This window comes from Haemaphysalis longicornis, unplaced genomic scaffold, assembly GCF_048455015.1.
Source record: "Haemaphysalis longicornis isolate Haplotype H1 unplaced genomic scaffold, Haemaphysalis longicornis Haplotype H1 scaffold_9, whole genome shotgun sequence".
NCBI lineage: Eukaryota > Metazoa > Arthropoda > Arachnida > Ixodida > Ixodidae > Haemaphysalis > Haemaphysalis longicornis.
The window spans coordinates 22,319,888-22,391,976 of record NW_027526460.1 but is presented as its reverse complement, the minus strand read 5'-3'; positions in this window follow the sequence as shown (position 1 = coordinate 22,391,976).

Below are 72,089 nucleotides of genomic sequence, written 5' to 3'. Positions count from 1 at the left end.
TCACACGGTCATAACGTAAGGACGGACAGCTAAGAGTGGTGGTGGTGTCCTATTATAAACGTTTCATTACATTCACTACAATAAAGCGTTCCACAAAAGTTAACTTTATGTCACAGAACGTAATTTGTGCTGAACGTAGGAACGGTGCTGATTCGCCAAGCGCGGGATGTGAATTCCGGCTGGTGTTAAGTGAAGAAACAACAAAAAATGAAGCGCTCCTTACTATAGCACCTCAGCGTCCAAAGGACAAAGAAATCAATTTACAAACTGAAAAACGCGTAAATCGAATTCCAAAGCCTTATACTTTTACTTTGTTTTTTCGCTGTGTCATATCGTGCAGCGATTGTCTATGACCCACACCCTGTCGTTGTCTGCTTCTCTCGTTCTCTTATTTAATCAGTCCCAACGACTTGAGGAGAGTCCCGCGACAACACGCCGATGTTCTCCGCTGCCATAAAGACTCATCCATCCGGGCTTGTTTTTTTTTAAGCCGTAAATGGAAGTTTTGCGCTCAAAAGCAACATCTGGTATATACGTGTGTCGCAGTGCAGGGCTACAGAACTATTGAAACCACCCAGTACTATTATCACCAAGCGTTAAATTTTATAAATATATCGTACGAAGGACATTAGGTTGATAGCCCCAGATTGCTATTGGATACTTATTTTTCTAATGAGCAAAAAGGGCGTAGCACCCACACGGGAGAAAACACGCAAAGATCAAACTTTAGTTGCGTTTAGTTGCGATCGTATTTTTATAAGGTGCTGACGAAGCATCATAAGTTCTGTGGCTTCCACGCAGATTGTAAGAGATCCCACTTGCATTTATCAAAGAGAAAAAAAAAATTTCTGGAGTACTTCTGCCACAAATAAGGGCAGCTTAGTCTATCAAACTGCCAAGCACTGCTGGTGTAAAACGAAGGGGGTAATAACGAAGAAACTCGTGCCGAGAAACTGGGCAACTATGCCCCAATACCGCTTCATCATTAGCGCGCATTCTGCGAGTACTGAATGACCGGCACGTCCAGTCATTTCACTGTCATAGCCCCTCCAGCCTCTCAATTTCAAAGACCCTTTCGACAGCGTCGTTTCTTTGACCTTTTTTTTTTTCGCTCTTCGGCACCCATAGGCGTGTGCAATTAGTCAGGCTCACGCAGGCGGAAAGGCATTGCGTGCCTGAATTCAGAAGCAGCGCCTCTTAACACGTCACAAAGGCCCGCAGGGCACGTTCTGGGCAGATTTTGTTATAAATGATCCCGGAGGGGTGGTGCTGGCACACGTCTCGCTAGACAGCCGTCTCCGATGCATTGAAAGTTATGTCCGTCGAAAGTTATGTCCGTCGTTGTAATTACGTCCGCAAATAGATTCTTTTGACTGACTGATATTTTTATCTAGCGCGATATGTGCACTCCTTTTCATTGCAGATTTTGGTTTGGTTTGTCCGCTATATTTAGGAGGTTTTCACAGCATCCCTTTCATTGTTTAAACCAGGGGTCGGCAGCATCTTGAGGTGGAGGGCCAAGTTGCATGACGCCCACACGACGGAGGACCGTACGGCAATTCGGGTGGCAGGGGGAGGAGTGCTTTGAAGGCAAAGACAAAAAATTCAGCGAATTGATAATAATATCTGACGATAATTGACAATATTTGACGATAATCCGGGTAAGTGTAAAAAGGGGGGACAATTCCAAGTGCAAGCGATCAATTCTCTGCTCTTGTCTCGTGTTTATAACCCCATTTGAGGTCAAAACTGGCGTGTCGACCTTCAGATAAAAAGTGAGAGGAAGAGGAGGGGGGGGGGGGGTTCTGCCGATGGGCTAGGGGGCGCATAATACTTCCCCGCGGGCCGCATGCAGCCTGCGGGTCGTAGGTTGCCGTCCCCTGGTTTAAACCAACATGATATGTTCGGTAAAACCACCGTCAGCGCAAACTCTCGCCCATACTGAGCGCCCTCGGGTTAGGTATAAAACCGAGACCAGAAAAACATGGGCTTGTTTCTACCCTTAACAGACCCAAACCCATGTTCACGGTAATTGAGGCGAATTCCTTACATGAGCTTTTTTTTCGTAGAACCCTTATATTCAAAAAATGGTCATGGGGTACACAGAACCGCCTAAAAAAGATGAAGTTGCGTGAGCCGGAGAGCTTGAGCCGTGATCTCCCTCAAGTTCAGGGAAACAGCACTTAGGGAGATGCTTGGGAGGAGAGCTCTGAGAAAGCGCGACGCAGCACGCGTTGGGAAAGGGAAACAGCGGCGTCAAATCAGGGTCGGCCGCTGCCGCACGTGCGACGCGAGCCGCTTTGAGACGTGAAGGTATTTATTTATTTATTTATAATACCCTCAGGGCCAAATGGACAGGAGGCTCCTGGCTATGGCTACCGAACAGAACGAGCTTAGGGTGCTTCTGGCGAAGGCTAGTAAGCGGAAAGACCTTCGGAGGGGGCTGTCTATATGGGGCTGGTCAAGTGACGGCCAGCGTGGCCGCAAAGTTCAACAGAAAGTTCACGATCATATACACACAAGGTACAACTAGGACTTCACCTACACATTGTTAAACAGTTCTAGGCATCATTAAAACGAATGCAGAATACCACAGAACATCGTAGCGCGCTCATGAAAAGCGAGATTGAGGTACAGGAGAAGGGTTCTGGGAAAGAAGGACGGTCGGTAAAACGTTCTCCGTCATCGTGGGAACTACACGAAACTACGTCTCCGGATATTTTTAACACTGAAAGCATTCCTACAAACCGCATCAAATCAAAAATGTCAGCTCCTGAGTCTACACTAAATAGTTGTCTTACAGAAAGCATCGCATGGCAACCAAACTCGAACTTGCTCATTTGGATGCTTGCTTGCTAGCATGTTTTTTTCTGAACGCTTGTTTGTGCGTTATGCCTGCGTGTGCGCACGGGATAACAGGTGTCCTCTTCGTAAAGACGGCATCCCGGTTTATTCTCGGTATGGACTGTGTTTCTTCGTCTCATACCCACCAACAGCGTTAGTTTTATTGACTCGAAAGGTCCGTCCATGACAGCTAGCCGTGTGAACATCAAAGTTTTTTTTTCTAGTGCATGATTGCGCCAGCATTCTACACATACTCGAAGTTCAATGCAGCCTTCAAACCCACGAACCAGATGGTTTGTGGGTAATGGTCAAGTGGCTACAGTGGGGTTGTGGGTTTTTGTGAGGCGCACGCAAAGGGACAGGGTAACAATACCAATGTCGGGAACTGCGTTTGCTTGAAGGAAGCTTTTACTCGCCGTGCCCTCAGCCCTGGCCCGCTTTTCACCACTCATTCGCACTGCGGTGCTGTCGCAGCTGTCCATGTCTTGGTCAACAGAGACGCAGTATGACTGGTTGATTGATTGTAGGGTTTAACGCGCCGACGCAACGCAGGCGTTGAGGCTCGTCGTAGTGGACGGCTGCGGATTAATTTGACCACCTGGGGATCCTTAACGTGCGCTGAAATCAAGTATTGGCGGCCGTTTTTGCTTTTCGCCTCCATCAGAAAAGCGGCCGGCGCAGCCGGGAAACGAACCCGCGTCCTCGTGCTCAGCAGCACAACACTTTAGCCACTGAGCCACCGCGGCGGGTCAGACGCAGTACGGCCTAATGGCTTGCTTGAGCTTTTTTTAATCACGTGGCGTAAGACATCGCGTCTTCCACAAACACCAGGTATGTGCTGTAAGCAGCAGCGGGGGATAAAGCCATGCGGGCACCGGTATACATTATAACTTCGACTGTGTCGTTGTGACTGCCGTGGTTATCACGAGAACATAACGAGTCGCACAGGTGGCGTCGGCAGGATTTTGCCTTGAGGAGGGCAAACCCATTGTATTGAGGAGAAAAAGGGAGAGGGCGAGGGGGCGAGGCAATTGTTCTGGGGTGGCTTGGAGGGGTGGGGGGGGGGGGGGGGGCGGGTCGGAGAAGTGCCATTTGTGCACACCCCTGCCGACGGCCATGCACCCAGGAATTTCATGGCGCACGCTCGTACAATCAATCCAGGATTCTTGCCTCATAAACGACAATACGCGGATAATCAAGTCTTGTGCGTTAGAGTAGGAATATCCTAGTAGATTTAGCGTCTTATTCTGAAAAAATTGCAGGCAAAAGAGCCTTTTGGAGTATGTTTGTGCTACCCAGTTCTCTCTCTCTCTCTCTCTCTCTCTCTCTCTCTCTCTCTCTCTCTCTCTCTCTCTCTCTCTCTCTCTCTCTCTCTCTCTCTCTCTCTCTCTCTCTCTCTCTCTCTCTCTCTCTCTCTCTCTCGTTCGCCTGCACTTCGATCCTAAGGTGCATTCGATCGGCAAGCCTTAGAACGAGAGAACCCGACCCTTTGAGCCTAATGAAATATTTGTCATTCTGTTTGTCCACCCTCTGGCCCCCCTTGTGTGGTCATCTCATAATATATACAACTTATCAGGAGCCGAAACTACTGCATGCGGCCGCGTTCTCCGATAGAAGATGAGAAGTTATTGTCGAGGAGATTTATAACCACCGGAAGGGAACATAGCGGAGTCATATTCGACTGGCCTCAAATTCAGCGCAGAAAAAAAAAAGACAAGTTGATGGCACTCCCGTCGGACACGTAAATTTTTTTTTCTTTGTTCACCCGGAAGAGAGGCTGCGGAGTTTTGTCTCTATACTGCCTAGACAGCCTCCTGGCATCTGTTTACTTTTTGATGTCGCATTGCTTGTTTTTCTGAACAAGCGCAGGATTTCAATCTCAATCGTTTCCTTGCTTAACCCCTGGTGCCCCTCAGAAGTTGAATCCAAAGTATCAACTAGAGATGTATCCTGGACGTGAACATGTCCAAGATGCATTTCTTTTTCTTTTGAAGAATGTATTAATAGCATCGAGTAATTGTGCATAAAAGAACCTTCAGTGTATTGAGTGTCCATTAGGACCACTCCTAGGACTTCGCTCTTTACCTATCCGGTAAAACCCTTAAACATCCGCAGAGAAATATCTTGGGCCAATAATGTTCCGTGGTTTTTCGCCATAAGCCTACATTATTTTTTCTATTTTCACCTCAAATAATGTTTATTGCTCATTCATCATTCACCTTTTTTGTTTTGTGCACTTGAAGACCATACCAACGAAAGAACAAGACTGTGCAAGCAGCTTTCTGATTGTATGCAACGTCTGTTTTCCGTCTGTAAGGGCTGTTTTTGACAGTTTCCATAAGTATTTCTGCCCTTATGGAAATACCTTCCGCTGCTCTTCAGTGAACACGACGTCGCCTATAAGTGACGTATCATTTGTCAAAGATCTGTGTACATGTACAAAGCTAGCTGAGCTCCCATGGTCATGTTTTATTGCAGACAATCTGATCGCTACGCCGGGAAAATGGTTCTGCGAAGGTGATAAAAACCACATATCTATTATTCTTTCATTTGTTCTTTTTCAGCTATTTCTAGATAGCCTAAATGAATTCAGTGGAGTATTTATTAGGGCAATAACTGGGCATTTTTCTTTTTAAACCCCTGAGCTTCACGCGCTGCCCTACCAAGGTAAAGTTAAAATGAAAGCTTAATTAAATGTTCGCTCAGAGCAAAGGGTGATTGCAGGCGGTCGTTCTTTACGCTGATAACGACGTCTTCGTAATGAGCGCCATCCAGCGCGGCTTCTTCGACAGCGCGTTGTTTCTAGCCGCTGTTGAGTGACCGGACACGAAGCCGCTCATTCGAATAATTTGCATGGGGCGTGGATGCAGCTCCGGCCCGAAGGCTGGAAAGTGAAGAGAGAGTACAGCCTCCGTTAATTAGTGATTGCAGCAGCACCGCGAAGTCATCGCATCAATTTCTTTGTAGCTTGTCACTCGTTTGGTCATGAACTATTGGGATATGCCGAGTTGCACTTTGCGAGTTCGAGTTTCCTGGTGAGACTCGAAAGGAAGAAAAAGGATCAGAATGTCTCCTCAACGTAGAAGAACGTATAATAGACACTGATAGCCTAGACGGTGTTGTGTTTACATTAAATGTGGTCATAGCTCTCGTTCCCTGCATACGCGTGCGAAGACCAGCTGAAGGCTGTTCCGTACTCTAGCTCTGAACAAGCTAAGCATTACTACGGCTTGCGACAAATTCCAAAATGCGCTACTGATCATTGAACGCCATAAATAAAGATGCGCTTCAAAGAACAACACTTCAGGTGTGGCACCGGTCACTTAGATTCACCACAATAGCAAATGTTGTTGTGGCAATTGGTTCGGGTGTGTACAGCAGGGGAAGGAGTGGAGATACAGGCTGTTTTCGTGCGCCGGGACGGAACGCCGACACTTGCAAAGCAGGCGAGGTAATTAAGGGGTGTTCAGGCACCCAGGGCGGGAACTTATGAAATGTTTGAAGCGGCTCCGCTATGGAAGGGGCAATGATGAAGAATCGCCAAGATTTTCTTAGAGTTCGAGGCACTGAAGCTGTCTCAAGAAAGCCGACACATATTTGCACGGATCCGGTCAGCATCTTTTTTGCAACTTCATGCGGTTCTTCAAAAGGTAATACAGTGAGGGAGAACTATCGAAGCGACCTTTCGCAGTGTTGTTTGCTTTACAGATAGAGTTACTCGACGAACAAATCTTCAAAACTGCTGAAAAGCACGTGAAAGACAAGGGCAAAAGATTCTTGGTTCTTCTATGTGTAAGCGGTCACCACGTATTGAGTGCGTTAAATGCAACGCCAATGAACCAGTGGCTGTCCACGAATGGTATCGGGGACTCCACTATTGATGAGCCATGGCGGTAGGTAACTAGCCCTTGGCCAAATAAACCTAAGGCTTGTTTCATGCCGAAACGTCAGTAAAATCAGTCTGTTGCTCGTTGATCTTATTTCACAGTGGGCAACCGTTCTCCTTTTCTTTGATATTTAAATTATATGTAATTGCGATAGATCTAAAACATCAGCACGTAGCTTGCTGTACGTGCGAAATTCTGGCGGCGATTTAATGGTATTGCACGTAACCTCAGAAAACTGTAGTCTTCCGCAACCGTGTCAAACTCTTTGACTTCACCATACCAATATTTTTGTGGCATATTCCAATAAATCACTGCAAAAGGACTTCATGACTGGGTGAGTTCACGATTTATAAGAGTTCGACCGGGTACAACATAAACGCACTTCAGAGAGGAGTGCATATTGTCGATAAACGTTCAGCGCTATTCAGAAGCCATCAATTCAAAACCCTGCGGAGTCGTGAACTATTCTTCTGCGAATTAGCCCTACTGTTATGTTGAGCGCGCAGGTATCGGTTTCGTCTTTTCTGTTCCAGTCGTTCTGCATTGTCAGCAGCAACTTGTGGGCGGAAGTGTCACGACTGATCCTGCTTCTTTCTTTTCTTGTTTCCTAGCAGCCATATCCTGGGATTAAACGCATCATCATTTCTACTTTTAGCCATTCGTGATCGGACTCTTCAGGCGCACTGGGCATTTTACGAGGTTTCTTCGACCAGGTAGTCTACCAAGTGTGCGGGCACACATCGACGTCAGTGTTTACACGGCACAGTGCTGCTGTGCCTTTTTTGCGGAAAAGGAGGCCAGGCATGCTCTTGACATGACCTGCCATATTTATTGCGCTCTCCCTAGGTTTCTTTTCTTTCGCGTCGATGTTAACTGAGAAGGGCCCGCTCCAGCGTAGCAGTTGCCTGCCCCCCGCCCGCTCACCCACCCTTCCACACCATTTCCGCCAACACGAGGAGGTTACCACTTCCCTTTATCATTAAGCAAAAAATTAATTAATTGATCGCCTTATCAGGAGCAACCGGAGGGAGCATGGGCTTACATGCGGTGACGTGAGCCACTAACGGCTGTAAAGAAGCAGGCATCAAAGTGATTCTTTCTACACGTTCACTGCGAAGACAACCACCAAGCGAAAAACGGTACTTTTTATCGAGCTGGTATGTGCTGATTGGCAGACTGGTTGCTAAATGCGCTACCGTTACAGATATTACAGAAAGTTCTGGAGCGTTGTCGAAGTAACAGCAATCACAATTTTTAACGTTCCACGATTTGTTATGAGCAGTAAAAGTTTCAGGGGTGGTTACTCCTATACATCAAGCTCCTTAGAATTCAGTGGTGCTGTTTGCATCGCTAAAAAAGGCTCAATTCTATCAATCAGCTCCGCAATTGTCCCATAAAATACGTTTTTCTATTTTTAATTGCCGTCTTGGGAACTCTATTAAAACTACAATTTTCGCAGCAAATTTCAGGATCCATAACGAAGAGTTAATACTTTCGCGCAGCTGATTACCCGGCCGTCCTCCAGGCTAAAAACCTTTGCAGCGTCGGTAGACACGTATGACAACTTCCCCTGCAAACACAGCCGGAGAAGACTTCACGCCAGACCCCGTCTTTGAAAACAACAGACTAGGGCTCGGTAACCTTGGAAAAACCGTCGATAGAGCGGGAAGGGGCCGAAGGTCTCCACAGAACGAAAACACGCGCGTCTGGTGTTTGAATTGGCCAGTCGTCCTGTTTCTGTTTTGGTTGTTGGTGGTGATGCGACTTTTGTTATTTTTGTAAAAGAGAAGCGGAATGAAGCCAGTGCTTAAATAAAAATGTCACCCGAAAGAAAAACATAGATTTAGAACACCGGGCTGAACTCTTGTCACCTTAGGGCGCCGAGAAAAATAAGTCCCGCGGCTTCGGCTTCATTGACGTCGCTGTTTTCGGCCGTCATTCCCTCACTTTCTCCGGCGCTGTCCGTTTTCCCTAAACTTCTACTTCAGGCTTTTGTTTTTCCTGTAGATGGCTTTGTACTAAACCAAAGATGTCGCACAACGAGGACACGCCGGATTTTGCCTTCAGGGCTGAAGAGGCCCGCACAAATCTTGTTGCTTCCCTCACGCTTCAACGAGCACTGTTTTCCGAAAGCCCGAACGTGTTTCCTTCGATGAAATACCAAACATAAAGCAGCTATTTCTTTACTTTCTCACGAAAAAATAAAAACACTGCCGGATTATAAAACACAGTGGCCATTTATTCCTGCTACCTAGGGATCTGAAAGATCCTATTGCCTGTCCGGTGCTATCGCAGACATTTCAATATATTTCCTTGAACCTTGACAATGGTTCTGATGCTAAAAACACGCACGAAGAATTTCACTGCGAAACAATCCACCCTGCTATCTAGTAGCCGGATGCAAATTCAAATATGTTACTATGCATTCAATCTTTGGGAAACACCAGCTCGTATATAAACACTGCTCGTACAAACAGATGCTCGTATATAAACACAAGCGATGTGTGGGAGAGCTCCGAAGATTGCTACCGAAAAAAAATGGAGAAACACCTAATAAAATAAAAATTGCTCATTAAACTCTGTGCATTTTATTACGGACGGTGGAAAGCAACTAAATAAATAAATAAATAAGTAAATAAATAAATAAATAAATAAATATGATTTACCATACGTAGGTATCACAAGGATTGCGATAAGAGAAATGATTTTAAGCTTTGCGTTTCATTGCTTCATGACACGCAAAAACTGCAATAAGAAGTCTTTCTGCGCGTGCCGAGACACTCACAAAGCAAAGTGTACGAACAATAGGGCAATTCACATAATTGGAAACGGTAAAAGTTCTTATATTGTCACAAAAACGTAGACATAAAAGTGGAGATCATCGACTAAGCGTGGCAACTTCGTTCCGCATCCAGCCGTTCCCAAAAAGCCCAAAAAGGAAAAAGAATGCCACGCGACGAAGCCAGCTAATTAAGTTATGAAAGAGTTCCGACTTTTACTCGACCTCTGTCCCCGCCACTGTAATTCTCGCTTCGAATCGGAAAATAGCCGGACAAAGTTCCACGGAGACCTGCGCGCGGCGTGGCCTGTGCGTGCTCTCCATGCAAAATAGGTATGACCAGGTCTTCGGGAATGGAAGGCGCCGTGACCCGAGTCCCCCGTATGTGTTCAAGCGTTGAATTTTCGTAGTCACTTTATCGTGCCGGTTTGTTTTTAATGCGTCACATTTAGAACCCGACTTGTGTTCAAGGGGACTAAATAATTACAAAAAATACTAGCAGAACAAGGTGTATGAAGATGAAGTACATATAGGCTAACAACTTTCCCAACTACTCGCAAAGGTAACCCGGTTACTAGGCCCGACATTATTTTCCGCAAATGAAACCTTGGGCACCTTAGATCAAAACGCAGGGCTATAACCGACGTCGGCAGGGTTCTTTTAATTAAATATATGGATGAGAAGGTTTTTACGAGAACAAATTAAAATCCAGGTTTAACAAAAACGTATCGCAAGGGACGATGAACACACCTGCACAAAACACAAAAAAGGAGGTTTGAGTTAACCACCACTCGGCAACTGTGCAACTAACGGAAAACAAATGCAACAGACCAATCAGGAAAGCACATATGGCATAAGCCGTTGGTAACTTCAGATTTCCCGGAAACGCGGTCCCACGCGCGACTCTAATCCGGTGCAAGTATGCACAGACACATTACACGTTCATCGACCAGTTTGCACTGCGTTTTAGCAATCGCGGCACTCACAGCGACACACAAGGCACAGACATCACCTATAGAAACGACGTTGCCTACAGCAGCGCGTGCCGCATAAAAAAAGGCTTGTTCAAGTCGCGGAAGGCAGTTTTCGGTGGGAAGACAATGTAAAACTTCAAGCTTTTAATCTCCGTATTCACTTTTAGTAGAAGCTGTCTTGAATTCATTCGAGCTTGTTTTGGTATTTGTACCTTAAACGAAATGATTGGCCAGTGGTCAGACTGGTGAAATATGTACTTGATGGTCATGAAGGTTGGTATTGGTTCCTTGTGAGATGTTCAGTTAGCTCGTTTTGCCGTGTTGCAGCTTCGCTGTTTGCAGCCTTTTCCGACTTCATCTTTTCTGGCCGCCATTCTAGCTAAGAGCTTAACGCTTGTGGCTCTTTGTTTCTACTTTCCATTCATATCGGCCGGATCCAGCTTCGTTTCCCTCAATTGGGCCATTTGGTTCAACTCCAGTAGTTTCTCCCGGACCCATGGGCTCAGATCATTTATTTGCAAGGGAATTTGTGTTCCTCCTTAATTTTCTTCCCCTTTCGTACATACCTACGAATGAAGGATACCCCAACCATTTGATTCCACTAGAAACGATTGGCCTCCTATATACCACAGCAAAAAAGCGGGCTTGGTCCGCTATCAACTTTAATTCGGATTCCATCAAAGCAAATTGAGAGCTCACCCCTTGGGATGCAATGCGTCCTGAAACCGAGCAATCCACAGCAGCACGCACACATCCCCTTTTTACGAAGGGGATTACAGGAGCGCCACCCCGGTTTAGCACACGTAACTCAAATTACGCGGTGAGGTTTCGTCGTTCAGGGCTTCCTAGAAGCTTGTTCATAAACGTTTTTTTGGGGCACGGAACCTCCTATTTGATCGATTTTCACGCATCGTGATGCGGCCGCGCTCACAATTTAAATGGTGATGGTGAGACCTCGGGTAAATGTTCTGTGCTTCACGGGCAGAAACGCATAACTCCGGATATAGTGAAATAAAAACAGCTCAACTAATGATTCAGAGCATGCAATGCTGTTTCAAGTTGAAAAAAATGCTCTGCTTAGCGTGCACGGTTTCTTGTCTCTATGCTCAGCCTCAGCCGCATTTGATGCTGTTCGCGAAATTCCTAGTATATGTACCAACTGTCTGAATTTGTAGCGTTATGGAGACAAAATGTTTGGCTTTCGCACATTACTGCTGTTTATTGTATATTGAAGACAGACAATGCAATAATATTGTTTTTTTTTCTTTCCCTCCCTCCATGTGTCATCTTGACGGCTGCTTGACTGAATCGATGAATCTAGCATGTAAGTATACCTTTACTAATTGTGAACCAATTGCTCAGTGTCGACACCACCGTCCCCCCACGTCAGGATTAATTTTGCGCAATCCTACCGACTGCAATCTGGCAAATACGTGGCGCTTCTTATGACGTCAACAACGCATCCCAGGTCATGTGAGCAACCTGATGCCTGCTATGATTCGACAGTGGCGTAGTCGGCGAGCGAGAGACAAATTTCTTAATAGTTAAGAAGCTTTCAGAAATTTGTTTCGGCAAACCGCTGCTAATTGTGGCCGGTTCTCTGCAGCAACCCGCCCAACCTGCCTTCTGAAAGCTACTTATTAAAATGGCATTTTTAAATATCCAACAGTGCTCCGAAATGCAAATGAAAAACTGCAAAGAGAAGCGACGTATAACAGGGGACGAGGGCGTTGAAAAGCAAGGAGAACGGCCTTAAAGTCCTCAAGGGACGATGCACTGAGGTGATTCAGGTGTTTTCTGTCTGTCAAATCAAATTAAAAATAATGGCACCGTTCACTCTTTCAAGCACAGGTTACGTAGAACCCTTCGAAGGATTAGGCCAAATGTAACTTCTACAACTTTAGGATTTCGGGGGGTTCGTCAAATTTTGTTTCTGTGACTTGGAGGCGATTCTGGGCGTCGTTATAAGATCAACTCCTACGCAGCTTCAAAAAAACACAACCCCCAAAGTAGTCAGAATATTTTCCCCTAAAAATATAAAGCAGATGCATTTTGGCTACGATGGAGACTGCTGCTGCTCTGTGGCAGGATATTCTTCACAAAATAGCCCAGCCAACTTCTGGCTGGACATACGAAAAAAATGTGGGCTGCTACGACAACGCATCAGGGTTTTCTGCCCAATCAGGTTTCTGTTACCTCAAGGCTCGCTAGATTTCCAATTGCTTCTGGCATACTCTACCAAGAACTGTATTTGAGCCCGAACTCTGCTTTTTATCGTGAACGGATTGCGAACGAGCAACACCGTTGGTTGGCACCGGCCGGGTGCGACGAGGAGCAGGTTGCGAGTGTGGTCCCATCCCACGACCAAGGAGCAGGAATGACGAGGGGTTGCAGGTCCCAAAGATTGCTTAGAATTTTTTTTATTTTTATTGCTTCCCGGCCGGTCAAGGTCCTGGGATGCAAAGTGGCTGTTTTAGTGCGCTTTGTATGCAGCACCTTAAAGCAATATGTCGCACGTCGGGTGCAATGATTTAATATGGTGTGTTCTCGTATCGCACTATATAAAACTGTGTGATGCCAAGCTCCAAGATTTATGAGTATTTGTCAGCGCCGGAATGCACACCTTAATCTCGGCTTTTATTTTGACGCAGTATATTTGTTCTCCTATTGCTACTGTTATATTTGCCTAGTATATCTTTTCTCCACACACTGTTAATTTGAAAAAGCCAGCACGGTAATGACCTCTGAAGGCCCCGACACCCCCGGAAAGCACGCTGCTCGAATGGCAACAGGGTCAGTTTCTCGTCCTGCGCAGTCCCTCGCCCTAGTACGCACTGAGTCACCGGACGAACGAGAACAGCGTTTGGCGGTGGCCCGAAATTTGAAGTGATTAAGTAGTAGGCGTCGAGCCGAACAATAAGCCCAACGGCACGAACCTGCGATAAATATCTTCGATCGCGATTTCAGTGGCAACCCCTTCGGCTGCGCTTGCTCCCCGCGAGCCCGCTTTCGGGCAGGTGGGACGTGCGTTTAGATTCTGAGGACTAGTCCAATGCTGAGATGGCAATTCCATGACTCGACGTGGCTACCTTCGTGGTTTTCAAGACGTTGAATGGCTTTCTAAAAAAGAACGTTAAACAACGATGACACAAATGAAAGAAAAAACTGCGCGCACACACAAAAAATACGCGTACTCTTCTTGGAACGACGCTGTATTTGTTTTCCGCAAAGGGCCCTTACGCTGTCTAGTAAAAAATTATCAGACAAACAACAAAAACTTCCAACGACAATACTTAGAAAACAAGTCGAATATATAAGAGAAAAAAACGTAACAAAATTACTGCAGACGATCAAGATAGAAATACAGCGTACAACGCAAAAGCCTTAAAATGCAGAAACCAAAGGCGTCACCCTGGCAGCCCAGAAGCTACGTTGCGCCAACTGTCATCCTTTGAAACGCAAAAAGTCACAATATTCAGCGATTCAAAGTCAGCCCTTCACCTGTTGCAGCGGGGTATACCTGTTGAAAAGACCTGTCAGCGATCCCTAGTTCTACTAAAGCGGCTTAAAGGGGCACTGACACAAAATTTTGAAGGCGAGATAACTTCGCAGATAGATTGGTGGGAACACATATACATCATCTGCAAAATATCAGCGGCGAATACAGCCTGGAACATATTTAAAATCAATTTTGAAGTGTGCGAAACGCAACCGAGCAGCCAGCAGAGGACCACGCGCAATTGTAAATAAACAACATCCAAACACGTCACGAGTTTGTGTTTGCCGCTTCCGCACTACCGGCGTTTTTCGCCGGTCGCCCGGCTCGCCGCTCCAATCGGAGGGCCGGAGGGCGGAGCTTCTGCTCTCGCGAACGAACGACCCGATCGTTGGCGGCGGAGGCGCCGTGATTTCGTCAGCTAATCGGGCAGCTGGCCGCGACCAAAGTTCTACAGCGATTCCAGGCACTCTGTTTCTATTACTGTCTATTACCATTGGATGCGAAAACGCACCGGAGGCACGAAAAGCTCACTGAGCTAGCCGCACGGTCGCTGTGCAGGCGGCGGCCACGGCCGCGAAGTGGCCCAGGCCGGCGTAGGTAGCTCGAGTGATAGCTTGTTACCGCTGCACGAAATTGTCCCCAAGTCCCGACCATGGTGGCTTACATGAGAAAGGAGTTAATGATGCGATGGCGAGTTGCATTAAAAATTGTCATCTGCACCGCTTACGAGAGCGGCACTCGAATATCCGCCGCAGTGCTAAGCCGAACACATCTGTAGGCGGACCTGTAAGCAGACCGGCCGGCTGCTCCCAGCGCGCGTCTTGCCACCCACCGTCTCGAGCGTCGCGCGTCGTTCTTTAGCCGCGGTAGCATTTGCACTCGCAGCGCCTGCGTCACATCTACGGTCGCTTTGTAATTAAGCGCCTCACGAGATCAGTACGTGGGGGCATTCGCAGAAACTGCCGTCGATGCGGATTCGACAGTGCTACGGCGGCTCTGCTCTGTGATATTCCTCCGACGGTCACGTGGTCAGCTTTGTTCACACAAAATCCACAAAATCCATCGTTTCGCGGCACTCGCTGAAACCGAAACTGCGACTGGCCGCATTGAAAATGCCTCTAATTAAACAACCGTCGCACGCTGAAGCAAATGAGGTTTCTACAGGTTATAAGTAGGTCACTAGCTACTTATCGCAACAAAAAAAACAAGATGCAAAATTTTTGTGTCAGTGCCCCTTTAAGCATGAAGGCTTCGCCGTGCAATTCCAGTGGATCCCGTCGCACGTCGGTGTAGCGGGGAACGAACATGCTGACAGCTTAGCCACGGACGCCTTATCTTCTACAAGGACGGTGCAAACACGGTGCGATTTCCAACGCATACAGAAACAGACCGTTCGCGAGCACTTTAGGCAGCTCTGGCGACCAATACATCAACCAGTCGTGACGAAAGGCCTGAAAAGAGCCGAAGCCTGTCTGCTCCACCGAGTAAGAACAGACTCAGCCCGTACACCAGCTTGGCTACATAAAATCAAGATTGCTTCATCGCCTTTGTGCCCCTCGTGCAGTGTGACTGGTGACATTGATCACTTCGTTATGAACTGCTCCAAAACCAACCGTGAGCGGACGAACTTTTTTCGTGATCTCCAGAAGTTAGGAGTGCCCCATGCTACATCGGAGGACATTATTTTTCCTAGGGACCACTGGATTGTGCGAAGAGGTGTGTCTCATCTCCTACTCGGATTCTTGCAGTCCACAGGACTAAGTGAGGTGTGGTGACATTGCGTGTCTGTTATTTTAGGACTAAGTGAGGTGTGATGACTCTGAGAGTCTCTGATATGGTATTGGGAACGATTAGGCGGAGCAATTGCCGGCAGCTATGCAAGGCTAAGTCCGCCTTATTCAACAATACTTACTTACGTGCTTACTTAAAATGCAGAAGCGGCAGAAACTAGAGGATTGTGCCAAGCACGTTTACCCTTTGGGGCATTTTCGACATTTTACATATTTTCTGTCTTTCTCCCTCTCGCTGTCGTTGTCAGCCTGTACAACCGCGCCTACAAATTTTCGCTTTCCTTGCCGCAATCTCAGCAGGTCTATATATATCTCGGAAACAGAACACAAAGCTTTCAGGCCACTGACCACATGCCGGAAAATCAATTGGACTGGACATGACTGGAAAGGACTTCATTCACATCGATCCTGCAGTTGGCGGGGGTTTCTTATGACCCCCGTTCCGACGCGGCCGGTCGTCGCATCTTCTTCGCTACCCTAATAGGCTCAGGCCCCTTTACGGAGTCCGTGCTTTTCGAGTGCAGTGAAGAACTGCTGGATGGCCCACTCTTGCTTCGTCTTGTCTCTCGATTCGATGGCTTCCTGTAGTCGCGCCGGGTACTCTTTCAAGATGGCGCCTTCTGGGTCGGTGGCGCAGTCCCACATGATGTGCCACCGGTTGGCAAGGCTTTCCAATCGTGATCGGCAAAAATGGGTTAAATCTGATCCATTATTGGTAGCCTTCATGTAGAAATCCCTACGTTGAACTTATTTGCTTTACTTTGTAGCTCACGTGTGAGTTTTCTTTCGGGTTAGTGCTGGCTCGACAAGGGGGCTGTCTGCTAAACAACGCGCTTCTTTGTTGGAAGTAACTAAGTTTCTGTTCTTTTTGCTATTTTTTTTTCTTGGTTCAACGAGTGAGACAACTAAGGAGGAGCCATGTCAGGCATCGTACTTCTTATTACAATATCGTGGCTCTGAGGACTGGGAGAAGATTCGGACGCAAAGCTTCTGAGCGTAGATGCGCGGCGTGGTGGCCGCCGAAGCACCCTTTTTTGAGGCGGGCGCATTACACGCTTCGCAGTCTTGCGCTTCGCAGTCGGCACACAGGCGATGAGTGGCTTTGGCATAATTCTGTTACCTGTATCCAACGCAAGGGTACTCAAGAATGCACGCGCGCTCGATTGGAGCGTTTAAAAAGCACGCATTTTTTTTCCAATGACAAGTACCTTTCTCAGCCTCAGGACGTTGTTCAGGACCGTAAACTTTGTCCCTGGGAATTTTCAGAAGAACATCGGAACAATTACGGCGCTGGATTTCACTGTTGTAGCTTTGGCTTCTGTATGTGAAAGATTGATTGATTGATTGTAGGGTTTAACGCGCCGACGCAACGCAGGCGATGAGGCGCGCCGTAGTGGAGGGCTCCGGATTAATTTTGACCACCTGGGGATCTTTAACGTGCGCCGAAATCTCGTACACACGGGCGTTTTCGCTTTTCGCCTCCATCAGAAAAGCAGCCGCCGCGGCCGGGAATCGAACCCGCGACCTCGTGCTCAGCAGCGCAACGCCTTAGCCACTGAGCCACCGCGGCGGGTGTATGTGAAAGAGTGAATGTTCGGATGAAGTTAATAAAGGCGCACCGTTTTTGATAAGTGAGTTATGAAACGAAATAAAGCTAATAAATTTACGGTTGTGTTAGTTGATTGAACTTGTATAAATCATTCCTCAGCGAAAAATAGCTTTGGGTTTCCACTGAACGTCTGCCTGTACCCGTCCCTCGGTCTTTATAGAGCGATGGAATTTATCTCGAACTGTATAACTATGGGGAAAACATTTCACAAATTACGGCTTACGAAATTTATTCGATATTGTTCAACCTTCTCAAGCCTTACTGAGCCTTTCCCTTGCTTTGCCCACGCTTTGAGCTCCCCCGTTCTCGTCCCGCTGTTTCTCACGTGGAGGAAACGTGTTAAAATAATAGCGCGCTTCACGTTCCGCTCAGCCCTTCGGTTGTTGAGAAATCTATAGTAAACGCTTTACAGCACACAGTCAGAGACGCTGGAAATGCAGATGGTAAATAAAACTATGCAAAGCTAGGTACAAGGGCGATTCCCCTTTGCAACTGCCTAGGCGGTCAATCACTCTTTACGCTGCAGGTTACCTTACAGGATCGTGCGCTGGGCGGACTGCTGCTATACGATGATCGATGGTGACAAAGTGGGGCGGCCTCCTTAGACGCTTGCTCAATGTCAAGTGAGCGGGGGGAACATTCACTTTCAAGGAGGTCTCCATGGAAGCGACCTTGGGGTTCATACGCAACAAATCTCCCGTATTGGAGCTTAGAAGAGATTTTGCGCTAGCTGCCAGATCGTACGCCCTTGTGGTGTATGTCGTTCTCACCTCAAGAATCTCACTGTGGGCGAGTTTACTAGAATGTCACTTTCAATGCCCGCGAGATGGATGCTTCGATCCGAAGATATCAGGGCACACTTTGGCAAACAAGCACACCAGAGAGAAATAATGAAAGCTCGGAATACTAAGCAACTATTGGCTGTTGCATCTATAAGGTGTCTGGAGCAGAGGTACTGAAGAGGAGACCGATACCGTGGCTTCCTTGCAACAGTAGTATTGTCGCTTCTGCGATTTGCTGAAAAACGTTGCTGGTAACGGTATCATTAAAACAGAAGTAAGGCAATCACTGAAGCAGCCAGCCACTGAGCGCGCGAAATACGAAAATGAACTTCCCGACCAAGCAAGCTACCAAACAGGGCAGTAAGCACGCCAGCGGGCAAGAAAATTTGCAAGCGGTCTGTATATAAGCGTCCATCATTGGCAACAGCAGGAAAGCCGCAAAAGCGAGAAAGAAAGGGGCCTGTTCTGGAAGGATCAAGGGTTAATTCCTGCTTGGAACTTGCCAGAATATTCATTGGTTTGACGTCACCAAACGCTCCTCGTCAAAACTGCAATCGGCGTAAGCAATGTTTGCAAGAAACTTGTAAAGACGCATAAGACACCAAATTCGTGCTACGCGTTTTAGGCTTAGCAATTTCGCCATTGAAAAATATATCGCGTAAAGGAAAGGAGGACTTTCGCTTTCGCGCACGGAGTGTTACAACCTGGCCAAACGTCGGTTGAGGGAGCATACGTGGGGTGATATGAAAGCGCGTTTGCGTTTGCGTAAGGATGGTTATAGCAGCAGATATATATAGGAGTGATTGAGGCATCCGAGAGTGGTCGTTCGAACCTAAGCCGTAGAACTCTGCCCAATGAACCTTAATGCGGGTGACCATGTATTACTAGTCAGATTTCAGGTATTAGTCCAGAACGGAGTAGTATACCGAGGTGAAAATTTATGATGAGGTATATGCACAGTGACTGCTCCTGCTTATAAGACAGTACTGTAAGACACAAGGTAAAGACCGCCAAGGAAAGAGAAGATTGTGTCATTACTTTAATGGTAAGAAAGCCATATTCCTATTTTCCATCTTCGCCAATGGTGAAGGCGCTATCCTGGAGGAACTAGCCTATAAATTATTGGGTCGTTACAGGATCAGCACTATAATTCACCTTGTAAAGAAAGGAATTTTTGAGAATGCTTTAACTACCACAAAACACGTGTGGTAATCGGGCGTTTCAGCCAGTTTAAAAGCAGGAGGCGGTGAAGTCATGTGTTGCTTTCTCAGGCTTTGAAATATGCAACAACACCCACAAGCAGACGGCCGGTACATTAGAGTACACATATCTCTAGTCGTTGTCTGCTCTTGGTAACCTGAAACTTCCTCGGCACTCGCACGCAAGTGTCAGCGTCTCTGATACCTTACTACCTCTTGTCTTGATCAACTCCCTGAGACCCTTTTCCACTTACGTGACTCACGCTTCATCTTCTTCCTTTGTTCCTTTTGCTTACGAAGTGGTGGGCTTTATTACGAATCGACTGTGGTGCTTGGGTGTTGACGCAGCGCCCATACTTCAACAGCATCCAACGTGACTCGCTGGTGGGCTTTCCCGCGGAGGCTCACTGCTGTGCGACGAAGCTCGGATAGCAAAAGAACCTGGGATGTCGGCATATGCCGGGCAGCGCATGCGGCCTCGAGATTGCACGGCGCTTGAAGGACCTACCAGCGCAGGCGCGCACGACTAACATGGCTGCGCGCTGTGGCTGACTCATCGTCTTTCCGAGAGAGTCAGAGTGTTTTTTGCTTGTGCGTGTTTTGTGTTGTGCGTTTGACTGCTTTGAAATTTGTCTTGGCATGTTCAGCCACTGGAGTTGCGATTATAAAAGCTCTGGTAATATTTGGGCCAGCTAGCAGTGCGTGGTTTGGCATCGGTCGAAGCACGGTACTCCGACGAATTTGAGTTTTCATATTTTCGTACATCATTGGGCTACTGTACCGTCATTTCCACGCACTTGCCGTGGATCAAACAGCGCAAGTCTCGCCGCTGGCTCTTCGTCGTCGAAACGGAGGCGACTCTCCTGCAGTCCGCTTGCCTTGATTTAAATGCTCCCTTGATTTAAATGCCGCCAGAACCTGTAGTGGCGCACGCCACAGCAGGCGACGGAGTGAATTTTTTTTCTCCAGTAGATGTAGTATTTCATTTCGCAAAAATCAAGCATCTACGAAATATTTTGTAAAGGAACACTGTAAATATTACTTATGTATTGATTTTCTGCCTTATATTTGCGTAATGTCTTGTTCTTCTTCAACAATGTTGACAAGTATGAATATTGACACCGGACATAGCCGTTTAGACTTTGCTGTGGGTATATAAGACTACTGCGCCGCTTTCGTTTCACTTTGGTGGCTGAATAGAGTCACAGACAAACAGACATACAGGCAGACCAAAATTTCTGCCTTTAAGAATCCCAAGAAAGACTATCGTCTTTAAAATTCGGCGCGTAGTCAATCCTAATACGTACACCCTTTGTCAAAATTTTCTAGGCCAATCCTAAGCCATCTCTACCACAAAAAATTCAAAGAAAAAGGTTTACCTTTAAATGCGACAAAATATTTTATGGCGGTAAGAAAAAAAGGCGTTCTCTCTATCTTTCGGGCACAAAACGTTTCAGCCTCACTCGGAACGTAAGCTTGTACCTTGACTTTCTTGCTTCCTGCGCACTTTCGGCTTGAAGTAAACAATTGTGACAAAGACTGTACGTAGTTACGTGGGGACACAACAAAATATTTCCGAGGGGCGGGTGACAGCTGCGGTTTGTAAAATACTTGTATGATACGTGAAGGCATCTGCGCGGTACGTTCTTACATCTGTTCCATCTTCTGAGCTCAGGTTTAACAGATTTTTCTTCTTGAGGCATTCCAAGGTCGATATAAGACCTTTTAATTGTATATCTCCTAAAGAAAAATAAAAGCGGTACGCAGATGCCGCTGGTGACCGAAATAACTTGTGAACAAATAATGAGCAGCTTTTCGTCTACAACAAGACCATACAGCATCCGGTACAATGGTGTACCTAGATCGTGTTGCCCAGAAGCTGGATTGTAGAACAGGTTGCGCAAAAGAGAAAGGGAGGCGGTGATGCATCAGAGTATTGAGGGGATAAAAAACAAGCAGTCGAAATAAACGGTCCGACTGCCAATCCTTGACCATATGGTGATAAATAATACGGAAATGACATTCAGCAGAAGCAGCAAAAAAGCGGATACGGCAAGTGAGACAGCTGCATTACAGAAGTACGAGTAAAGCATTTCAATAGCGAGAAAAAGCAACATCGTGGAAAATTCAAGAACTCAAACAAGTGTAAAAACAAAAATGTAGGTGTGGTGCTGAAGCAAAACTTGCCGCTAATGAAGTGAAGGGCACTCTGTTCCTCGTGTGGGGAGCGTGAACTTTGTTCCCGATTACTTGGACATTCCGCTGTATGTTACACTGGAAGCATAACCTACAATCTCGCGCCACGCCATATTTTCAAGATCAATAATATCGACAGCGAGGCCGCACCAGTAACGGACAGTTAACGCAGCAAAGGACAATTAACGGAGCGGACAGATTGTGCCAGGCATGAGGATAGAGTGGGACCAGAGTCCAACTCTAATCATCGTTTGAATTGGACGGCAACAGATCAAATGCAGAAGACGTATGACAGGCGCGTTCCGGCAGAGTGGAAGAGATCGATTCCGACGGCCGTTTATGACAGTATTGACTGCTTGTGCCACACGCGCTTTTATTTCATAACTAATATTTCATCATGACATCATTTAAATCTCCCGCTTAAATTTCATTCCAGCTGCAAGCAGTCAAAGTAAATCCGAGGCAGAATGGGTTATATATCGCGAGAATTCTATGTACTTGGTGTAAAGGGGGAGATTCACAGACAACGCAGCTGGGAAAAGATTAAACTCGCTTGTTCGTTGTTTTAGACAGTGAAAAAGATCGTTACGCTTACAATGCATAAAAAAGGCTAACTTAACGACGGTGAAAGGAAGGAAGTGGAAAACAGAGACCATTTTACTGCGGTGGATGATATATTATAAGCACTTCGAAGCCATCCCCGTTACACGTGAGCCTCTTTGTTTACACGCAGAGCTGTCAAGATCCCGTTGGAAAGTTTTGATACTGAAAGTAAAAAAAAAAGGAACTATATTCTGGAAGAATAAAGGAGGGGGCAATTTTTTCTTTCTGCACAGAAAGTGTCCCGGTAGATCCTCCCCGCCAGGAGATATGTGTTTACCAATAAGCGTGTAAACGAGCTGCGCAAACCACAGGCGTTGGAGAAAATGAATAAACGAGGCCGGAGTGAATGAGGACGCGGAATAAACACCGGGGCAATCAACAGTTCGTAGAAAGTTGCGAGGCAAAACGAGCGGATGATGAATGCGGTGCACTTCACGCTTTAATGCCGAATACTGAAAAGGGGCTCAGGAGCGATGCGAGCACGGCAACGAACGCGGGCCGCAAGTCGTTTCCACCGCTACCAACGCTTATCCTCTCGGCTTTGCTTCTTCTTAACCACAGGTTAATTCCGAGCGATTCTTCACTTGTTTCTTTTGTAGGCACGGTTTTTCTCTTCCTATGGGTCATCTCATGTTTTATTTACCATTTCTCTCCCTCTTTTTTTACTTTTTATGACGCCAGGTTACATTAAAGTAATTACCACGAGTAAGCTAGGTCATGGATATGCGTTATGACTCCATGCGCTCAAGCGCTTACATAAGAAATTGAGTGTCAAAAACTGCACCTGAATTTGAGAAATTGTCAAAAGACAGCAAAACATTTGCGAACGCAAGTATATACGCTCACCGTAGACTTCACTTTAACTCCAGCTACATTAACCTCAAACCTCCTGAAACTCAAATTTGAAAGCTGATGGTCGGATTGGAACCCTTGCCTTGACTCACGCAGCCTCTAAAAGCGTAACCTCATTTCCGTTAACCCTCGTTTACGGTGAATGCGGTTTGGTTTTGCTCTTTCCGTTCACAAGCTTTTTCCACAGACATAATTCGGGTGAAACTGCAACGAAACAAAACGAGCGTTTATATTTTCTTATTCTTGTTTCTGGCATAAAGTTTACAAGGCTTCTCTGTGTGGACAGAATCGCTCTGGTAACAATTGTCCTCCGCTACCCGCTCGGGAAACCAAAAACACTCTTGCGGGAAACTGCATCTTTCGTCTATAGGGAGAATAAAACAAATTCTTTGTCGAAGTTTTCCACGGCTTATGGAAAGCCGGCAATATTCCCCAAAGTTCCGATTTCAACGTAGCCCCCTTCTGTTTGAATCATCAAACGGCTGTCTATAGCTTGAATTTCGCGACATAGCCTTTAGATTTGAAAAGGGCATGCCCGCGTGCAGCCCGAAAAATTGAAAGGAGTGACGTATTAAGCAACCCAGCTTTGTCCGTATTAGCTAAGACGTTTATATGGCAAGCTGCGTTCGCTACAGAAGAAAAAAAAGTAAACCAAGTAATAATAAAATCATCCCATCGATTGACGTAACAGTATTCCTCCCCGTGGGAATCAGGAACACCGTTTAGAACAAGGTGATTGATGTCCTATTCTTTTTAGTTCGATGGGATAACCTCGTTGGCGACATTTCGATCTTAAGAGTGCTTGTTAGCAAACTGAAATAAAGAAAGTATTAATCTGGCAACCCGAAACACACAAAAAAGGAGCCTAGAACTTTTTCATAGAACTTGGAATTTCTGGGATAGGAGCAGTGATTTTGTAAGTCTGGCTTTTTTTTTATTTTCCTGCGAGTGCAACCAAGCCCGTGCTTTTTTTTCGGTAGGGGCTTGAAATCTGGTGTCAACAAAGTGAAGATCCTCTCTATCTAGGATACGCAGAATATTGCATTACTATTTTTGGTTTGATTTAATGGTGGAAATATGCATTTAACAAAAAACAACAGTTTACACAACACCGCTTCGCCTCCCCTTCCGCGCCATCGAGAAAATTTGGATCTATCGGTCATGAATGAACATACATGAATTAGCCATCGAGACACCTCCAAAGCGCACCAAGCAACTGTAAATTTTAGGGTAAACGTTTATAACTAAAACGAGTATTTGAAGCTGAAATATTCTGCAGACAATACCTTAGCGCTAAACACGTGATTTCGTGAAGAATGTATGCAGTGCGATGGGTTCCGGTAAACGGAACCTCAAACCAACAGGAAAGGAACTGGCAGCAATCTCACCGTATATTACGTCAAGTGCAAGTGCACACCGAAATTCGGCCAGACACGTGTGCTTCGAAAATACAAAGATCAGTGCCCCAGAGAGATCTTCGAGGCGCACGTCATCCACACGCGAAAGGATTTATCCGTCAGCAAGCCATCTATTGTTTTGCTACAAAAGGAGCATGATTATCTTGACCGATGACAACTTTCCTTGCGCGAGCCTATGTTTGTGCTTATGAGTTCTTCACAATCTGTTTATCTTTATCTGTTTCTTCTCTCTGCGTTTCTTTCTCCGATGGTATATATTTCGTTGCGATGAAATCAACCTTGTTGTTGCTAGTCAGCGCCTTGTCTGTCAATCTTTCTTGTGTCCCGTTAAACGCTGTTATTGTCGTCAAGTATGTACCAACAAGCCCGCACTACCACGCTTTTCCAACCCCTAAAATGTGTACCACAAAGAAAAAGTGTTGTTTCTCGGTGATGCATTATTTGCAAAAAAAAAAAAAACTCTGTTCAGAACACTCAACACTTCTGATGATGCGGGTTTGTTTAAGCGGTAACTCAGTTTAAGTGAGTTCTGTTAAATGAGAGTCCGATACATACGTGCCAGCGTTGCTCGTATGTGCGTAAGAATAGTTTTATTTCAGCGTCCGATTGCAAAGGATGTTATTTACCCATGAAGCGGAAGGCATCCGCGCTCTCCTCCAGATGAATGATGGTGGCAGAATGATGGTGGCACAGTGCCAATACAGCAGGCCAAAAAAGTGAAAGAACTATGTAGTGCAAAAGCAACGAAAAGAGCAGACTGAGACAGAAATGAGAGACAGAAATGCCTTTTCAGTAAGCGACAAATGAGTGCTACAAAGAGAGTAACCGCTGTACGAGTCAAGTTTTACCAAGATAGTTCCATACTAGAAGCTCTAAACGGTATTGGTTACATAGTATGCATAAATTAGTGTGAAGACGCTTTTTCTGTTATTTGCACACACTCGTGACTACATGTGAAGCTACAATTCTAGTGGATTTAAGTTTTTTTTAGTATTTTAAAACTGCCGCTCCGAAAAAATTTCTCAAGTGCGTAACTGCAGCGTGGAAGTTTTTTGAATAAAAACAAACAAACAAACATAAGTTTGACTCTATGCCGCAGGGTGCGATAAACTGGTGCTCCGCAGTACACTATTGGAAACATAAAACACCACATTGAATAAACACAGTTTTGATGGCTAGGAAACAGGACTAATGGATGTGCCATAGGATGTGCAGGCACGCGCTCATGATTACCACGTGAGCACAGTACAAGATGCGGACTGCGAGAGTTTGGTGGAATTCGGCTGCTGCCCTCTGCAAAAGCATGTTCCGGCTAAAGAGGGGTGCTTAAAAAACGAAAATCTCCGGAAAGAGGCCCGAACAAGCTCACTGAACCAGTCGTAGAGAACAAGTTTACAGAACCAGGCAGCACCAAACCAGGAAGAAAATGTGTTTTTGTAGCCTGCCAAAGACCAAATCGAATGAACCGTGACGTTCTTTGCTTACTCTGTACCGGCAGTCTGTAAATAAGTTAACCGATAACGATGGGCCAAAGAAAGAAACATGCAGGGCAATTGAAGAAAACAAATCGTGCATTGGCGGAAGTTGGCCGAGTCGGTAAGTTAATTCCTAGCGTCGTTTACTGCCCCCCAAACACTGAATGGCTACGCGGACATTCTCGCTCACTTCAGACACGAGCGCCAGCAGTTCCCTCCACCCAACTCCCACCTTTCCAGAGCCGAAGCGACCCCACTCCGCCGGCTACAGACCAACTCCTACCCGCACTGTACCCTCCTCCACCATATCTACCCCACCCAGTATTATAGTACCTGCAACTTTTGCCCCCAACCAGGCACCCTGTACCATCTGGTCTGAGAGTGCCAACAATCCCCATCCCTCACACCCAATCCCCGTCCCACGTACGAGCAGTGGGTGGACCGGCTGTCCAGCTCGGACCTCTCGACCCAGCGCATGCTGATAGAGAGGGCACGAGCAGCCAGCCAGCAAGGACCAGGGCATCCCGGACTAGCGGACGCCCCCCACCGGTGATGCTCTCACCATCCTGCACCATTAAGCTCCAAATTAAAGATGTTTATCCTCTCTCTCTCTCCGTTTCCCGACCCAGTTAGGCCTACGGCGTCGGTGAGTGACCGCGAAGGAGCAAAAACAAATCAGCAAATAACAAAGAGAAACCAAAAGTGCGAACCACACAGCTAAAACAAACAGACGAATCCATAAAAAATAAAGGTGCATGCGCGAAGCCATTCCTTCGCTGTTTTCGATTTTTGCCTCCGTATTCATATGTACTGTGCGGCGGAAAATGTAGGCGGGACCAACAAAGCGACAAAGGAGAATATAAGCGCTTGAAAGCAGCATGATGTGGTTAGTGACAGTATTCTTCTGGAATTGTAATTGATTGTTTGTTCTACCTGGAAACTTTAACGAATTTATTTTCGTTTCTGTCATGGACTTCCAACAAACACAGTGAGGATGTGCGCACTAGGAAATTTACCATTTCGGATCGTGATTGTAAGCTGCATGCAGTTGCTTCCTCCTCGCATTTTTTATATTTGCACTTTTATAGGTTTTTTTCTTTACAGTTGATTTTCTTTTTTTTTTCTTTCAATTGCGGCACCAGGGCTACTGGCGCGCAGGGATGTTTAGAGTGCTTCGAAATTATGTACACCGAGAGTTATCTTGTCTTTCGCCTCCATAAATAGAATAGAAAAAAATTAGTAGTGACTTAGCTCTGCTATGCCAGGATATACGTAGCGTGAGCTAAAGTTCAGCAATCCAGTCCAGTCCAGTCCAGCCTAGTCCAATTGAGTCTAATCCAGTCCAGTCCAGTGCAGTCCTGTCCAGTAACTGCTCCTCGCGCATGCTCAGCACGGCTCTTCACGAGCCACGCGAAACGGCTATCAAGCGGCTCCGGTGCAGCGTCAGACTTGGCTACTGCGCAATTCAGGCGCACACCTGGGCACGGGCCGGCGCCAGTGCGTCTGCCTCGGGTATGACGCAACCCAATTCAACACAATCCACTTTAATCCAATCCAATCCAAATCAAATCCAAGCCAATCCAATCCAATGTCTCTCGCGCTTGCACAGAACAGACCTTCACTGCACACGCGAAACTGCTCAACCTCGGCCAGTGTAGCTTAGGCTACAAAAATTATTCGCTGCCGAGGACCGAACCAGAGATCTCGTGCTCACTTGCGCGGTCTCTTTCCCACGGAGTGACCACGCCTTGTTGGTGTCGTCAAAACTATGGTGTGTGCTCATAAGCAGACAAAGGCTTGGCAATCTTGATAAACAAGAACGCGATAACTGAAATACAAAGTGCAAGTTACGGCTGAACCAAGTGTCGGCCAATGACGCAGGTGTGTACATAAAACCTAAAGATGTGTACCTTATGTAATGCCTTTGGGTCTTTACGAATGAAATAAATGAGAACAAATGAAAATTAAACCAATAAACGGGAGTGAAGGAAATATTATTCGGTTCTGCACTCGCCGATCCCTCGCGCTTTTGACCGACGTTTTATTATTGCTAATTTATTTCTCAAAACATGTTTTTTTCTCGATATCCCTAACTTCCATATTATTTTCTTAGGGCACCCACGAGCCCTCATCTCTTTTAGGCACGCAGTTATTTACCTTCTTGGTAATATCTGCAAGCTAGGCCACGACTTATTCTCCCCTTTGTTGAAGCTCTGTAGACATGCATATGTCATCGATATCGCGTGACTGGTTTATCTAGAAAACGACAAACTCACAGCGAATAGTGAATACCAGACGCGAGTGAGACAATGGTAAAAAAATCTTACATGCCTTCGTCGAACGACGGCGTTGGTTGAACGCGAAGTTTTCTCGTGATGTATTCATTGGTTGGCCAATCACACGGCGAGTATGTTCTGCTCTAGTGTTTTTTTAATTGCGAAAGTTTGCTCTGCAGCATAAAATGGTGGGGGCGAGTGTGTCTAAACACGCACCACTTTTCCAGAATACCCACAGCAACTTTCGGGTGGGCACCCCGTAGACCTAACGTGTGGGTTTGGGGTGTACTGCGCGAGTCGGAACATGCTGCTTGGCGTTCGCTTCGACCATGTTGAAATGGAGCACTTGGGTAGACGCCTGCTTCAGAACGCGAGGGACCCAAGTTCGTTTCCGGCCACTGAGAGCGTTTTTTAAAGACGATAGTCTTGGGCTACTTAAACCCAGAAATTTTGGTCTGTCTGTATGTCTATCTGTCTGTCCGTCTGTCTGTCTGTAACGCGATTTAGCCACCCGGCCAAAGTAAAATGCTTACTGCGCAATAGTCTTATATACTCACTGCTAAATGTAAACGTCTAAGCCCGGTTTATATGTTAATACTTGTCAACTTTGTTGAACAAGAACAAGACATTACGCAAATATAAGACAGGAAATTAGTACACACGGTATATTTACAGTGTTCCTTTATTAAAAAAATTCATGGATGCTTGGTTTTTCGATAGCAAATGATATTCTACATCTACTGCAGAAAACCGAAGCCTCCTAGCGGCATATGAAAAATTACGCGGCAACAGCAACGAAAGGCTCCACAGCCAGGTTCCACGTTCTGCTTGGAACGCACGCGGAGCACCGCCACGCGGTTCTATATACCTTGTAGTCGGCCGCCTCCGTTCACGCGCGTCTCCGCCGTACTGCAGCTCTGGCATCGAGGAACCCGGCCTGTAGGAGTGGAACGCGGTAAATTCAAATCACCTTGCGCAAACCTTTAGTGTGTTTACCTTGGGATGAGCCCGACGGAACAGGAACAGCATGAAAGGTGAGCGGCAAAGCGAAGGGGGGCATTTCCTTGGCAAATGTCTACAAAGACTATCGTCTTTTGACGACATTTGCAAGGAAAGGAGCAGATACGCGGGCAATTTTTTCTTCTTCTTTCACTTCACTCACGATTATTCATCGTCACCATCAGAGAACGTTGGCTTTCCTGCAGGGCGTACAACGACATCAGTGAGGACGATAAAGCTTCGCTTTAAAGACTCCCTCCCGTTAATCAGCTCCCTCCTATTCCGGATTCCCCCGATTTCAACGGCGGCCGCAGAATTAACGCACATTCGATGGAAGCCTATAATTATACCCTTAAGTGATCCAACTGGGCCTCGTCCATAGCGCACGTTCCACTGGGCCTGTATGAAGAAAGGAATGAACCCAATATCTATAGCGTGTAAACTACCTGGGTTATGCGAAAGTGACGTGACAGACAGAGCACGAGGAAAAGATGAGGAAAAGGAAAAATCCAGATTTCACGCGCAAAAGCTATGACTGGGCTTAGACAGAGCACGAGGAAAAGATGAGGAAAAGGAAAAATCCAGATTTCACGTGCAAAAGCTATGACTGGGCTTTGTGATCTTTAACGTTCCATGAAATCGCTTACGCACGGGCGTTTTGTTGTTTCCCATGTAGTATACAACCAGCCGCCACAGCTGCTAACCAAACACATGTGCACTTTCGCGGTCTCAGCCACTCAGTCATCATGCTGAATGTACTCAAGTTGAACAGTTCAGAAACAGTCGTATACATGCCTTGCACCGACGTCACAACTGGGAATGCTGGGATGCATAATCTCCATATTGGAGCACCGCCGACTCCGCGGATACCATCCTCCCTGTTCTGTGCGGATACCCTACACGGCGCTGTCTCCCCGCGGCTGTGGAAGCGGCAGCGACTGGACGGCGTTTCCACAATGGTGTTGTGCGCTATTGTCGGCTGCTCGAACCGTAGCAAGTCGAATTCGAGGGAGAAATCTGCGAACAGCAGCCTATTTCGTCTACCGAAAGTTGTATCAAATCCGTGTGAGCGGACGAAAGACCTCAGTGCGAGACGTCGAAGCCTGGGGCTATCACGCATAAAACGTGCCGATCTCGATCGCAACAGCCGTCACATTCGAGTCTGCGGTGCCCACTTTGTGACAGGTAAGCCAGCGCCACGTACAAATGTAGAAAATGCGTATTTTGTGCTTGTAGGCAAGACAGCCAAGATTTGGGTCGTCCCAAGTCAGGGAACACCCTGAGTGGGTCGTCCCAAGTCAGGGAACACCCTGACTGGGCGCCGTCGTTTGCGCTTGGCTACGGCACCAAAGCTCGTTGCACCGATCGTTACGAACGATCGAAAAAGCGGCGTACAGGGAAAAAGACCGCTGAGACCGACGCAGCCACGGCGGCGTCCACGCTGCCGACGGACCCCAGCCACGGCGACGACGTTGCAACCGTTCCAGATAGCGACGAAGTTGACGAGAACGAAAATGAGACAGGTCACAAAACTGGAGGAGTAAACACGATAGTTCACGATGTCTCCGTGTGTCACTTCGGGAAACTCGGCAACATCGGTCACGGTGTCCAGTCCCGGCCGCAGCGTGTAGGGATCCACGCTGTCGCACATACGAATCTTTTCATCGTAGCGTGCGCGGGCTGATCCGATCAGCTGCGCACGATACGCCGCGTCGAGAGCCTCGACTGTCGAAGGTGGCGGCATCTTGCTCAGAAAGCGGTAAGCCTGTAGTGGGTCGGGTGCGTCAGCCGAGAAACGTCCACACACTACGCATAGCGAGCGGCGCGCGGTGCTCCAACATGGGCACAGTAACTACGAGCGGGGGAAAGTGACGTAACGTGCAAGCCATGTATTACTTTCTGATTCAAGCGACCGAGTGGGTGGTTTGTGGGTGTTTGGGGCACATCGACCACCAAAAGGACGCGAGCAAACAACCCAACAGGCATCACAGTGTGCGCCCCTGAAGCCAGTGTTTGTTGGAAAACTCTTCGTCGTGGCACGACATGCGAGAGCTGAGGAGGAAGGAAGGAAAGAAGGAATACATTTTTTCGTCTATAGGGATCAGGTATTGAGGGTGGAGGAGGCCCACAGGGCCGCGGCGACCGCCATGGCCCGGGAGAAGGTCAGGACTTGGCCTGACTCCCTGGGTCACGCAACATCTGCTCCCAGAGGTGAGGAGAGGGAGGACCCACATAAACGAAACCACGCCTAGGGGAGTGTGTGCATTTTGAATGGCGATGCGACTATACAAATACGGATGCCCGGCCGGTGAAGGTGTGTTTACTCTCTGCCAGGAAACACAGCCAGCATTCTGAATCCAAAAGCTTGCAGAACCGGCTTCCGGTATGTTCGTACTGACTCACAAAGAAGCGTAGCTGGACTGAAATCTGCAACCCCGGTCGCTTATACAAATGTTGACCCCGAGCGCTCGCTATGCAGCCGCTTTTTCTTCCACATGGTCCCCAAACCTTGATAATAAATCGAATGCTGAGAAACTAGTCCTCCGCAGATTGCAGTGCAGAATTCATTTATTGCATTGCAAATAAGCTTCCGCAGAATTCACGGTGTGCAATTGAGGACAGCCTGAGGCACCTTCATTGTTTTGATGCCAAATGACCCTTTAAATGCATACTTTTGCTGCAACGGCCTCTTTTTTCGCTGAAGGTAAACTGCTGTTTCCCTGTCCGGGAATACATAAACACCCAAATGAGTAGATAATCCTCCTGCTGGACGAAGCAGTTATGATTCAAGCTTCCTCAAAAACAAGGCGTGGTTGTGCTTTTTAGTATATCTGTATACTATTCAACACGTCTGCTACAAAAGTGCTCACACACAGCCGCACACCGAGAGATTCGATTTTGGTTTCGGTAGTTATGAAGGCATTCATTGCATTAAAAATTGTAGTTGCCTGTTTGACGGTACCCCAGCAATTTAATTTATTGGCTGCAAGCTGCTGCTCTCGCCGAAATTTGCCGATAATTCGGTATCGAGGAATAAGCGGTAGACAGGCGGTCATGAAATGCACTGTGGTGGAGCGTTGCAGGCGGATGTTCTCTAGAAAAGCGAAGTTACAAAAAAAAGTACAGCAACCACCCGTGGAGGTTGTTATGACAATGCCTCAACAGTTCACCCTCAACCGAACCAACTCTATAATATGCCCCAGCCTAAGAGTGCACGTCTTAATTTCAACTTCTTTCTAAATCTTAAATGTTTTCGAAACCATCCAGTCACGAAGTACTTTAACCAAAAATTACTGGTCCGTGCGTAACAGATGACAGATCACTTAGAAACTTCTTAAATACATTTTTCTCTCTTTCCCGGTCTTGGCGTTCTTCGCACGTCTGAACTACGTCATTATAGTTGTGTAGCCGATATTATCCGGCTTTCAAATGAACACGTGAATATATGATAGCCACTTTAAGAAAATCGCCACAAAAGCAAAGTAGAAAGGGAAGGCGTACCTGCTGCGACGAGCAAGTCACGCACTGCCGTTCCGTGCTGGCGATAACTGTAGCTTTCGCAGTGCTTTTAGACGCGACGGAAAGAGTGAAAGCGTTTATTGGAAGGGTTACACAGTCCCTTTAATTGAAAGAGGAAGACTTTGGTATTTGCGAAAGGCCACAAGTGACGCCAAAAATTTAATCTGTGGCACTCGATTGATTATAGTTGTTTAACTTGTTGACGCAACGCCGGCGATGAGGGGCGCCTTAGTGGAGGGCTCCGGATTAAGTTTTATAAACAGGGGATCTTTAACGTGCACTGAAATCTCGTAGACACGGGCGTTTTTGCTTTTCGCCTCCATCAGAAAAGTGGTCGCCGCGGCCGGGAATCGAACCCGCGACCTCGGGCTCACAGCACCACAACTTAGCCACTGAGCCATCGCAGCGGGTAATCTGCGACACTCTGTCATCACTCAAATCACACATGTCATACCACCATGCGATACACTGAAGTTAAAGACAGATTTAGTTTAACTTTGCGTACCGAGTTCACGTACGCACCGGGAAAAGTATACGTAGCTTACGCGCATGTGGCTTTGAAACCCTTTTAGTTACGCGTATGCGCCGCGCTGTGCACGTAGGGCGTTGGGAAGCTCGCGCTCTCCGCTTATATCCGCACGAGCCGCGCGTTATTCTTAGCGCCATGCACTAACAGACAAAGGTGCTGCTGTAGAAACTCGTGATCTCGCGAGCCCGATGCTATGATGACGACAAACGCTACTTCGTCCGGCTTAACAGCTGAAAAATCACTCTTTTATCTGAAAACCAAAAGCTATTTGTCAATTTCAGCTTTTCGTAATGGTAAGAATGTGCAAATTGAAGGCGATATCATTATCTTAGAACACGATATCGCACCGAGGGATTAGCGACGAAGCTCTTTGCGCTGCGAAGCGGGAGGGCAGGGCGCCGCTATGTTGGTCACCTCTACGTACGGAAGCAACGTAAACACCGTAACGTAAAAATTCGAATGTCAGGTACGTCCGTGAGACCCACGTAGGCACTGTGCGTTGTGGGCTTGTGCAGTGGTCGCCGTGAAACTTCTAATTACGTGGAGCTTCTACGCACTTGAAACTAAAACTGTCCAAACTCTGATTGGCGAACTGCTGGTCATGACGTCACGAGCTCAACGCTAATTGGTCAGCCGGAAATCTTGGCGTCACTCACTCACCTCTGATTTCACGGCCTCCGAAATGATAAGCGCACAAGTTGCTAAACCAACCAAGTGTTAGGCCAAAGTCTGTCACGTGCGTGCCGGAATGCTTCCAACTGGCAGCTTAGAGCTGCCCAGCAATCTGCCCATACACTTTGCATTTGGCAGCATCATCAGTGTGGCCCTTCATTGAGTGGTCGCCATCATGCAAAGGCTTTGAAGTTAACTCCCAATCCTTCATCGCAACATTACGCAGCGAACGGCATTTCTGAGTAGACAAATAATTTAAAGCTGGAAATTGCACCTGACAATGCGGCGCGTGATCCGTTTTCTCTCTCTCTCTCTCTCTCTCTCTCTCTCTCTCTCTCTCTCTCTCTCTCTCTCTCTCTCTCTCTCTCTCTCTCTCTCTCTCTCTCTCTCTCTCTCTCTCTCTCTCTCTCTCTCTCTCTCTCTCTCTCCCCTCTCTCTCTCTCTCTCTCTCTCTCTCTCTCTCTCTCTCTCTCCGTGCCATCTTTCTCTCTCTCCGTGCCATCTTTCCTGGTGAAAACCCTAACTTTTGGGGTAAAAAACTTCTTTTTGCCTGCGACTTCCTATTGCTCCGAATCCTCGTAGGCTTATTTTGCTAACGGCATCAGAAATGACGGCCAACCATGACGGGTGGTAGATCTTTTGTGTTTGAAATTGGCAAAAGGCTCTTTTCGAAGCATTTCATCGCCTGGGAAATCGTTGCTTGTGAATTTGTTTTCTGGGACAGCTACAGTATATCACCCTTCAAACGCTCACGTCACACGGGATGGCGGTTTTTTTCTACTCGACGCTTCTCAAGCACGGACTAGGTCTACCTCGGCATACACTACCGAGCACGCGTGAAAAGAGTACTCAGCCAGCCGCATTCGCGTAGTTCTCCTCCACCCGTTCTCAGTACAGTTGTCTGCTGAAACATTCGAAGTTCTACTCATGCAAATAAAGAAACTTTACAATCCCTTCCTCAAGGAAGCTGAAAGAAGCACGAAAGCTTTCTTGCTTCAAAACTGCGTCAAAAGTGAATCAAAATCTTCGCTAAATGTGCGTCCTATATTCGTGGAAAGTGCGTCAAATCGGTCGTCAAACCTTCAGACCCAAATCGCAAACGAAAGATTAACCCATGCGACGATTTCTCGGGCACTATGTAAACGCATCTAGATTTAAATGTATACCTAAAAGTGGTTGATGAGATGAAGGAATACTATTGTTTGCCTTCTTCAGGATCGGTGCGTGTATTGCCTTATTTAGAAACGTTACTTTCCCGCGATTTTCAAGTAACCGTGTTGGCGCAATGGAAGCCCGGTTTCACCGGGGCGCCTTGTGTCTAGACATCTTAGCAAAACTGTTAGGTCGACCAACCGGTATTCGGCGAAATGAAATAGTTTTGACAGGACGCCATTGGTTCCACTAAGAAAGCTTTCGCTTTAAAAAAGTCTAAGCCAGCTCGCACAACGGTGCAAGCTTTATGTCACAGCAGAGCTGTGGTCGTTTAACTAAACTAAACTCAGCGAGCGCGCTATATGTCACGGAGAACCATTTACCCGTTACCATTTACCATTTACTTGCGGGGCGACCTCCTTCTGCTGAGCGTTGCGAACGGAGATTATGGTAGACAGGTTTATGACGTTCCTTGTCAAAAAGAACGACGTGAACCTGTCTACCATGAGCTCCGTGCGCAACGCTGAGCAGATCAATGTGCAATGTACTCTTCTTAGCCTGTGTGGGCTGAATGATACAAAGAAAGTTACACGTGAAGGGGCCAAAGGCGGGGTAAGAGGAAATGGCCGGAGGAAGGCCCTTGTCTGCGTTGATTGACTATTGATCTCAAAGACTGCTGTCTACCGGTGTGATGACCCAAGAGCTCGATGAGGGGCCATTTCTCATTCACGTCGTGAAAGCTTGCAGACAGAGAGAAAGTTTTGGATATTTTAGTATCCGCCTTATCTTGTGGAGCCAGCGGTCTTGGGTGAGCCATGTTCTGTTCTAATTGCCACGTTCGCACTGTGCTTCGCCGTTTTTCGTAAATATGAAAGGCAAAAGTATGAGGGGAAGGCGATTAGGAGGCGGCTATTTCTTCAAGAAAAAGAGTGCTGAAGACCACGACAGAAAAGCCGAGGAACGACGAGACAGGTGTGCCGAGACTATAGCGCACCTGTCTCGTCGTTCGTCGTTTTTTCTGTCGGGTTTTTTAATGCTCCTTTTCTTGAAGCAATACGCACCAACTAGACTAACGGCATATTTCGCGGGTATTTCTTATTTCAGTAGGTATTCGGGAGAATCAGAAAGGTACCATAGAGCTCTAACAGTGCTTACACAGGCGTAAAAATGGAATAACACAGAAAAAGACGCTGACGTATGAATTTCCTACTAAAGGTGCCGAAAGATCGCTCCGATAACAGCACCGATATAAGACAAGGAAACAGACAAAGGGTGGCTTCGTGATGACTACAGAAAAAAAAAACATAAATATTGGAGACACACGTGCCTTTTAAAGGGATCCTGCAATGCGTTGTTTTTTTAACTTTTTCGAAATCGTAAATGCTTGAGGAACGTGGTCAACTAACGCACCCAGTACTTTGTTCAGGGGGTCGCAAAGTACCTCAGACAAAAATTAGTGCTCTATGCACATCAGATAACTTAGAAACTTGCTCAAAGGATTTTACTCTCTTTCCCGTTCTTGGTATTCTTCTACCGCTGGAATTCCGTCATTAGAGCGGTGTAGCGGCTATTGGAGGGCCTTCCTTTAGTTGCCGCAATGAACGCATTCGGTATCCACTTTAAAACGGAAGCCACAAATTCAAAGCAGAAACAGAAGGCGTATCTGCTGCGACGAGCAAATCCTAAGTGGCGCTCGGTGCTGGCGATAACTATAGCTTTCGCAGTGCTTCCAGACTGGAAGGAGAGAGTGAAAGCGTTTATCAAAAGTTTTGCGGAGTCCCTTAAAGGCAGACACCGGACGAAGAAAAGCACGCCAATTCTTCGAATGAGAAGTGAACCGCCAATGAAAACGTAGAGTTCCCAGAAAATGTATTGTTTTAAGAGCGAATGCTCTTTATAAGCGACCCCAAACCATCCACCGCCGGCGGCGGCGGCGGCGTCGGCGGCGTTGGCGTCCGCAGTGCTCCTCTACATTTAAAAAAGAAACAGCATCCGGCGCCAGGTTTCGATCCGAGGACTTTGCGGCCGCAGCGCGACGCGCTACCGACTAAGCCACGGAAGCCACGCTGATATCAGAGTGAGTAACGCGCCTTATATCTTTAACGCATTCAAACTACGTCGTCAGCGGCGTGCGTTGGCGACTCAGCGGCGTTATAGCGGCTTGATAACTGCGTGGTGTACACGTGATACTACAAACCCGATGGAAGAGATGGAAGAGAAGGCGGTGGGCTGCGGGGGCCGAGCGCAAGCGCCGCAAGCGGGCCGACAACCGTGCATTCGCACTTTCACATTCTCCCCCTCGGGGAAATGCGGGGGAATTTTTTTCAGCTTCTTTTCTGGGCTCACTCCAAGTTCTTCCCCTTTATCCTGTTTCTAACACCGGCGCCGTTTAATTTGTCCTCGGATGGTCCTAATGGCTTTAGCCGTTTACACGTGCAATCTATTCCGTCCACTGCACCGGTGCAAAAATATTCGAAGCGGCGCTCTGGGTTGAAACGCACTGGCCTGTGAAAGTACAATGAAGCAAAATACCGTTATTTATAGCTCCACCGAGCATGTGTTTGTCACTCTGTGCTTTCCATTGCTCAATCTTTGCGCAATTGACTGACGCCACCGTTGCGACTGGTGCCGATTGATGGAGTCGAGTGCCGCTGCTGCTGCTCAGCAATTAACGTTTAAATCCCATTGTGATTACAGCTTCAGAACCAGTCCCAACTGGGTTCAATCCCCTAGCGCTGTACAACTCAGGCACTCATTTTTACCCTGCTTTCTCGTCCAGCACATTTGCACTTGCAAGCCTATTGGGGTAGCCCGAAATAAACAGGGAAGCCATGGAGTAGGATACTTTAACCCTAATATTGTGCCGCCTGGCTCTCTTCATTTTTACTTGGTCCTCTAAACGCCGTCTACGGTATGGATTAAGAATCTGCTTCAAACCAACCCGTTATGATAAAAATTACGGGGGATGCATAGAATTATCAAACAGTGTGATTGCGAAAGCCTAGTTTTTACCTTCTGCTGATCTACTTTTGCTCTTTCTGTTGAACTTTGCCACCACGCCCGTCACCACTTGCCCAGTCCCCTGTTACTGCCACAGTTTTTTTTTAGTTTCTTTTTTTTTCACCCGGCATCGGGTGGTTGCCCCACGGGGTACCCAGCGCGGTTAGGAGGGCTCCTTTCCAAGCGATCAACCCCCTGGGAGAGCCTAGCGCAGACCGGGGCGCTTGTACCCATTGACCGGTGGATGTCAGGCGGCGGGCGGGTTTGAACCACCAACCTCCCCTGGACATCTCCCTCTGCAGTGCGTTCCGCTCGTTCCCTGTCGCCAAACACCTCCTGCTCACTCAAAGACCCCAGCAGTATTGCACGTGCGGTGGCACCCTCCGGCGCTGCTGTTCCCCGTTTCTGGTGCGCGCTTGGTTGTGCATGTTCTTCATGTTACGTGTTATTCTGTGTGCCTCACAAAATCTTTGTATACCTCAGGCATTCCCCCCGAAACATTATGATCTAAGGCAGTCGTCTTAAAGCAGGGGCCTTCTTTAGGCACCACACATATCTAGACCATTATTACCTGATTAAAGGGACCCTTCAAAGATTTTTTATTTTTTATAGCCTAAATGCTTTCAGAACGTAATCAACCAACCCACTCAGTACATAGAATATTGGGTCACAAAGTACCCCAGCCCCAAATTACTGCTCTATGCCCATCAGGTTCCTTAGAAACGTGCTCAAAAGAATTTTCTCCTTTTCCGGTCTTGGCGTCCCTCGAGCGCCGGAATTACGTCATTAGAGCTATGCAGCGGCTATTGGCCGGGTTCCTTTCAGATGCAGCAATAAACGCATTTGGTAGCCGCTTTAAAGAAAATGCCACGGAAGCAAAGCTGAGAGGGAAGGCGCATCTTTTGTGCCGAGTAAATCACGCAGGGCCGCTCCGGGCTGGCAATAACTCTAGCTTTCACAACGCTTCAAGACACGAAGGAAAGAGCGAACGCGTTTATGGGAAGTGTTGCAGAGTCCTTTAACTGTGTGCGCGTCACTCATGCTCCACACATTAACCAGCAAATCTGGCGTTAGGAGGGACGGCCTTTGTGTGTGTCTGTGAGGGGGGGGGGGGAGACATGTGCAAGCAGCTTCCGCTCCCTCCAATCAACAATAACGAATGGGCAAGGGCTATACAGTGATGAGTTTGAGCTGGCTAATTTCAAGCAAAGACAGCTTCCCCTAGCGAAATGAGAATAACGACGAGGTCATTATTTGCCTTCGGAGAGAGGTGCTCATGTCTTCTGTGACGTCATGCATAATGAGGCAAAGACGACTTCGTCCGCCGAAAGTGCAACGAACTAGAGAACGTCGCAAGAAGATATTTCTAAGCCAAACTTTAGTACACATTTGGCATCAACGCGCACACGTTCCGTGTTCTTTTATCGCCATCGTGCTTCAAAAATCGTCAAAGCATACTGGTCCACGACAAAACGCTTGCAATATAGTACTAGAGTTTTCGAACTAGCAAATATCTGCTTCAGATTTCTTGATCCCACTTCGGACGTGTGTGTTGTAATTTTAGACTTGTTTTAGCTCATTGTAAATCTGGAATCCACGGAGCGCCTCAGCAACAGCAGTGACCTTGAAGGTAAGTATATAGAGGAATAAAACTCCTTTATTCTTGCCAACGGTGGGCGAATTCTTACAGGGTATATTTTTTTTAACCCAAACGAAAGTGAATACACTCACCGACCGTTTTTTTCGGACGCGAGGGGAACCGCCTTTAAGTCCGAATAATCGGAAGCCCGAAAAAAAGGAACCACTGAAAAAAAGAAACCTCCATTGGCCCAGCGGCTGGAAAAACGTATGTATGCGCGTCTGTACCGACGCACGCCTACGCGCGAGTAAGTCCGTCTTTATTTCCGCTACCGTTTGTTCGTTACTGTAGGTGGACAGTAGCACTGCAAGGGCGCACGTTAAATACGTATTTGATGCCTCTGGCGTTGGTGGCACGTCATTATCGGAGTCCTGTCCAACTTCGCCAGTTCGAGTACCTGGCGTACGATTTCGTCATCATCCAACTCGGCACACGGCACACGGCATAACGGCATTATCGATGTTGGTGAAATCTTCAAACGTCGCCGCTCTAACACCGACACCTATAGCAAGGAGGTCATCGAAAATGTCGGACGCTGCGGAAGAATTGATTGGTTTTATTGTAGGGTTTAACGCGCCGACGCAACGCAGGCGATGAGGCGTGCCGTGGTGGAGGGCTCCAGAATATTTTCACCTCCTGAAGATCTTTAACTTGCGCCGAAATCTCCTACACATGGGTGTTCTTGCTTTTCGCCTCCATCAGAACGCTGCGGCAAGCGGCATCTCAGCTGTGGGGTTCTGGAGTGTGTCACTATTCTCGTTCTCACAGACGATCACAAATTTCGCATGCCGAAAGCAGTTGCGTATCATGTCCTGCGCAACTGCCCTCCATGCATAAGACAGGATGATGATAGCCGCCAGCACATCTAAAGCGTAGCTTTTGTCACTGTCCTCACAAAACAGCACACAAGTCTGAAGCTGCAATCGGTAGTGCAGCTTCAAGTTCTTGATGATACCTGGGTCCATGGGCTGCAACACACTGGTGGTATTGGGCGGCAAAAATTCCCAGAGCACCGAAGCTGGAGTCTGAAAAACCGAACGGCGTGGTGTGCGGCGTCCGAGCTATCGGTCGTGGATATACATGTAATTCAATGGGACAAGTGGCCATGCCGCGAAAGGGTTCAAATAAACAAGCGAGTCCGAATTTTCGGCATCCGAATAAATGGTCGGCGACTGTATGCGTACCAGGCAAACATTCATTCATAATAGAGCTTAAAAGGTATCTGTTAAATAAAAAACAAACAATTTTATATATTTGAACCAAATGCCATGTTTACGTCACGCAATCTCGCCAACCATGTAGATTAACATATGTGCAATCATTTTCGACAAAGTGGGTAAACGGCGGGGCAACGGAATTTGATAAAGGTAGTCCCGTGCTCGTGGCATGTCATTCTGGGAAGTTCATTCATGTGAGTTTCCAAACTTCGACAGCGACGGTGACTATTTCTTCAGGTTTTTTAAAGCCACGCGCAGAACCAAGGCGCGATAATGCACCTGAACAATGCCGCCAACCAATATTCATCTGGAGAGGCACATGGAGGGTACTAACGATTCCGTGTAGTTCTTTGTTTACTTGCTTTTATTGGTGGCGAGGTGGGCCTAGAACTCCCCTTGTTAGTATAAAGTCTTCTCTCTCCCTCCCTCCCTCCCTCCCTAAGTATAACGTACTCCCTAAGTATAACGAACCCTAAGTATAACCAGAGTCCTTCAATGATTGAAGGACTCTGGTATAACGTACTCTTTAGTACTAAAGGTTGCTTCCCCGCAAGAAGATCCTGTGTGCAGGGGTGTACCCTTTACAGCCCGCTTACTCCGTTGTACTGGCGTCATTTCTGTGACGGATATGACGTCAGCGAAATCTTCGTGTATCCGGAATAAAAAAATTTCGTGCTAAAAAGTGAAGGCGTTGTTTATTATGAGGCGGCAAAAAGTCCAGATGAAAAAATGCACGCCAATCCACACTGTGAAGATGCCTGGAAAGCGAAGCTGTAAACGACACCCACAACCATTGCCCATGCGACGTCGCTTGAATTGACACACCTGACACTACAAGGGGGAAACCACGGACAAGTGAAATGCATTTAACCCCACCCTTTGTTACTCCAAAGAGATATTCCTGATTGATTGATTGATTGATTGATTGATTGATTGATTGATTGATTGATTGATTGATTGATTGATTGATTGATTGTGTGGTTTAACGCGCCGACGCAACGCGGGCGATGAGGCGCGCTGTAGTGGAGGGCTCCGGATTAATTTTGACCACCTGGGATCTTTAACGTGAGCCGAAATCTCGCACACACGGGTGTTTTTGCTTTTCGCCTCCATCAGAAAAGCAGCCGGCGCGGCCGGGAATCGAACCCGCAACCTCGTGCTCAGCAGCGCAAAAAGAGATATTCCTACCGAAGGGCAAATCAATGCATTATCTATGAATGGTGGTTGGTTGAGTTGTATTGGTGAAGGGCATGAGTGGAAACTCTTCGTTTATAAAATGAAGGGAAGCTCAAACCCGGGTGTTTGACAATCTCACTTCTCCTCCGTCTCTGCTGCCGCCGACGGAGGCGATGAGATCGGCGGCAGAGACGGAGAAGTGAGATTTCACGCATTGGTGTGCACTTCCTTCAATTTTCACTAACTCCTAGCGCATGCGCAAGACGCGCACACGGCCGCTACACGTGCTGTGGACGGAGCGCACAGAGGCGCGAGAGGTCGTGTGACTCTGTCACGTGGCATTCAGCGAGAGCGCAGGGGTTAACCCGCAGATCTACTCGGTGACTGCACCGTCTGTCTCGCCCGTCTCCGCGTGCGCTCATAGCCTAACTGATAAGACAACAGGCTCTCGTTCCGTTTCCCTATTCGGTCCAGGTTCGATTACTAGCTGTGCCAGAAACTTCTTTTATTTGTTCGCGTGAGCTTTCTGTTGACACCAACGGTCGCGACGGAACCCTTGGGAGGTAGTAGTAAAAAGCTTCGCTTTAAAACTTGACCGAATATTTGAAAAGAAGAAGCATGTAGGACGTGAAAAAAGATGCCATTTGTTATCACCTCATCGTGTATCTACAATCTTCGCCTCCTAATACAAGTTTTGTGGTCACAAATCCTGCTTTTCCATTGCGTAAAAAAGACAGAATAAATCCTGCCTGTCATGTGGCTACGTGTTAACGCAGGACTAGGGCGACGTGACTGGACCACTCAAATGGTGTGCCTTTGGGTCTCGAGGCGTACTTAGGCCATGGGTGCGAAACAAAGCTTCGTCTGTATTTAAGATCACGAGAAGCAGCAGAAACGAGGGAAGAACAAGATATAGGGGGAAAGGGTTGGGCGCATTCCCAGCTCTAGCTGGACAGCCAACTCGGTTGCAAATGAAGGCAACCGAGTTACGTACAACACTGCGGGGCCGTTCTTGATTGCACGACTACGCTGCACTCCTTAGGGCAAATAGGAAACGCGAACGTGCCCCGCTAACAAGTGCGGACAACAAAGGGAAATCAACTGAATTAAGCCCTGCGGCAAGGCGAATCCTTTCTTCCGCGGGCCAGCCAAGGGCGAAAGAGTAAACAGGCGGCCGAGAGGAACGAGGCGCTCGTTCGGGAAAAAGTGGCTGCGAAAATTCCCCAGGAGGGAAATGGCTTCACACGAAGCTAGGCCAGTATTTCTTACCTCTGCTACTGGAAGTGCAAAACCAGCCAAGTAACCAGTGCTCTTGTTAAAGCAGATAACAAGGAAAGAAACGCTGCAGGAGACAAAAGGTATCTTAGTCTAATTTGTCACTTGGGATTAGGCAACTCATTTCATTACGAACTTGCTTCGTTGTGCTCCATTGGGAGAGCTACAATCATGCCTCCAAATTTTGGGTGTTTGGTTCTTTTTCTCTTCCAATCCTCGTTCTTCGGGTGCCCAAGTGCGCTGTCCGAAAATATAGCGGTGGTTATGTTGTGTTTGGGGGGGATGGGGGGGGGGGGGGTGTATTTTTGTTTTTTGTACAGTATTGTGTAAAATTGCAACATTTTATTCTTGAATGGCTACTCCAGAGATGAAGTAATATTGTAACCTCTACAGCTGCAGCTGTAAAGTAATTCTCTCAGTAGCACACATACAGGCTCTAACTGAGCATGTCCCGGGTCCACCCCAGAAATACTGGCACAGTAAGGCATTGCCGCTCAAAATTCGCTTGAGTGGCCCTGTCTTTGCGATGACTTGGCAGCCCCAGTTTAAATGTAAGCTTAAATTACCCCTTTGCTCCTCCGAATTTATTTTCGGGCGTATTTTGCGTACTGCCATTATTCGTATCTTCTGAAATTTTGAGTCATGAAGACACAATATTTTATTTTCATTCTTCGTCAAACGAAATCATGCAACGGGTATTGGGAGGAAGGTTATCCCCAATACTGCAAAAGTGATTACAATTCAACAGTAACTCTAACCATCCTCAAATAAATGTTTTTGTATTTCGGTGACGCAAATACTTGGCAATAACATAAAACTGTTGAGCCTAACGAATCATTATCTACTGACAATATTATTCCGGGGCCAGTGCTCACCTTGATCCGTGGCGGCGGGGGCTTCTCCCTTTTCTATCTCGTCGCGCACCTTCATACCATCGCATCTGTACATCTGCTGTGGCCTTGACTGGGCTGGTCGCTTTCAGAGGAAGGAGAGCAGGATAAGGAGGAGGAGGAGGAAGAAGAAGAAGAAGAAGAGGAAGAAGAAAGAGGTGCAGGAGGAATTGGAGGAGGTGGGCTCTCTTTTTGTAAATTGTGTTAACACGTCGATGATCGCACCTTCCATCTTTCTATTCCTGTATCCTGCCGCCACGTAACAATACGTCCCCCGGACTTATGACGACCCACTTCTTACGACGGATCACCGCGGACCCGGCAAAGTACCCATAGAAACAATGCATTAGAAACCCCGATGATATGACGCTCGGATGCACACGGTCCGCTTCATACAATGGACTCTGGCGGGGTTAAACCGGTGTTTTTCCCATATTTTACACCACTTCGCCACCTCATCTAGACCCTTCTTGATTCTTAACCCCCATTTGACGCTGATTGATGTTCAAAGGTAGGCAGGCGGGCCAGACGACTTGATGAACAGACGCAAGCAAGCAGGCGTGTACTCGCGAGTGGGAGTTTACCTTCGACGGCCACACGCGGCAGCCGCACGCCAACACGCCAACCACGTGAAGTCAACGTTCAGGTGGCTGGCGGACTGAATTTGAAGCTCGCATGGAGCCGCCGACGAACTCGAAACCACGTACGATGGAACCCCATGGCGATGATGGCACACCCGCTTTCCTCACCCACTCGATCCAAGTTTCTCCCTTTATGATGCTCTCTCCACCTCTCACTGCTCTCCTCTTATCAGTGTCTTACAAAGCGGCGTCGCCACACCGCTCCTTTCTTTGCCGCTTTTTCTTCATCGCCGTCTCGTACTATCGTTCGTTTCGCTTGGCTTTTGCAGTTTCCCACTCGCCTTTCCCCTCTCAATTTCTCGACCACGTCGGCCTTTATCTCGCGGGCGTGAGGCGCGGGGCTCGCGGGAAAACTTGGACGCCGTGGAGGGGAGAGGGGCATAAAATAGGCGTCTCTTTTTTTAAAACGGGGTTTGAGTAATTGTTCGCAAATTACGCGAGAACGCACTAAATATAGTAGTTTAAATAGGTTCTTAGTCCACCTGTCGCGTAAGACCGTCTACTAGGCCGTCATTTACCGGCGCCCCGGTCATACGACGCTTTCGCTCGGTCCCTTGAGAGTCGTATTATGGGGGTTCCACTGTATAAATATATTTTTCCGCCTGTATTGCTCCATAAGGCAACTTCGTAAAATGTTTTCAGTGTTGTCAGCACAAACACACACAGCAGTTGTGAGGTACAATGACAAGCATAAACACAACACGGGCTGGTGTAAAAAGGTCTTCGAGGTCCACACTACCTTTCGCCACTCCGTCTAATTCTAAAATGAGATCATAGAAGTAAACAGAGATTAAAATAAAGAAGAAAGTCGCTGTTCTCTCATATTTTGTCCTCGCGATTCTCGTCGGCATTCCAAGTGCGTTGCCAATGTATGCGTGCGTTGGTACGAGAACGACAAGGAAACGCGACGCCATGACGCCACTTTTAGTTACTTGCTTTGAGCTCGTAGCATGAACCTGCGTGGCTCTGCTGCGTGGCTGCTCATCACAGGAAAATTGGGGTTTAACAGCGCGCCTTGAGGAGTGTCATCGTAGTATACACGCTGTGGCACCCTCTCGCGTTCGAAAGCGAACGAGCCGTTCGGCTGCATATAAGTGAGAAAACTTGCTTAAGGCTTGTATCTAATTTTGTAGGCTTTGTTTGGCATAAAGACGAGAAAAGACAGAAGAATTCCTAAGTTTCACCTGAAGTCATCGTCCTGTTACTAGCTGGTATAGATGCATAGAAACATCGTATGGGGAAAATTGACCAGAAGAACGAATGCCGTGAACGTATACTCCGTGTAGACTTGACTGCAAGGATCATTTTTCAGCTCATTTCGGTCATTTGTGTTAATAAACAATAAGATTTCACTTACTAAGGGTGCTATGGGAACTTCAAGAAAGCGCAATCCGTCTGAATACAGCTTTTTTGTTGCTAAAAGTATTAAAAATATCCTGCGTAACGACAGAAATTTACGCAATTTACGCAGAAGGTACAGCAAGATCCCGTCAATTTTTATATGTATAAATTCAACTTTGCCATTTGTGCCTAACATTGATCCCCATGCACCGGGGAGGATTCCATTCAACAAAACCATGCACCGGGATTGTCATGGTTTATTTTGAAGGGAGTGTATCAATAGCTATATGTTATAAGTAATAACAAAATAAAACAGGGCTAAAGTTTGTGCCCCTATGCCTTGCATAGCCCGCGTGAAATCTCTATTTAGTGCATGAATTAGCTTCCAGTGACTTGCTTCGAATTCACCCCGGAGGAAAACGAAAAAATTGTTGCAGCTTCGCACTAGTAACACGAAGACTGGGCTAACAGCAAATCTGAAGGCCTCACTTAGCTTATGCTTGGTTCGGCTACGCTTATGCGTGCTTATGCAGAAAGACTCGATCGGCTAAGTTTTATGCCTGGTTAAGCTTCGAGACTCGGTCATGCTTTCTGCGTGGTTTCGTGAACACTGAACACTCGGTCATTAAAGTATGTACGATTTACATGAGCTCGTAACTCCGGATCTTCGGAAACTTGCTGATGTTTCGCTATCGTCTTACCGGCGCGATATTCGGGACCGGGCCGAAGTCGTCGCATCCGTTCTCAAGTAGCGACTCGGCGGCTTTCGCACCGCGCTTCCTCTTCTTGGGTATGGACGCTCTTCTGTCATTCCGTCACTCCCTTGTTCGGAGACTCGGCTGTTGCACCTCACATGAATTGCCGAACTTGCCGCTGAAAGTTCTCTATGACTGGCCGGCCGGATCGTTTTGTCCGGAGTCTTTCACATATCTCCCACTATGGACCCCTTTACCAAGCGCTAGAACCGGCGGCAACCGGCTTCGCGAACTCGGCGTACTTCAGGTGCGATCGCACGTGAACTGGCGAGAGAGGCGCGAGAGATCACGCCACGCAATTCGAGCGGTGCCGCCGTTCCCGATGACGTCGCTGCGTCGGAGCAGTGACGTCATAGCTAGGCGAGGCTTGGCTCCGCCTACGCAGCTGCGCGATGGTCGTGCGGGGTGCCTAGCGTCGAAGGAGCTTTTTTTTCCTTGATATTTTTTGGCGCTGGTGTCACCGGATCAAATTCAAGCTTAAGCAGCTCCGCTGTTGAGGGGACCCTGCTTGTATACATAGTTAATCAAATAGGGCCTTTTTTCGCACTTTCGCCAACAGCTGTCATCCTAAAGCCGATGCCAGTGACCGGAGCGCGTGCGGCGTTTGCCTGACAGGGGGGAAGAGGAAACAAAGTTGACGAGCCACTAAGCCCTTATTGCTCCCCGAGCGTTCATGCGACGCAGGCTGGCGTTCTAACGTCTATTAATGCCGTCGGATGTCCACCTGCCTTTTCTTGGGACGTCTTCGAAGAAGGGCAAATGAAATTGCCTCATCTTCCGGCGACGCCTACAATATACGTCGTGTCCCTTCAGAACTGCGACTAATCAGTGCTTTAGTGTATGTTGTCTAGGAACCAACAAATTGACCACAATAATTAATTACCCGAAGCACCCTCATGCAACGAATAACGCTATTTAGCAGCGATGCTCACGTGACGTAGGATGCGTATGATTAGTTTTCTCGGCTGGATACGTCAACTACAACTTTTGACCCTCCCCACACAAGGCTGATGGTAAACAAATATAAATTTCGAGTCTACCGCACCACGCTGAGCCCCCCCCCCCCCCCCACCCCCCCTTGTAAATATTCGTATTTTACACATTGGTTGCGGAATAACTTTAAAAAGCAATATCGCACTTTGGGTGACCTCGGCACAATGAAAAGAGGTTGTCAACACTCCATTACTTTGAGGCGTAATTTGTTACTCATTTCGCCCGATAGTTACCAACAGCTATGTAAGCGTTGTATTTCGCTAAACAATGGCAACAAGCTAGGAAAGGTGTGTATCACTGTTCCTCCTACCATTTAACTAACAGAGGGGACCCATGCGTAACTTGTAATAAAACTAACCCTCAAATAACAGTACCTGTCAGAGCTTACAGTTACTGGAGCTGCGCTGCTGTCATCACCGGGTACTCTAGAGTACGGTAGGTGCCGTTATCTGCTCCTTCAGGCGCTACATTCAGTGGAAAGGTCAGTGGCTACTAGATGAACCTCGACGACTGTTTGTGTGAAAAACCCGCTCGGTTTGTTCGTTGCTTTATTGGCCTTTGATAAAAAATCCTCCGATTTCGATCGGTTGCAGATACGACTGCAGAGCTTATTTAGTTTTAGCATCCAGTGAGGTAAAGATAATACAACCTAATTTACGCAGTTTATGACTTCCCGATAACACGTTTGCGTCTACGAAACCCTCCTTTGAATGCGCCTCACGTCCCAGCTGTAGTTCTGAAGCGTAAACTTTCAATTCGAACATTATTTCAGAGTTCTCAGTTGCGAACACGATTTGTTTTCTTTTTCTGAGGTTATAAAACTCTGAATACTTGTATGGTGAATGCACGTGATCTTAATTCTTTTTTTGTACTCGGTTTGCGTGTTGCAGTTCATGTAAAAGTATGTTTTATTACTGTACACTGAATGTACTCCTGTCATCCCGCCAAACTGATTTTATTAGATGCGAAGCACCTCAGCTCCGGGCAGTGTCCCTCCCTCCCTCGTTGTCGTTGTCCGCCATCCGCACTCTACTGCGCATGCGCGTTTCTTCAGCCCCGTCAGCGTTTGGGCTGACGTCAGCGCAGTCCACTATAAAAACGAAAAGTTAGGCGGCGCCGGGTTTCGATCCCACGAATCTCTGGCCGCAACGGGAGGTACGTGGCGCTCTTCCCACTGCGCTACAAACCGAGGCGGGAGCAAGTGCTACGAACGCGCCTTATGTCCTTCACTCATTCAAACTACGTCAAGAAGCTACTGATACAACGAAGGCACGTGAAGCTGAACGTACTCGGAAACGACGAACTGAAAACTAATGGGAACTTCAGTTGACCCCATGGCTGCTTCGCATACTACTCGGGGTTCCCCCACGGGAAGATGGTGTAATTTTTTTGCATTTTATTGTTTTATACTGCTCTGACATATAAAAAAAGTGTAATTTTCAGAGCGTTTTTTTCGCATATATACCCTCTTAGCGCACATGCCGTTCATTGCTGAACGGGGGCAAGGGCCCTGTCTTGCCGCTTCTTGCAGCTTTTTTCCTTGCCCCTTCGATGTACTTTTTTTCACGTCGACGTGACTGTGAGTGAAATAAACTTTGATTTGATTTGATTTGATAACTTGCTCTTGTATTTATCTTGGGACTGTAACTGGTTCGTTGCGATACGAACTTCTCCGGGGTAGTATTTTCTTTTGAGTAGCTTTTTTGAGCAAAGATAACTTTGGTGCATTCATTCAAAGCAAATGGTCGAGCAAGTTCTCCAGCGTGTCCTTTCATTTTCATGGTTTCTGAAGCTAAAGTATAGATCGTAACATAGTTCCCACGTTTCATTAATCTCTTTTGCCGGTTCAGATAGACAATAAAAAAGACGTCCGTACTTTCGAGAACAAAATAAACACTGGCAATGAAAATCGGTACAAAGTAAACGCAACCTTGAGGCTTTGCAACACCACGGTGCGCAAATAACAGCGAAGGCGATAATTCGTGACAAAGCTGATAGTAAGAAGCAAACGAAAAAGAGCATCATCTTCAGTCGACCGCTTTGGAAATCTTGTGTGGATCGTCGGTTTGCGGAGTGTCCCTTAATTTATGCTTCTTTGTCATGGCGGTTCCCTTCCGATTCCCGCCTTTTCATTCTTCTTATTTCATCCACGTCCTATGCGGCTTGCTCATAATCTCCTGGGACATCCTTCTCATATCCGTTCCAGGTTGTGAATCTGGAAATTACTTGTGCTTTTCGATTAATACTTTATTCACAATACGCCTTGCTGCGTGTAATAACTCTTCCGTTTTCTATTTTATGTCTGCGCGGGTCGGGAAGTAAGAGAATTGCAAGAATCGGCTTCTATATTACTGGTCACATCAAGCGAACCTCGCAAACGCGGGAATATCATGCTGTAGAACTGGTCCCAGCTGCATTCAATGTCACCCATGTGCATGCTGTAAGGTAGCGTTTAATTTGTCGCTTTCGTCCTTCCTGTGGGGGCAGTGTGGTATATGGGTCGGCGACTAAAACAGCGTTGCGAATGCTTGACCCAGTGCTACACTTGGGGCTCCGTCTCGCCTCGGGTGCTTTTCGCACTAGCCCTGTCGAGAGTCTGTATGTCGAGTGTGATAAGTGGAGCCTTGAGAACCAACGAACGTACATGGACTTGCTATATGCTTTTAAAATTTCATCACTGAATAATCACCCTTTTTATCCTGTCTTTAACGATACATCAACATCTCTGCTCTTTGCAAATCGCCCATCCGTTCCTCTGCCCTTTTCACTGAGAGTGAGAGAGCGAGCCTCGGATCTCAGTGCTTCGTTTTTAGATGTGTACAGGTCATCCTTTTCTAACAGTTTACCGCCTTGGCAAGTTCGCCCTGTGTCGTGTGACCTCTCTTTTATGAGACTTGACAAAAATCGTGTACCACGAGCTGCAATACTGCAGCACTTTCTGTCTTTGCAGTTTAAATACACATGTGCAGAATTTTATAGTGACGCTTCTAAAACCTCCAGTATGGTGTCGTGCGCTGCTCATGGTCCTAATTTCAATGCAGCCAGAACCATGAGCGTGCACACATCAATTTTTTCAGCGGAAGCGTATGGAATTTTACTGATTGTACGACACATCCTTGAAAATCACATTCCCAATTCCATCATATATACAGATTCTTTGAGTGTTGTTCGCGCACTGTCATCGCACAAGCCCCCCAGAAACCACATAGTTAATCTTGTATTCTGCACTATCATGTCCGTGTATGCACAAAAGCATGAGGTGGTCCTCTGCTGGGTCCCAGGACACGCAGGGATCTCTGGGAACGAGTTGGCAGACGAGAGGGCCGGTGCGGCTGCACTCAGGAACACTGTGGACATTACAACGGTACCCTACACAGACCTCAAGCCACACATAAGACAACACCTGCGCAGAACATGGCAAACACACTGGGACGAACAGACAGACAACAAACTACATGTAATAAAGCCACACTTGGGACGGTACACAACTGACTCACACAACAGACACACGGAAGTCGCCTTGGGTAGGCTGCGGATAGGGCACACCCATGCGACGCACTCGTATCTGCTGACGGGATCTTCTAGACCCCAGTGCGGCAGGTGCGGAGAGGCCCTATCCGTAGTGCACATACTAATCACATGCAAGGCACTTCACACAACACGACACAAACACTTCAGAGAACTCTACAGACAACATATTCCCCTACATCCATCGTTTTTCCTAGGTGATGATGCCATTGTTTCCGTGAAACGTGTGTTTGAGTATTTGTCCGACGTCAAGTTTTTAAACCTCATCTCCTATCACGCATAATCATATCTGGCCCTATACACCAGCCATCACCATTGCCGTTAATTGATTTTATTGTTATTTTGGCTTTAGTAGCCTATATTTTATTTTAGATACTTTTGTTTGGCGCTCTTTGCCCCAGTTGGCCTTGCGCCAAAAAACTCTAACGATCATCATCATCACCTTCCTGTGGGGTACCTCCCGGGGTCGTTCGCCTTCATCCGTAGCCTCTGTGGGAAGCCGCCAGGATGTCGTCACCGCATGCATGGCTGAAAACTGCATTCGAATTTTCCTGATTCGCTTCGGCGTCTCGGGGTGGCAAATCGTCGGGACGAAGATCTCGCCATGCTAGCGCGTCCCGTTGCGACTCAATCTGCACATAATCTGCTGTCCCATCTTTTCCATCTCCGAACCAGGGCGTGAATCTGGAAATTACTTGTGTTTTTATATCGACAATTCATTTCCAACACGTCTTTCTTTCTGCACTAACACTTCGGTTATCTCTTTCATGTCTGCGTGTTCTGGAAAAAATGCAAATGTAGGCTCGGCTCCTTGCACATATTCCTGGGTGCCTTAGCAAACCATGCGAACACAGAAAAATTATTCCGGCAGTAGCCGCGATGGCTCGCTGGTTGAGGCGTTGTGTCGCTGAGCCCAAAGACGTGGGTTCGATCCCAGACGCGGTGGCTGCTTTTAAGATGGAGGTGAAAAGTGAAAACGCCCGTGTGTGGATGTTTCGGCGCACACTAAAGATGCACTGGTGGACGAAACTTAACATAAACCTTGTATTACGGCGCTCCCCATAGCCCAGGTGTGGGTCCAGCGCGTTAAACCACCGAAATTTTAATTTTGATATATCATGCCGGCAAAATGGTCGCGGGAATCGTTAATATCGTCCATGTGCATGCTGTGAGTCAGCGTTTAGTTTCTCGCAACTTTCTTAGCATTTCTTTTCTTGTGTACGGCATTTAGAAGCACATCTCCCGGACTACGGTGTATTCAAGGGGCCACTAAAAATGCAATGTCGCTGCCATTATTAGCTCCTCCAGCTTTAACTGTACTACCGAACTACTCCAGACTTGGCTGGCAGTGCGCATAATTCGTTCAGTACAATTCAAAGAAGACACTGCTTGTCTTTTTGTTATGCACGAGTAGTTCGAAGCAGTAAGTGCAAACTTGCCTGAGACGCAATGTATTCTAACCTTTATCTAGGAACTTTGGGGAGCATAGTAAAGCAAAGTCGCCCGTTTTAACTTATTCATACATACAGAGATAGAAAGTGTTGCTAAAGACAAACTGCAGCTTAACGAATACCCATTTGGACATTCTTTTAGGGACAACGTGTTGTAGTCTGGGAGGATTCTCGCGAAATCCTAGCCGCAATATTATGCTGATTTCTTTCTTTCTCTCTTTCTTTCTTTCTTTCTTTGCTTTGCTTTTTTTCTTCATTTATTTGTTTTTTTATTGCGTTTTGCTTTCACGCCTTCACGGTGGCTTGAGCAAACTAGCCGAGCATCGGCTTGCTTATCATCAAGGCTAAGGTGGCCTTTCCTCGTGTCTACTTGTCGCGCTCACCATCCTGGCCAATACCATGGTGCCTGCTGCAGGAATTTTCATGCCTAAATTTCAGATTTATATTTTTGTATTCTGTTCCAACTTTTAGGAAGATACGGGCAATTGAAAAAAAAAAGAATGGGCACCGCATTAATACCAAAGCATTCTCGTCCTTACTTTCGGAAAAGGGAGTTCCTTCTAGTAAAAACTACATTATGCCGGAAAAAGCTGGCTAGGCCAAAAACAATTGCCGATGTGTGTTTCGCTTTCATTGAAGGGGAATGTAAACGAGCCGAGAAAGAGAGAGAGAGAGAGAGCGTCATTTCGTTCGGTTCCCCACTCCGAGGCTCCTGGAATTAAATAGACCTTCTGCGTGAGACCTTCCCACCATGTCGTTTAATACCCGGACGGCGGGAAAATACCGGATGTCACAAGAGCGGGTATGGGTGGAGGATATGTTTTGGTGGTATCTGGAGCGTCGTGCTTTAGTTTATTCCGAGTATGTGTGCTTGACCGGCGGATCATCTTTACGGACACGGCAAGACGGGGAGGCGCCTACTGCTCGCAAGAAGGGCGTCACGGGTCTTCTACGCTGAGGGAAGCCCCCCAAAAAAAAGCCCGCTGATAGTTTTCCCGTTCCCGGGCGGTGGTCGCTGATCTGTCTTCTCTTCCCCATTACCCCTTCCTTTTCCTGCCCCAACCACCTTTGTACCACTACCTCAACCCATATTTCTACCCCCTCCCCTTCTCTTTCTCTCCCTGCGATACATATGTGGTGCAGGCTGGGAACCTCTTTCCCTCTCACACTCATCTCACCTCACCTCACCCAAGATGGCTACCCGCGGACGCGTTAGTATTTGGCTCGGAGAGCGGCTGATGCCATTATAGACAAACGAGTGTTTCTTAACACGGCAGATGTAATGCAGGCAAGTATGCAAGCGCTGAGCAGCGCTGCGTTGATTGTCGTCTCGCGTCCGCTTGCTTGGAACTATTTTCGTGTATCACGTCGGGCACGCGTGAAAACGAATGATCAGCACTCGGAATGAACGTATTTGGCGCCTTTAACCATGTAACCGAGTGTAAGCGGGTCATCAGGACACCCGTTCACCTGCCGCCAGTGCAACCCGCGTCGGCTGCACCACTCGCTGATTGGCGCATGCGCCGGCTCACATCGCTGAAATGAGCAGGTACCTAAGGGCGCTGTATACTCCGACGATACTACCAAAAGTCACACCAAACATCGTAAAAAATCGCCTATGTGATTTCGAGATGCAATCGCTCGCTTGTTCCCTCCGTTTGTGGAGTCCGGCGCGGAGTCGTGTTTTCCATCTTGAGAGGCACGTTTACGTTCTTGTGCTAAGGAGACCATCTCTAAACCCTCCACCATGTTTGCGAGGACGTTTACTCGCTACTTTTTACATGGCCTTCACTGACTTTGCCCGTATAACTTGTATAGAACAGTTTTTTTTTCACACATCCTTAGGTCTATCAAGAAAAGCGACCGCTCCTGTTTCGCCCAGTTTCCTTCCAAATCACCTCAGAAATGGCCCACCGTGCGTCTACATCGGCAGAGGCTGTTGTTGCAACCAGAGCCCGTCCTGCTCCAATGTTGTTAGGCACCAGCGTGCCTTCTCGAAGAGATGTCTTGCTTTTTAAGTAATGGTCCTTTGTCCAGATGACCTGTTCGTTTGGACTAAGAACCTACTGCCGTGAGGTGGAACTTGAAGCAGCCCACTACATTCGGTTTCCTACGGTCATCTCCGTACTTTGCTTCGTCTTGTTAATTATTGCCGAGCAAGGTTGTCTCCTCCGGCACTCCTCGTTCTCAGGTCTCTCAAACTGTGAAGGCAATAGTTGATCATGGGAATAGGTTAAGAGCCAGGCACAACTGGAGGAAGGAAAACAGGCAAGAAAGAGGCCCACTAACAACTGAGCTTTATTCGCTCCGAAAGTAATTATAAAGGCACGAAAAAACACATGTGATACTAGTTGCACCACGTGTGAAAGCGATTACAAGCGAAAGTGCGCTCTTTTTCCCTTCCTCCAGTTGTGCCTGGCGCTTAACCTATTCCTATGGTTAAGTACCAACTAGCTCGCGTCGACACATTAATTCAATAGTTTATCCATGAGCTTGACATTCTCATTGCCTAGAGCTTCTACATGCGCGCACAAAATCGCGAGTTTGATTCCAGGCGGCGGAGTCTGTAACTAGATGGAGGCAAAAGGGTACAAACATTTTTACACACGAGATGTGTGGTTACGTTACAAATATTGAGGCAGCCGAAAAATTCGTTTACAGTGTACTTTTCCCGACGACTCTTTTTGGGGGTGTTAAACCAAAAATAAATTACGAACCGTGCGACGCCTTCTATAAAACGGGCATGAGTACTACAAGCACTGAAGAAGCACTCTCGTGAAAGCATAAATCAAGGGACCTTATTTTTTTCTTCTGTCCTTTTTGTGCCCTTCCACAAACATAGCAATATGGCACATTGTCTGCGCGTCTTAGAATAGCCTGCCTAAAGCCTACCAGCGGGTAGCATGGAGCAGGCGCTCCACCGAAAAGAAAGAAAAAGAATTTACTGTTTCTTTCTTTTTTTTCTAAGGAGGGGGGGGTGGGGGGGGGTTGTAACAAGGAAGCACAAATTGAACGACATATCCAACGAATGCTGGATAATTCTCCACAACCCGGTTCGCTTATCCTTGCGCTTATTAATGATCGGCGGCGGTAAGTTAGGAGTTGGGCCGTGTAAATAATGATCCTGCCAAGTAACGCAAGAAGTGGAGCACAGCAAAACACAGAAAAAAATGTATGGGAGTTTCTTTTGCATGCCGCCCCAATGCGCGGTCTCTATGGTTGATGACTCGAGCGTGCACGCCGACCGTTTATCCTTCTCCTTGTTCTCGTGAATTATAGGAGGCTAAACGCGAAATGGTGTCTAAGGCATATCTTGAATGATAGAAGCCAAAAAGAAAAAAAAGATAAACAGAACAAAGCTAAAGGGCTAAAGAGGAAAGAAATTTTGTGCTTGAAGTACCTATAGATGGAAGGAGCTGACGCTCTAGCAGACCTAGAGAAAGTGAAAATGAAATGCCGCATTTTCGCTAACTGCAGTTCTCCAAAAATGTTAACTTCAACCCAGAATATTAGTTGTTCAGAATTTACATTTTCAATTCAACCAAGGGTGGAAAATATCGTGTTTGTTTAAAACTACTAGCGCCATCTATGTGGCAGTACGGGAATACGGCAGTACATTAGCGTAGATTTTGCTGCTTTATAAGTGCACTGCTTTACCGTCACAAACACAAAGACCTTTACAAACACACGTACGTAAGCCAGCCTCGCACAAATCGTTTGTTTAAAGATACCTATGTAAGTGGCTGGTTACGAAAACAGGCTGGAAAAGGCGCCGTCCGGAAGAGATCAGCAAAACAAAAAAGACAAAAAAAGGTGAATCAGCGTCATCACTAAAAAGCGGCCCCAGATCTCCTCAAGTAGTCGAAGAAGCCGGCGCCGCGCGCACGAGAAAGGAACCAGGGCATCAGTTTAACATGCACTCGCTTCCGCCTTCACTTTTGTCGTCCCTACGGTAAGCGAAGAAATTTCCTTTTTTTGTAGCCAGCCCACCCGAGCTGCGACCTTTCTTTTGCAAGGTTTCCTCCGGGCGTCGTAACATTGTGTAGTTCCCACCTTAGGTCACATTTTAGGGCATTACCCAAAACCATCGAATCGAGCAACATTTCACTCAACCTCCCGCCAAACTGTCTCTCCCACACGGAAATAGATGCTTTCCCTCATACAATTCACCCGAACCACACGTTTTGTACTCAGTTTTCTGCCCACTGCCTTTCCTGCTTTAATGCAGGCGCCCTAACCGACATATTACAATCGTGTGCATAGCACCCCCCCAATCCTCCTTTGTCCCTTCTAGGTGGTGTCAATCAGTGTTATGCAACATACCATTGTCCCTTAATTGTATATTTTGGTGTATAAAAATTCCGTATTCAGTAATTGCTATCCGGTGGCGCCAATAAATATGGAATATCGAAAATGAATTGAGAGCGCTCGCGGCGTTTAGACACAACCTGGAATAAGTACGGCTGTTACCGTTAGCCTTGATGGCATTAGGACGGAATAAAATGTGTGCGGCGAAATAGAATTCCGATCAAAGTCATCCTGTAAGTCCATTTATTACAATGGATCGTTTAGCGCCAAATGTTTCGAAACAAGCATCTGCCTCTAGAAGTCAGTGAGCGATCAGGATATATTACATATGAATAACTAAGAGCAAAATATACCAAAAATTGCTGGAGCGAAACACTACGAGAAGGTTCCCGGAACCCGTGAAGCGTTACAAAACCCCCAAAGAGAAACTTTTTTCTCAATAAAAAGAAAAAGAAACACACCGCACTTATCTGAAGTTCCTCCGTATAACGTTACGCGCAAAAGTACCCCAATACAAGTCGCCGTTCTGGAATTTCCCCCCGAATCGCATATGCATTAAGTCCGGAAAACGCGACTCAGGCTAGGGAATCATCCATCATTGTGTTTTTTCTGTAAACTGCAGTACTTGGTGCGTAACGCAGTAAAGCTTTCCTTGAGTGGTTACGAAGATGTTGAAAAACTACAACGAGAAGCGATGGGTGACAGGAAAATTACCCAGTCCAACTATCGAGCCGCTGATCATTTTTGAGTGGAGTCGTGTTCACGGTGAATTCGAAATCGCAGAGAAAAGGTATTTTTAGCAACACTAAAATATAAAAAAGTAGTTTAGGTACTCTTCTTGCTGGAGTGATTCCGCCTGTAATACGCGAGTATTACGAAGAATAAACGTATTTTATACAATTCTAAACTTCAGGAGTACCATGTTTTGCTTATAGGACAAGTTTTTGTTCGTAACAGAAAAGAGTGATTAGTTCCTATACAAACATTATATAAGGAATAACCATCACAGTTAGTGTTTCGTAAATACCATTGAGAATTACATTCAAAAGTAACGCATTTCTAGGGACTCCTCTATCCAACAAATTATCGTTGAAGTAAACAAGTAAAATTTAAAATATTGCCGTCGCTCTTAATAAATTAATAAAAAAAAGTCGTAAAAGGGTAGTAAGGGCCATATTTACTAACTCCTTACGACCTTTACTACCCCGCAGAACGGTACGGAGGCTCTGCCACTAGCAACGGCATGGTTAGGAAATTAACTGGGTGTAGGGCGTAGTTTACACTAGATTAATGCCATGCTTATGACTGGTATGACAACGCTAGGACTTTACTAGTGAACGTAGTGGTGCTTACTGCCTGCTTCATTTAGTAACACTGACTAGTGCTACATTTGCTACCTACAGTTACTAAGTACCTAGTGTATACTGGGACAAGCAACTTGATAGTGTTCCGTTATTGAATGCCACAACCCGTTTTTTTAAGAGCTTTCTTGTTTCCCTTATGAGTATGACCCGTGATTCCTCTCCTCCCAAGCTTCTAAATCAAGCCAATCAAAAGCCGCACTCACAGCCGCACGAGCCGATAGAACGCTCCCGCCCGGACATGTTTCCGCAGCTTCCGTTCCAAGGCTTTGTGCCGCAATTCCAAATATTGACTGTAATATGCGGAGCAGCAAGGAACCAAACAATCTCGCGTGTTGCTCACATGGGCCTACCCACACTGCTTGGGCATTCGTCTTTGTATGCACCAAACAAGCTGCCTGAAGATCTGTCTAACAACATCATGGTTATTGTGACGTTCTAATGAATCAAATATGACTGTCTCCTGGAGAAGCAGTCTACAAACCACGACGGATTATTATTGCACCTCGTAGACTTCTTTGCTTCCCACGAAAGGGGTCTATAAATCCACCCAGCTGTTCCTCGAAATCAGCAAAATGACTGCGGCGCGGTTTTTTATTTTTATTAAAGCTTCGATAACGGCGGGAGTTTGGTGAAAACCGGTATTGAGAACTCACGAAGATGATTTGATTGATTGATTAATTGATTGTATGGTTTAAAGCGCCGACGCAACGCAGGCGATGATGCGCGCCATAGTAGAGTGCTCCGGATTAATTTTGACCACCTGCGGATCTTTAACGTGCGCCGACATCTCGTTCACACGGGCGTTTTCGCATTTGCCTCCATCAGAAAAGCTGCCGCCGCGGCCGGGAATCGAACCGACGATGTCGTGCTCAGCAGCGCAAACTCACTAATTTTTTTATTGCCTCTGCTAAACATGTCTAAACATGTCTGCTAGAAAACAATGCAGGCGCAGACATTTCAATATGGTTTTGTGCAGCTTAAGGCTTTCAAAGATAAGACATACAAGCAAACAAACAAGCAAAAAAAAAAACAATCAAACAAACAAACAGACTAACTAACCGACTAACTAACAAGAATGAGCAGAGAAAAGCAAGTACCCGCGGCAAGCTCTAAATGAATGCTCCTAGTTGACTCAGCGAACGTCCCAGGGTGAGCGTCCGAAGCTCTAAATAAATTTCTTCTTGTCGATGCAACAGAACGCTATTTTTTTCTTTTTCTTTTTTCACTTTCGTGACAACAATTTTTGAACGTTAGTGTACTTACTCTTGCTATGCTGGTCGTCTTTCCTTCGCCAAATCTCCGTTATACAGCGATAACACTGAAAAAGCGACAGAGACGCAGCTGTGAAAGTAATGGCACAAATCTGCCGAAGCTGCAGGCCAGAGGACATCGGGTGCCGTTTTGGTTTCCTCTCGTTCTGAAGCGGTGATCTCCGTAGTTGACACGGGCAATCTACGGGCATAAAGGGTCGTCTGATGTGAACTACAAGCACGAGAGAAACTGTAAAGAGCTTTACTTCCGGTTCCAGGAGTCAAAGGTTTCCTATGCGCAAATGTTATTGAGCGCAAAAAGAAAAAAAAGGGTCACTGCAAACAAACACCAACGTACGAACGTTACTATCTCGTTTGAGAATGCCACCTTTCCCTCCTTGGGAACGTTTATGTGTTTAATCCCATTGGCTGAGCTTAGTGCCTTGTTGGTTGTATAAAAACGTTTTATTTAAGTTTTCCAGGTGCAAAATGCAGCTTTTTGAACTCCGACAGTTTTTTTTTTCCACGGGCGTCGCTTTTGAAGCCCATTTCAACTTACGTGTACAACATCATTGCAAAAAAATGGCCGCGTATGCGCTCCTTTTGTTGGAAATGACATTCGCCAAATAAATGCCTCCCTTTGCTTTCCTACTCGCCTCTCATTCTGTTCCTCGTCCGTCCCGCTTCTCCCCAGGTAAACACAAAAGAGGTTTGCTCAAGTCAATTCAAATTTATCGCTCAGGCAGGGCTCCTCGATGCCAGCGCTGCTGTACGGTGGAGAAGCGCGTGAATCAATACGCCCTACTTCAACGTTTATAGAATTACGTTGCCCTATTCCACGTGCATCCGAAGCAGAACGGGGAACCTATCTAGTGAAACCTTTCGTAACTGTTTCCGATTGATTTTTTAAAATGCCGCCAGAAGCTATAGTAGTGCGGGCGACAGCAGGCGACGGAGTAAATTTTTTTTATGCAGTGGATGTAGTATTTCATTTCGCAAAAAACGAAGCATGCATGCATTCTTTATGAAGCAACACTGCAAACATCACTTATGTATTGATTTTCTGACTTATATTTGCGTAATGTCTTGTTCTTGTTCAACAATGTTGACAAATAAAACATTGACACCGGACTTGGACGTTTAGATTTGGCTGTGGGTATATAAACCTATTGTGCAGGTTCCGTTCACTTCGTGCAGTTTCGTTTCACTTTACCTGGCTGGCCGAATCTAATGACAGACAGACAGACAGACAGACAGACAGACAGACAGACAGACAGACAGACAGACAGACAGACAGACAGACAGACAGACAGACAGGCAGACAGACAGACAGACAGACAGACAGACAGACAGACAGGCAGGCAGGCAGGCAGGCAGACAGACAGACAGACAGACAGACAGACCAAAATCTCTGCGTTAAGTAGACCAAGAAAGACTATCGTCTTTAAAATAATTTCTGCTATAACAGTGGCTTGAACACCAGGTATATACACGCAAACAAATTTCCCAACTACTAACATTGGTGCGAGGTCCATACAAGCCGACGTTTTGTATGGCGAAAGGAACCTTGTAAATATCGCAGCCAAAACGTAATTCAACGCCTGCAGCGCTCTTTTATTGAAATGCACCGCATCTCTACTAGAAAATAATGCCAAAAGAAGGCGCGAATACTGCATGTATAAATAAACAAAAATGTGCCCAAATTCAGCCTGAGATATGTTCGGAAAACGTGTTGCTGGGCGAGTTGGTTCATATTACAGAAATAGGATTTAGCGCAGCGAAAGACACGGACGGTGACGGACGGTGGTGATAGCTCCCGTCCCGTCCGTTTGACCACCCGTGTCTTTCGTTGCGCTAAATCTTATTTCTGTACTACATAAAGTAATACACCAAAATACCATGAGAGGATTAAATAACCTCCATTCGCAACGACATTTTCCCATTCAACACTATCAGAGTGTAAACATTTCATGATTGATTTCAGTGCTACGAGAGCAGGCTGCGCAAATATAAGCCCAAGTGCTTCAAATGATATTTGACCAATCGTTCGGTAACGAAAATGTACCAAAATTGATTCCAAATAGCTGCTCTGCGAGAAATTCTGGTAGTAGGCAGCGAAAAAGGCAATCCTTTCCATATTCAATCAGAGCCTGAAGCGCACCTCGTTATGTGCGGTAATAAAAAAGGCGAAATTAACGGGAACATGAAGCGGAAAATCTGTCACGTGTTATTTGAAATTGCATGCTGAAGAGAATTACCACGTCAGCTAGGGATTGGAGGAACGGGAAGCCAACAAAGATTGATCGTTCTCAACCGAAGGTTATTGCATGGGAGCTCGCAGGAATCTGAGAAAAAAAATTACATTGCGGAGGTTTTCCATTATTAATTATATGGCGTGGGTTCTAACGCCCTTTTTTTTATCGATGAGTCGCTTCAAGAAGTAAAGTTCAAGGTATTCAAAACTCAGATGTGTCTTAAATTCCCAATTTTCATATTCCTTTTTTGTTTACCTGGCAGCTTCCTCAATTCTGTTTTACGCTTGAATAGAGATCTTTGCGTCAGCATCCTGTCGCATTTCAGAGTTTGATCCAAGCTATAGTACAAAGCAGGTTTACGTTAACTCTTGTGGAAGCGGAATCCCTCGCGAACCCATACAAATGACCGATGAAAAGGAAGTTTTTTACAAGTGCGACCTCTCGGTCGGTGCTGCATTGTCCTGCCTTTCACGGGATATCGTGTCTCGCACTTCTTCGTACCTCGCAATTTACAAAACCGACCACCATATTGGGCCGCATGGTGCTATTTTGGTTCAAAACTCCTCATAGCACAAAAAAAAATCCGAAAGGGACAGATTTCAGGTCTCCCCACCCTAGTAAAAGTCCGCCCATTTCACACTAGACAAAAAGTTCCTGATACAATTCCTGTTAAATCTAAAAGTTCCTTGGTTAAAAGAAAACGGTCAAATACAAATGAGGCACACATCAGTTTTGGTTTCTTTTCAAAACGAGTACTCTGAACTCTACGATGAGGTATCAATACCCTCGTCTTTAAAATTCGCCCCAAGTCCAAAAGCTAGAAAATGTTTTGTAAACAAAAGTACGCCCCCCTCCCTCCCTCCCTCCCTCCCTCCCTCCCTCCCTCCCTCCCTCCCTCCCTCTTTCTCTCAATCTCGCTTTCCTCTCTCTTTCTATGTCTTCACGTATGCATATTTTGGAGGACACGCAGGGGGCATCAAAGCGGAATGGACGGCTGCACGCGACACACCGGGGAACGAGTTACACAGGCGGAAGCGCAGAAACGCAGTGGCTGCAGACAACGACAGGCGCTGTGAGGCGGAAGCGAAACGCCTAACAATTCGTGTCAGCCGCAGGACTTTGAATAACACACACACTGCAACGTCAGCTCGGCCTTGCGAAAGAGATGGCGGAACGATTGAAACATAGAGGTAGAGGAATAAACATTTATTTAAAAAAAAAAAAAAAGATTTTTCCTGTCCTGGTCGGCTTCTTCGGTCCGAAAAGTCGTTGTCTTCAGCCTTCCGCGCTAACTCTGGTTAACTCTGGTTAACTCTAATCTGATTAATGCTAACTCTGGTTAACTCGCTATCTCTGGCTAATGATGAGGGGTCGTTAGCCAGAGATGGAGATTCAGGGCCAGGTTAGAGAGCAGGTCCTGCCAGAGTGGCAGAGGTGTTGGCAGTGGCCACGAAGCTGCTCTAGGCGTATCGGGACAGTCCCGCATCATGAGTTGCAGTGTGTTCGAGATAAATAACAAACTAAGCGTCACTGTTAAAAGAAGACGTTGAAGTGCTTTTAAACATTTTAGAAACGTTTTATAGGAAGCTCCGAGCCTTCCGCTTGCCTTTGAGAGCGAGTAGTTCCGCGTATGCAGCGAAGATTTTAAATGCAACTAAAATCGATTGGAACTCCATCGAAGTGCACACATTAACGTGGAGCGCTCGACATTCTGCTGCAAAAGGGCTGCGACGGAGACCTCACGTCAACTAGGATAGCCAGCAAGGCCCGTACAAGGCGCGATTATTTAACGACACGGGCAATAATGACACAAATATTAGTTTGAATTACTTTATTAAGCCAAAAAGACAAAATGCAGCTTTACTGGATTTAAAAAGAAATATTTTCCCATAACTCCCACTCAGCTTCCTTCTAGCCATGAAAGACGTTTTTTTAACAAAGAAAGAAAGTAAAAAAGCAGGCGGAAGAAATATTTTTAAAAACTTTCAAATTTCGCGCTATATGGACGTAATGGGGTCGGAGCGACGTACTATGAGCCAGTTCTAAAAATGTAGTTGTCAGCGTGTTAACTGCACCTTAGCATTCAAGATCTACGACTAAAGAAAGCTAGAGGTGGGAAGGACACAGTTGCCCAGTCATATATTCTTGGCGGTTTAGTCGGCGGCCGCGAATCACACACATAAGATTCTGTGACGTCATAGAGAAATCACGGGAAAGTAACTACGGAGCTGCTACTGCTTCAAATATTTTCTTTAATGTCTTGCTTCGTGATAAAATCAGTACAACTGTTATGGCTGGTATTCAATGCCGAAGGACGCATGCAGGCAACCATGTGAGTGCGCCGTCACTGGTTATGTCGGGCTCCGCAGGATGGCGGCACTTGTTCATGCCAAGCACATGATGTCGGACGTTCCAAACTCTACCCCAGCGAACGTAAAGTAATGCCTCGAGTCCATTGTGAGTGCGATTAAAAACATCTACGTTGACACCATCGTTGAGAATCGGGTTGAAACGGAGCAGACGACGCACGCCAGTGTATTTTTTTCTTCGGCGTGCGGGCGCAGTTGCACAAGCCGCGCCATATCTGTGGCGCAGCGGCCATATGTCTGTGGCCGTTTCTAGTGTTGCCAAGCGAAGAAATTGACAGCTAGACTTTTCAATGAATACCACCTATAGGGACAAAGCAGCAATTTCAATGAACAAACTTGCATTTTGTCTTGATGGTCACTTTAAAGGGACCCTGAAACACTTCCGACAAGCGCTTTCACTCTTTCCTTCGAGTCTAGAACCACTGCGAAAGCTATAGTTACCGCCATCACGGAGCGGCACTGCGTGATTTGCTCGTTGCACCAGATACGCCTTCCATTTCTGCTTTGTTTTTGTGGATTTTTTTAAGTTGCTATCGATAAGCGTTCATGGCTGCAACTGAAAGAACCGGCCAACAGCCGCTAAATGACTTTAGTGGCGGAATTCCAGCCGTCGAAGAAGAATGTCAAGACTGGAAAAGAGAGAACAATCTTTTGAGCGAGTTTCCAAGTTACCTGATGGGCATAGAGCAGTAGTTTGTGTCTGAAATACTTTGCCACCCTCTAATCTAAGCTCTTGGCGGGCTGGGTGACCACGTTCTGCAAGCATTTAAGATCTTAAAAAGTTGAAAAAGTGTTGCACGATCCCTTTAAGATAGGCTTTGCGGTAGTTCGCGATAACGTTCCCGAATCAACAATCTCGCCCTCAAATCGCTGGGTCTTGATTTATGTGAACTGTAAACTGCAGGTAATAAGTGAAAGAATTGGCTTTAGCATATACCGTATCATTGCAGAAAACACGGCAAGACAAACACAGAACTAGGAAGTTAGACTCGAAAAACGCCAAAAGGTATCGGCACAAAACACGCCAACCTGCAACCCCCTCCCCCACCCAATCCAATCTATCGCTCGGTAATGACACACTCAACACGTATATAGCGAACCACATGCATACTGCAGTAATCTGATATACAAGCAGCACAGCGCGGAAGTTGTTGTTAATACATGCATATAGGTGCCGGAATAACTTTCGTTTACTAGAACAAAATTAGCTTTCCGGAATGATATGGTTTTATTCTTTACGCTAAACATAAATTTCATCCAATGGGTGGGGCGAAGATCCAAGGCAGAAATTATATTTACAGAAGACGGGTGGTAATCAAGGCGAAAGCCTTGGATCTCTATGTACCACATAACGCGGCGTCCGCTACAGAAAAGAAAGAGGTGGACAAAATAGGAGCGCGTGCCAGGAAACGGAAACAGGAAACAGGAATTTTTTAGCGCCTTCGCAATTTTTGCAACGCAAGCCATTGGCGCTCATACTTTAGAGATTTCAAATGCTGTGAAAGTCTTCATTCCTTTCTCATTTGCACCGGTAGTTCAGGTTAAAGACTGGCCGCAAACCCAGAGTCGGTCGTTGTGGTTTTTTTTCTCTATGCGGTTTTCGCCACGTAAGACTTCAACCACAGCGTACGATTTTCTTTTCTGAAATGTAACAGCACCCAAACCTTCTGCGCGTTAGCTTGTACGCTAGTCTTTGAGAATGATGAATCCGTTAACCACGAAGCAGAACACGCTAAGCATTGCGTGTTCATGAAATGTAATTAATAAGGAGCATGGTGCAATATGGCGTGACCGAACGGACGCTAACGCATAAACAGCACGTACCGAAGCACACGAGGAGGAAAACACGTCGTAAATCTGTCGCGGGCGAAGAAGTCAGTCTGTCCACGTGTTGGGAAAGAAGAAGGGGGGATGGACCACGGGTATATTGGGGCTCAGGAAACACCATTTTGTGAGGCCTGGTCTGTTGCCGAGGGGAAGGGTCGGCCGGGAGCTCAGCCGGCAAGGTGAGCGCCTTGATTGCGGGGCGCCAATTAGGAGGTGGCCCGTGGGCAGGGTTGAGGAACAATCCCTACACCCGGCTCATTAGTGGCAGTGAAGGTCCTGCCTGCATCCCTTTCTCTCGCCGGCCTGTCACCCTCGATGAGAATGTAAGCGTGCCCGCAAGAAAGGTTGGCGGCCACGTCGGAATTAGCAGCTGCGATTACGGCTTGCGGATTATATAGAGATTAATTGAAGGAAAGGAAAAAATTAAGAAAGCTCAACTTCTGTATCTTCTGCTGTTGTCTTAGCTTGTTTAGAAGAATTCTTAATCCAATTGTAGCGGCTTTAATTTTTTATAATTAAAGGTAATCTGGCGCGTGTTTTTACATAATAGAATTCTGTGATCTTCGGTAGTGTTCTTACACTCGGCTCGAAGGTCCTCAAGCATTACTTTTCTGTAAACAATGTTGACGCGCGTATTAACCATGCCGCAAGTGGCAGTAGGTTGGAAAAGTTATTTGCCTATACCTTGCACTTATTCGCACGGTTATCGGCTGGTCCCTGTAACAGAACGAAGAAGCACAAAAATAAACTGTGGTTGATTCCTCTGTCATCGGAATTAGTAAAACACGAAAGTGGAATGTGCAGCGAAATCTGCTGCTGAGAATGATTCGTGGGTCGGCGGCTGTCTTGTGGATGTGCTCGGCGAGTGACGTCCTGCTGGCGGGTCGCTTCGGCAAAGGTGTACTGGCGTAATTTCCGTGACGGATATGACGTCAGCGAAATCTTGGGGTGTCGCGGCATAAAGTGCTTTCGTGTTAAAATATAAAACCCGAAAACGAACAACCCTAACTATAACGTAATCTTTGGTACTAAAGGTTGCTTCCCCGCAAGAACACCTGTGTGCAGGGGCGCAACGTTTAAAGGCCGCTTGATTCGTTGTACTGGCGTCACTTCCGTGACGGATATGACGTCAGCGGAATCTTCGTGTATCCGCAAATAAAACACTTTTGTCTTAAAAAGCCACACACCTGTGCATGTTTGTGCACCCGTCGTTCCTGTCTATCAGTGCTCTTCCCTCGTACTGCCCGACTGCACTGTCTCTAGAAGCGGCTGACCCCGACATAACGCCTTCCTTCGGCGCCTCCCTTCGGCACAGCTTCTTCCCGTTTTGTTGCTTGTCCCCTCGCTTCGTTCACCTTCAGCGGCGGCCAGCTTAGGCCGTGTAGTTTTCCTGGGCCAACTGTCCGACATGCCGACCCCTTCGGCTCTGCGTCTACCGACGAGGTGGAATGGAGGCCAGCCAGAGAAGAAACCGGGGTGCCCCGGGGGGCAAGGAAAATGTGCCCCGCACGCGGAACATCATCGATTCATTATCGATCCCAGCTGCCGCCTATCAGGGCCACAGATCGGAGACCACAGCGAGAGCAATTTTTCACGTGCATGGCTTGTTTGTAGCTAAGGAGCGATTTATATTATAGTCCGCAACGCGCTCCTCGCCCGGCTATTGCATGAAAATTATGGCCCACTGTAACTTGCGAATTTTTAAGAGAGCATACAGGTGCGAACTGCCGTTGGTTTCCCGAGGGAGAGTCCGGCTGGAGTCAGACCGCGAGCCGTTGCCGGTTGCCAGTGGGTAGAACGCCTGCGGTACTAAAATTATGACGCATTCTGTATCAATAGTTTATGGCGAAACGGACTGCTTTCTTGATGGCTGTTGTTTTAGGCCAATGCAATGTTTGTGCGGGAATCTGTGTCACCAATGTCAACATACAAATTTCACACTCTGCAGTTACGGGATTGTTCCAGTATGTTGCAGACCATCACTAGCTTCAACTGCTGTTTATTTAAGTTTTGTTTGGGATAGTGTTACGTCGTTCGCGATTCTTTTTAAAAGACTAAAACAACTTTTACAGAAACAATCGAGCCCATGCCCTTTATTTATACTTTTGATTGCTGAATGATCAGCTGATAATGTCGGGAAAGCTCAAACTTTTAAGCAGTAATGCGTTTTGTTTTTTTCGGACTAATGAATAACCATTAAGATATATTCAAGGCGGTCTTGCAAAATGGGGAGGACGTAGGAGGCTGCTTTATTTTCTATCTTTTAGTGTGACCTACATTTCAGTTGCAAGAATTCAGAAGTTAACGCCGGGATACCAAAGAATTCAATCTGTAAGTTAGTTACTTCTGGACGACGACATTTTGCATGCTGACTACTATTTCAGACAGGGGCTACCCTAATTGCGCGTTCGCAATGCACGAAAGCAGCAGAAATATTTTTAAGTCTACCACCGTCAGTTTTCTGCCAGTAGACGAAAAAAAAAAAAAGGTCTTGAAGATTTGTGATGTACCTTTCCAATTTGTGTACGTTTGGGTTATATTTCAGCATTATCGGCGTCTCCGTGAGAAGCATTGTCAAAGTTATCGGCCTCTATTATATTGTCACGAAGACAAAGTGAAGGTCTTATATACATAGGTCTTACACACATACACACATACCAGGTCGTGAAGGTCTTAAGAAGGGCAATAAAAACAAAACATAAATAAACGAACCCAATGCATGGTTCGCGGTAATATTAAGGCTCTATAGTTGTTCGGACACCCAACTATCACGTGCAGTAGATAATAATAACAAAAAAAATGTAATATGTGTGAGCTTGCTAACGCAATGTACATAGAGTCAAAATAATCAGGCTGCTCAGCCTTCTTTACGAAATATATGTTCAGCCGATCTCGCGCCGGCCTCAAAACAAAAATTCCTGCCGTAAAAAAAAAAAAAAAAAAGGTCCACGTATCTGCTCCTCTCGTTGCAAATGTCGACGAAAGATGATAGTCGACTGGCGCCTCCGCCAAGTAAACGCCTCCCTTCTCTTTTCCGCTCACCTCTCATGCAGTTCTCCTCCCGTCTTGTTAATCCCAAAATAACACGATAGAGGTTTGCTCAAGTCAATTTAAATTTACCGCGTTCCACTGCTCCAAGTCGGGTGTCTCGATGCCAGCGCTGCCGTGCTACAACGTTTATAGAACCACGTTACCCTACCCCAAGAGCGTTGTAAGCGGAACGTGCAACCTATTAGTGGAACCTTTCGTTGCATTTGCCGCTTGATTTCTTAAATGGAGGCAGCACCTAAGAGCAGGCGACGATTTCCTGCAGTTGCGAGGCGACGGTTTTCTGCAGTTGATGTAGAATATCCTTTGCTATCGCAAGAACCAAGCATCCAAGAATTTTTTAAATAAAGAATAACTGCAAATATTACTTATGTATTGATTTACTGTCTTACATTTGCGTAATGTTTTGCTCTTGTTCAACTGTGTTAACAAGTATGAACAGTGACACCGGACGTAGACGTTTAGATCTGGCTGTGAGTATATAGAAATATTGCGGAGCTTTCGTTTCCCTTTGACCGGGTAGCTGAATCAAGTCACAGAGAAACAGACAGACAGACAGACAGACAGACAGACAGACAGACAGACAGACAGACAGACAGACAGACAGACAGACAGACAGACAGACAGACAGACAGACAGACAGACAGACAGACAGACAGACAGACAGACAGACAGACCAAAATTTCTGCGTTGAAGTACCCCAAGAAAGAGTATTGTCTTTAAAATTTATTCCCGTCTATAAACATAGCAGTTATCTCAGGCTGGCACTTTCTCAACGCAACGTATTGTTGTTTCTGTACTGTTCTTAATGGCATTTTAACCTACCGTTCCCTGGCTAAACCTCTGCGGGAAAAGTCGTCTTCACCGGCCCCTTTTTATTTCCCAGAAGTCAAAGTATAAATAAAATAAATGAAGCTGAAACCCAGCGACTAAAGTTTTTCATTAAATGATATAAGAAAGGAAAAAAAAACACGTGCAATGCTTGATGGCTTCTGGAAAGTCATTTAGACAGTTAGGCCAACCCAGGGTGCTTAGGAGTTCAGCCGGCCGCTTTAAACGATCATTAAAAACATCGCTGCGAAAGTACTCGAGCAATCTGCATCCAGCAGCTCAGCGCACTTAACCAGCCCGTAGTTCGAGAAGCGGTTTGAACTTGGCGCGCTCACTCTCCTTCCGCAACGAAATGATTTCTTGTCCTTGCTTCCGACCCCTGAACCTTTTGCGTTCCTTAATCGCTGAGCTTCTCGTTCGCTGCTAAATTGGGGTTGGCATGCCGAAAATAAATTTGGGGATAAAACTTCCCCCCTTCGAAGGAATCCGTGAGAACACATAACAATTAGTCAGGCAATACATGTGAGCATCCAAGGTGAATTTGTATGTATGTATGTATGTATGTATGTATGTATGTATGTATGTATGTATGTATGTATGTATGTATATATGTATGTATGCATGTATGTATCCATGCATGTATATATGTATCTTCGTACGACCTCGAAAGATGCAGTACAGGGCGGGCAGTTGGGCATTCGCTGATTTTATTAAAGCGAAGCTTTCTATGTCTTACTGATTCGGTCGTACACGGTGAAAACGCACTGTAGGGAAAGCAACTTTCTGAGACGATGATGACGATCTTTTAAGCGCTCCAAGAAAAAAGCGTTTCCCCTGGTCGGAATCAAACCTGGGTCCCTCACGTTGTGAAACTGACGTCTATCCGATTGCGCCATTCCGAGACTGTCAAAGCAGTTTGGATTTGCATGCAAAGCAGTTTGGATTTGCAAATTGCGTGCGAGTCAAAGCCAAAGCACGAGTCAAAGACCAAACCGCCTGCCAGTCAAAGACCAAGCTCTCACAACCACCAAGAAATCCCTCACGAGAAATCTTTACGTTCAACCATCATCGTCGTTAGAAGGAAAGGTGCGTGATATTTAGCTGCGGAGTACCTTAGGACAGAACATTGTCCGTCCGCGTCCGTGCGCATAGCATTTACAATCGCAAAAAAAATCACACAGGCAGCGGAAGGGTTCGAGTCTGTGTCTGGTAGACCAGACAGAGTTAGTGTCAGTCGTCTTACCCATGGGCTAGGACCGTGAGTTTGTACCCGAGAGTCAAACGGCTTACTCCCTCGCCTGTGACGGTGCGGAGTACCTTAGGACCTCCCAATGCCCGTCCGCGTACATCCGTGCGCACACCACCATCAAGCGAAATTCGATTTGAGCCGTTAGTTGCAGTTTCATTTAGGGAAAAATCAAGGTGGACTAGTGGCTCAAATCGAATGACGGTCGGGGCGCAAATCGGATGTCACTCGGGGCGCAACTTGGGCGTCATTTTGAGTCCCCGTACTCCACACCCTCGCCATCACCCGGTAATTTTTATTTGAAAACATACGGCCCTAAGGGTATTGCATTTCAGCATCATGGTTTCCAGACCAAAGCGCCTTTGCTCTTCGCTGATGGTTTGCGAGGTTGCTGTCGACGCGACTAGGTTTCAGATAAATCTGTTTACGGGCACTTTATTACCGATTTACTGTCTTAAAAAAGCTACAGGCTACACATCGAACTGCATTTATTGCATGAAACAATAGGGGTCGATTTGTGACGGACATACGCGTATCCGCCCAACCATCATGAGGGTCACAACCCTCTGACCTTGGTGCTTCTTCCCAGAAGCATGTGAAGCGTGGTGATACGCCACTGCGCCCTATGCAA